The sequence below is a fragment of the Anolis sagrei genome, chromosome 8 (genome assembly GCF_037176765.1).
Source record: "Anolis sagrei isolate rAnoSag1 chromosome 8, rAnoSag1.mat, whole genome shotgun sequence".
Lineage (NCBI taxonomy): Eukaryota > Metazoa > Chordata > Lepidosauria > Squamata > Dactyloidae > Anolis > Anolis sagrei.
In genome coordinates, this window is record NC_090028.1 from 1,249,523 (window position 1) to 1,321,611 (window position 72,089).

Below are 72,089 nucleotides of genomic sequence, written 5' to 3' on the forward strand. Positions count from 1 at the left end.
AAGAAGAACTCAACAGGTTCCTGGACCATCTTAACAGCATCCACCCAAACATATGGTTCAGAGATGTGGATGACACCTTCACCATTTGGAGCCATGGAGAGGAAGAACTCAACAGGTTCCTGGACCATCTTAACAGCATCCACCCAAACATATGGTTCAGAGATGTGGATGACACCTTCACCATTTGGAGCCATGGAGAAGAAGAACTCAACAGGTTCCTGGACCATCTTAACAGCATCCACCCAAACATATGGTTCAGAGATGTGGATGACACCTTCACCATTTGGAGCCATGGAGAAAAAGAACTCAACAGGTTCCTGGACCATCTTAACAGCATCCACCCAAACATATGGTTCAGAGATGTGGATGACACCTTCACCATTTGGAGCCATGGAGAAGAAGAACTCAACAGGTTCCTGGACCATCTTAACAGCATCCACCCAAACATATGGTTCAGAGATGTGGATGACACCTTCACCATTTGGAGCCATGGAGAAAAAGAACTCAACAGGTTCCTGGACCATCTTAACAGCATCCACCCAAACATATGGTTCAGAGATGTGGATGACACCTTCACCATTTGGAGCCATGGAGAAGAAGAACTCAACAGGTTCCTGGACCATCTTAACAGCATCCACCCAAACATATGGTTCAGAGATGTGGATGACACCTTCACCATTTGGAGCCATGGAGAAAAAGAACTCAACAGGTTCCTGGACCATCTTAACAGCATCCACCCAAACATATGGTTCAGAGATGTGGATGACACCTTCACCATTTGGAGCCATGGAGAAAAAGAACTCAACAGGTTCCTGGACCATCTTAACAGCATCCACCCAAACATATGGTTCAGAGATGTGGATGACACCTTCACCATTTGGAGCCATGGAGAAGAAGAACTCAACAGGTTCCTGGACCATCTTAACAGCATCCACCCAAACATATGGTTCAGAGATGTGGATGACACCTTCACCATTTGGAGCCATGGAGAGGAAGAACTCAACAGGTTCCTGGACCATCTTAACAGCATCCACCCAAACATATGGTTCAGAGATGTGGATGACACCTTCACCATTTGGAGCCATGGAGAAGAAGAACTCAACAGGTTCCTGGACCATCTTAACAGCATCCACCCAAACATATGGTTCAGAGATGTGGATGACACCTTCACCATTTGGAGCCATGGAGAAGAAGAACTCAACAGGTTCCTGGACCATCTTAACAGCATCCACCCAAACATATGGTTCAGAGATGTGGATGACACCTTCACCATTTGGAGCCATGGAGAGGAAGAACTCAACAGGTTCCTGGACCATCTTAACAGCATCCACCCAAACATATGGTTCAGAGATGTGGATGACACTTTCACCATTTGGAGCCATGGAGAAGAAGAACTCAACAGGTTCCTGGACCATCTTAACAGCATCCACCCAAACATATGGTTCAGATATGTGGATGACACTTTCACCATTTGGAGCCATGGAGAAGAAGAACTCAACAGGTTCCTGGACCATCTTAACAGCATCCACCCAAACATCCAGTTCACTATGGAAAAAGAAAATGAAGGAAGATTGCCTTTTCTAGATGTCCTAGTCATCCGCAAACCAGATCAACAATTGGGTCACACCGTTTACAGAAAACCCACACACACAGATAGATATCTACATCAAAACTCCAACCATCACCCAAGTCAAAAAAGAAGCACCATTAAAGCCTTGGCAGACCGTGCAAAAAGAATCTGCGAAGCCCACCTCCTCCAAGATGGACTGAACACCCTCAACTGGGCTCTCCAGGCCAATGGAGACTCCACCTCAGACATCAGAAGAGCTGCAAGACAACCAAGAAGAAGCCACGAGAGTCAAGACGAAGATCCACCCAGAGGGAAAGCGTTCTTGCCAGACATCAAGGGAACCACTGACCGCAGAGGGAAGCTGAGGAGGAAACACAACCTACAAACCACCTACAGACCCACCAAGAAAATCCAACCAATGCTCCGTTCAGCAAAGGACAAGAGGGATCCTCTCACCTCTGCAGGAGTCTACCATTGTATCCCATGCAGCTGTGGACAAGTCTACAGAGGGACCACCAAACACAGCGTTGCCCAACCACGAATCAAGGAACATGAAAGGCACTGCAAACTACTCCAACCAGAGAATTCAGCCATAGCAGAGCACCTGAGGAACCAGCCTGGACACAGCATATTATTTGAGGACACAGACATGCTGGACCACACCAACAACCACCATGTCAGGCTACACAGAGAAGCCATTGAAATCCACAAGCATGTGGACAATTTCAACAGAAAGGAAGAGACCATGAAAATGAACAAAATCTGGCTACCAGTACTAAAAAAAACTCTAAAATTACAACAGCAAAACAGCAGAGAGGAAACAACCAGGCACATCTTAACACCTCTCAACAGGGGATTTTCCCAGGCTCAGCCAGGCCTTCAAATGCTAATGAAGGTGGTCAGTTGAAACATTCACACCTAGCTCCAGCAGAGAAGAGCTCTTTGCCCCACCCCAGCCATTTCACAGACATATAAACCCATTTTCCTACTTCCAACAGACCTCACTACCTCTGAGGATGCTTGCCATAGATGCAGGCGAAACGTCAGGAGAGAATGCCTCTAGAACATGCCCGAAAAAACCCACAAGAACCTAATAAGGGTTAAGGCTTGGTCAATTTGCCAAGACACTAACAACAACAAGGACCCTTCCCATGTTAGATAGTGTGTACATTTAATCAAGGTTTTATGCCCCAGGTTTCATAGATAGCAGAAGGGAGCACATTTATTATTATTTATTATTATTATGTACTCTCTTGAACTTCTATGGTGGGAGGGATAAGTGGGTATGTTTTCTACACAATGATTTCTATATTTCTCCCTGTATACCTGACCTTCACTTGATCCTTCTGCCCTATTCCCTTTTATTAAAAAAATGTATAAAAATATAAGAAGCCACTCTCTGTGACCCTGGAAAGAAGGAAATCCTTTGTTGAAAAGAACCTTATCAAAAGACTGATTTGCATAAACCATACAATGAGAAGCCACCCTGGGGCTCGGAGTTGATCCCCTCAGTGGGTGGTGCCCACTTGGCATTGATGATCATATCTCAACAGGACAAAAGGGCCTTTGGAAAGCCACACTTGGTCCTGATCTGTTATCTTCCATCCACCAAAACTACAGCCAGGATCACCCCATTGTCTCCATATCTCCTCCTCCTATTATTATTATTATTATTATTATTATTATTAAACTTTATTTGTACCCTGCTAGCATCTCCCGAAGGACTCAATGAACAATGGCTTCAAACTACAAGAGAGGAGATTCCACCTGAACATGAGGAAGCCGTTCAGCAGTGGAACTCTCTGCCCCGGAGTGTGGTGGAGGCTCCTTCTTTGGAAGCTTTGAAACAGAGGCTGGATGGCCATTTGTCAGGGGTGGTTTGAATGCAATATTCCTGCTTCTTTGCAGGGGGTTGGACTGGATGGCCCATGAGGTCTCTTCCAACTCTTTGATTCTATGATTCAATGCGGCTAACAAAGGCCAAGGCCTCAACACAACAACAACAGACAATAACAATACAAATCAAAGCAAATTAAAACATAAGCAATAACAAAACAGAACATTACACTATTACGCAATAAAACCAGGGCCGGGCCAATGAAGGGTACAGGTTAAAAAGTGCTGGGTGTAAGAGGTAATGTGTTGGGATTCTGGGCAAGTGCAGAGTGCAGAGAGTCTTAAACTCTGATAAAGTGTGTCTGGGACGTAGTGCTGGAGGTTATCCTATTCTGGAAAGGCACATCGGAATAGCCAGGTCTTCAAGTTCTTCCTAAAGACTGCCAACGTGGGTGCTAGTCTGATGTCTTTGGGGAGGGTGTTCCAAAGTCAAGGGGCAACCACAGAGAAGGCCTTGTCTCTCGTCCCCACCAAACGAGCCTGCGACGCAGGTGGGATCACGAGCAGGGCCTCTCTGGATGAACGGAGGGAGCGGGTGGGTTCATATACGGAGATCACGTAGGTAGGGTGGTCCCAAACCGTTTAGGGCTTTGTAGGTGAGCACCTGCACCTTGAATTGGGCTCGGTAGGTAAATGGCAGCCAGTGGAGCTCCTTGAACAGGAGAGTTGACCTCTCTCTGTAGGGAGCACCAGTTAACATCCTAGTCGCCGCTCGTTGAACCAGTTGGAATTTCTGAGCCGTTTTCAAGGGCAGCCCCACGTAGAGCGCATTGCAGTAGTCCAATCTAGAGGTGACTAAGGCATGAACCACCCCGGCCAGATCCACCTTAGCGAGGTACGGTCGCAGCTGGTGCATAAATCTCAATTGTGCAAAAGCCCTCCCGGACACCGCCGACGCCTGAGCCTCAAGCGTAAGTGATGAATCCAAGAGGACTCCCAAACGGCGGAACTGTGGCTTCAGGGGGAGTGTAACCCCATCCAGAACAGATTGCCACCCTATACCCCGATCCGGTTTGCGATCAACCAGGAGGACCTCTGTCTTGTCAGGATTTATCTTCAGCTTGTTCCTCCTCATCCAGACAGCCGCAGTGGCCAGGCACTCGTCCACCACCTGAGGAACTTCCTTGGAATTAGGTGGAAAAGAGTAGTAGAGTTGGGCATCATCTGCGTAGAGATGGCACCCAACTCCAAAACTCCGGATGACCTCTCCCAGCTGTTTCATGTAGATGTTAAAGAGCATGGGAGATAGAATAGAGCCTTGCGGGACCCCACAGGTCAAAGGCCAGGGGTCCGAGCAGGCATCTCCCAGCTTCACCATCTGGGATTGACCCTCCAGGAAGGATCAGAGCCACGACAGAACCGTGCCCCCAAGACCCATCCCAGAGAGTCGTCCCAGAAGGAGACCATGATCGATGGTATCGAAAGCCGCTGAGATGTCCAAGAGAACCAGGAGGGTCACACTCCCCTTGTCCAGCTCTCTACGGAGGTCATCCACCAAGACGACCAAGGCCGTCTCGGTGCCGTGGCCAGCCTGAAACCAGACTGTGACTCCTATGAAGCAACTAGGACACTAAGATCATCTGGGGAGGCCCTGCTCTCTATCACAGGCACGCTTGGTGGGGACGAGAGACAGGGCCTTCTCAGTGGTGGCCCCTCAACTGTGGAACGCCCTTCCTACAGATATCAGATCGGCCCCCCTCCCTGCTGGCGTTTCGGAGGAAAGTGAAGACCAGGCTGTTCAAACAAGCATTTGATTAAACAGTGTAATTGAACATAGGAATACGGAATAATGGATGACGAGACTGGATTCTGATTTTACTGTTGAGGCGCTCATGATTGTTATACTGATGTTAATGAATTATGTTATAATTGTTTTTAATTGGCCTATACTTGTTTTGTGATGTTTTGTATTGATTTTGTTCACCGCTTTGAGTCGCCTGAGGGCTGAGAAAAGCGGTATAGAAATAAAGTAAATAAATAATAAATAAATATCTCAATTCAAGAAAAAGCCGGATCCTGGCCACCTCGCCAGACATCAACATTTATTGCCACCCATCAAAGACAATAGGCTGGCTGGCTAGAAGCCTCCCTGAGGACTCGCCGACCACATAGATACCACATATTTCCATAATCCACTCAAGTTCTCATTGTTTCCCTCTCGTCCCGCCTCCTTCTCTCCTGACTGGCCAGGAGGCCAAAGTGGCGTGAGCTCACCCATTGGTTAAGGTGCTCAGGAGGTAGAGCTGTAGAGCGCCAACCAATCAGACAGCTCAAAATTCTTCCTCAATAACACTATTAGTGGGGAAATATCCGCTTTGGGTTTTAGTCTGAACATTAGAGGGCAAACTCCTTTAGAGTTCTAGATAAACATTGGAACAGATGCATTATTATTATTATTATTATTATTATTATGCTGCTTTCATCTCTTTATTGAGACGCCAAGCTGCTCAGGTGAAAGCCTTAGTTCGCCTTGCATTATATGTAAATAATGTAAATAATGATATGTAAATGATGGGCCCTTGGTGTGACTTTGCTCCACCAAGACAATGGCTGCTGTCTCTTAGCAACCTTGTCCTCACCTCCATCATCATCGCCATCCTCACTTTGGGCATTGGCTTCCCATCGCCACGGAGAAGGAGGAGGGGCTCAATGCCCAGGTGAGGCCAGGTCAGGGTTACCTGGCCAGGTGAGGCCAGGAGAGAGAAGCAAGCGAGGAAGGAGCCAGGTAAGCCGAGAGAATGGGACAGAGGGGAGGCCGGTTTCAATACGAGAAAGGAGGTCTGCTCAAAAGGCTGGGACACCATGGAGTTATGGATCCAAACGGCAGGAAAAGAGACTTCCTGATGGCCATCTGTCGGGAGGGATCGAATGGCGTGGGGTTGGCCCTTGAGGGTGGTCCCATCCAATTCTAGGGAAGTGCTTAAACATAGGCTGAATGGACATCTGTTGGGAGGGTTTCCTGGCTGACTCCCTTCCAACTCTAGGATTCTAGGGAAGTGCTTAAACACAGGCTGAATGGTCATCTGTCAGGAGGGTTTCCTGACTGACCAAAGGGGGCTGGACTGGATGGCCTTTGGGGTCCCTTTCAACGCTAGAATTATAGAAATGTTGTAAAAAAGTGAATAAATATAAATAGAATTCTACGGAAGTGTTGGAACACAGGCTGGATGGCCATCTGTCGGGAGGGATCGGATTGTGGTTTTCCTGACTGACCGAAGGGGTTTGGACTGGATGGCCTTTGGGGTCCCTTCCAATTCTAGAAATGTTGTAAATAAGTGAATAAATAAAAATAGAATTCTACAGAAGTGTTGGAACACAGGCTGGATGGCCATCTGTCAGGAGGGATCGGATAGTGTGGACCCTCATACAACTTGAGGTCTCTAGGATGGATATAGTGTGTGTAGCTATATCTGTCTACTCGATCTATCTATCTATCTATCTATCTATCTATCTATCTATCTATCTATCTAACACCCTTATGGCTGGATGGCCATCTGTTGGGAAGGATCGGTGCTTTTCCTACATGGCTGAAGGGGGTTAGAATGGATGGCCCTTGGGGACCCCTTCCGACTTGAGGATTCTTTGACAGAGCTATCATATAGTGTGCCTACCTATCACATCTATGGCTGGATGGCCATCTCTTGGGAGGAATCGGATGGTGTGGGGTCCCATACTTGAGGATTCTATGATGGATATTGTGTGTCTATCTATCTTTCTCCCTATCTATCACCTCTATGGCTGGATGGCCATCTGTCAGGAATGATTGGATAGTGGTTTTCCTGCATGGCTGAAGAAGGTTGGACTGGATGGCCCTTGGAGATCCCTTCCAACTTGATATATGATGGAATATATCATAGAATATAGTGTGTCTATTCATCACATCTATGGCTGGATGGCCATCTGTTGGGAGGGATTGGATAGTGCTTGTCCTACATGGCTGAAGGGGATTGGACTAGATGGCCCTTGGGAGTCCTGTCCAACACTATGCTTCATTATTATTATTATTATTATTATTATTATTAGCAGAGCTTCAATGCCCATCTATCGGGACGGATCGGATTGTGCTTTCCCTGAATGGCCGAAGGAGGTTGGACTGGATGGCCCTTGGGAGTCCCTTCCAACTTGAGGATTCTGTGATAGAGATACCATAGAATATAGTGTGTCTATCCATCACATCTATGGCTGGACGGCCATCTGTCGGGAGGGATTGGATTGCCCTTTTCCTGCATGGCCAAAGGGGATTGGACTGGTCGGCCCTTTGGGGTCCCTTCCAACTTGAGGATTCTATGATAGAGATGTCATAGAATATAGTGTGTCTATCCATCACATCTATGGCTGGATGGCCATCTGTTGAGAGGGATCGGATTGTGCTTTTCCTGAATGGCCAAAGCAGATTGGACTAGATGGCCTTTGGGGATCCCTTCCAACTTGATAGATATAATAGATATGTCATAGAATATAGTGTGTCTGCCCATCACATCTATGGCTGGATGGCCATCTGTTGGGAGGGATCGGATTGTGCTTTTCCTGCATGGCTGAAGGTGGTTGGGTTAGATAGGTAGGCTGTTAGGAATTGTGGGAGCTGAAGTCCAAAACACCTGGAGGGTGGCCCATGCACACCTGGTTTAAACACAGGCTGGATGGCTATCTATTGGGAGGGATCAGATTCTGTATTGGACTGGATGTCATTTCAGGGGTCTCTCCCAACTCTTTGCTTCTATAGCCCTATTTCTCCATGTGGATGGATGGCCATCTGTCGGGAGGGATCGGATGGTGTTTTTCCTGCATGGTTGAAGGGGGTTGGACTGGATGGCCCTTGAGAGTCCCTCCGACCCTAGGATGCCTATTATTATTATTATTATTATTATTATTATTATTATTATTATTGACATTATTATTATTGTTGTTATTGTTATTGTTATTGTTATTGTTCTGATGAGAGGCTAGTATCTGCTCCTTGGTGCAGGATGGCGCAGGTGCTGGACCTGACCCCGTGGCCGCCGGACGGTGCGCCAACCTTTGCCTCCCCGGGGGTCCTGATCCCTCTGGAGCCGCACAAGGCCCAGCTGGCCGGGGTCAAGAGCCAGATCTACCACCCGGCCTTGCCCAGCCTCCGCCGCATGGACATGGACACCATGGCCAACCGCCTGACCGACCAGCACGCACGCACCACCACCTACTGCTCCAAAGGTGAGACACGCCTGGCACACCTGGCTTGGCCTGGGATGGAGGGAGGGAGGGAGGGATGGAAGATAGACTTGGAGGATCCGAGTCCCTTGGTTGGGGATGGGGTGGGACCCTTGCCCATCCAGGGGGGACTGGTGGAGAAGGTTAAAGTGCTGGTGGAGAAGAGATGGATGGGTGGATGGATGGATAAATGGATGGATAAATGGGTAGATGGATGGATGGGTGGAGAGAGAGAGAGAGAGAGAGATGGATATATAAATTGATAGGTAGTTAGATAAATAGATGGATGGATGGATGGATGGATAGGTATCAAACTATTGTCCCTGATAGATAGATAGATAGATAGATAGATAGATAGATAGATAGATAGATAGATGGATAAATGGCTAGATAAATGGATGGATGGATGAATAGATAGATAGATAGATAGATAGATAGATAGATAGATAGATGATAGATAGATGGATGGATAAATAGATAGATGGGTGGATGGATAAATGGCTAGATAAATGGATGGATGGATAGATAGATAGATAGATAGATAGATAGATAGATGATAGATAGATGATAGATAGATGATAGATAGATGGATAAATAGATAGATGGGTGGATGGATGGATGGATGGATAAATGGCTAGATAAATGGATGGATGGATGGATGGATGGATGGATGGATGGATGGATGGATGGATAGATGGATGGATAGATGGATGGATGGATGGATGGATGGATGGATGGATGGATGGATGGATAGATAGATAGATAGATAGATAGATAGATAGATAGATGGATGAATACATAGAAAGAAAGAAAGAAAGAAAGAAAGAAAGAAAGAAAGAAAGATGGATAGATAGATAAATAGATGGATAGATGGATGGATGGATGGATGGATGGATAAATGGATAGATAAATAGATGGGTGGATGGATAGATGGATGGATGGATGGATGAATAGATAGATAGATAGATAGATAGATAGATAGATAGATAGATAGATAGATGATATCAAACCATTGTCCCTGTGTAGTGCAGACTAAATCCTGGAAGAGATCCTCATTCTACTTTTCCATCTTTCTTCCTGTGTGTTCCATGTATTTCGAAATAAGATGACTTTGAGAACGCAACGTTCACGTTGGCCGGAGTCCCCAACCTCCGCCTGCCCTCCCTGGTGAGTCCTTTCTTCATACAAGCAATAGAAAACAAACAAACAAACAAACAAACAATATACAAGGATAATGCGGCTGGGTTTTAGCACAGCTGGTTAATCACCAGCAGCAATAGATCACACCAATCTAAAGGTTGGCAGTTCGAAGCCCGGGTCAGGGTGAGCACCCAACCTTCAGCCCAGCTCACAGTCCACCTATGCATTTCGAAAACAGCTGTGAGCTGTGAGTAGAAATATTAGGCTCCGCTTAAGCAGGGAGGAGCCATAAAAGGTACCATAAAAAGGAAGTAGCAGACAATGCCGGCAATCCAAGAAAGGAGGAAGTGTGTGATCAAGGCTCTTTGTCATCGAGGATGAAGCAACAGCACCCCCCTGTGGCCAGAATCAAGCACAACCTCCAGGACGCCAAAGCTGGGAAAAATGTTGACATAATACCCTTTGGGGATCCCTCCCAACAATAGTATTCTATTACTACTACTACTACTACTACTACTACTACTACAATGACGTCACAGGGGCTGGATGGCCATCTGTCATGACAGATCAAACTGGGTATTCCTGCCTGGCAGAAGGTGATTGGGGGGCCTTTGGGGGTTCCCCCCAACTATGATTATATGATGATGGTGATTAACTAAACATCCCCTCCCACGCATTGCTGTGGCCCAGTCTGTGTATATGTGTTTTGTGTGTGTGTGTGTATATATGTGTGTTTGCACACATATATAGAGAGAGAGGGGGGTGTATATATGGGTGTGCATATGTGTGTGTGTAGACGTGTATATATTTGTGTGTTTATATGTGTATATGTATATTGTGTATATGTGTGTGCCTGTCTATATGCATATTTGTGTTTGTGTATATATATGTGCATGTGTTTATTTGTGTGTGCATGTGTATATGTATATATGTGTATGTATAATTGTGTGTGCTTGGGTATATATATATGTGTATGTGTGCATATGTATATGTGTGTGTGGGGTGTATTTTTGGGGTTTTTAAGTCTGTTCTGCTGGGTTATTTGTTATTGTTGTTTTTGTAATTTTAGGGTGTGTGTGTGTGTGTGTGTGTATATATATATATATGGTGTATTTTGGGGGTTTTAAGTCTGTTCTGCTGAGTTTTTTGTTGTTGTTTTTGTAATTTTAGGGTGTGTGTGTGTGGTGTATTTTGGGGGGGGGGGGGTTAAATCCATCCTGCTGGTTTTTTGTTGCTGTTGTTGTTGTTTGGGGTTTTTTTTGTGTATTTTTAGGGGTGATGAACACTCGTTGGACTGTTAGGTGTCTTGTGTCCAAATTTGGTGTCAATCCGTCCAGTGGTTTCTGAGTTAGGTTAATCCCACAAAAGAGCATTGCATTTTTATTTATATAGATAGATATTAAGCAGGGGCTGGGTGGCCATCTGTTGGGAGGGCTTGGATGGTGTCTTCCTCCCTGGCAGAAGGGGGTTGAACTTTGAGGTCCTTTCCAACTAGGAGTCTATTCCATTCTATGGATGGCCATCTATTAGGAGGGATTGGGCTGGGCATGCCTCCCTGGCAGAATGGGGTCGGGCTGGATGGCCTCTGGGGTCTCTTCCAACTCTAAGATTGTATGGTTCTATGATCACTACCACCACCATTGTTACTGAATGTTCTGTCCCGCACTGGGCCTGTCATAATTGCCTTTTGAAATAGGACGTGCACCTTGTGCCCAGCGGGAAGCCAGGGTGCCTCAAAGAGAGGCCCTCAAGGGTTTTCCTGAAGAAATTGTCTTTAGATGGCTCGAAAGGTTAAACAAAGCCCTTTATTATTGAACAAACTAAACAGATATTGGGTTGTTGTAGGTTTTTCCGGGCTATATGGCCATGTTCTGGAGGCAATTTTTCTCCTGACGTTTCGCCTGCATCTATGGCAAGCATCCTCAGAGGTAGTGAGGTCTGTTGGAAGTAGGAAAAATGGGTTTATATATCTGTGAAATGACCAGGGTGGGACAAAGGACTCTTGTCTGCTGGAGCTAGGTGTGAATGTTTCAACTGAACACCTTGATTAGCATATATTGGCCTGACAGTACCTGGGGGGAATCTTTAGTTGATATTTCTCAAACCTTCAATGAGTCAAACCAATGCTTCAAGGCTTTAAATCAACTGGTGGATTCCTTCATCTTGTCCACAAGGGACAGGCAGCTGTCTTCATTAACTGTTCTTATACTTTGAGAGGAAACCCCTGTCTGTTATCTAAGCTTTGTTGGTGTGGGATCTACTACCGATTCCAAACTGCGTCTTGGTACCGAGTAAACCTACCAGGCAAAGCTTGTAGATTCTCCAGCTGGAGTTCTTTGGGTCTGTGAAGCTGTTTTCCCTCTGGAATTTCTTTAAGACTTTAGGGCTGTTTCCCTCAGATGCTGTAAGGCTGAGAGGCTGCGAGCTCCCAACCAGAGCATTGGGAATTTTCCCCTGGAATATCCTGAGAAACGAAGCTTTTCTGCGGGTGAAGCTTGTCCACGTCCTCTAACTTAGCTTTCCTCGCTAAGACTAACTAAAATGGCCCCATCTCCCTGGGAGAAGGGGCGGATCCAAACTTAACAATGATAGACAGGTGGCTTGCCCTATGACTGCAAACCAAAGGAAGCCACCTTTTTGCAGAATCCCTGAATCTTTGGAATGCATGCAAACACTTAATAGAAAGAAAATAAAGTTGGAGCTCCTGGTACAGACGTACCAGCACACTGAGCAAATATTAGGTGACCACTTGTTGAGGGGGTTGGACTGGATGACCTTTGGGGTGTCCCAGGCTACGTATCACGCCTCATTGGTGCCTGCCTGTGCTTCCTCTGCCAGGGCATGACGGAGCTGGGCCGTTCGCTGAGGTCGAGCTACCGTCCGGGGAAGATGGCTCCTGAGATGCCGGGCGCGGACCGCGAGGAGTGGCCCAGCTTCACCAAGGCCATGGAGGACTGGTCCCGCTTTGTCTCCACGGCCGGGGAGTTCAAGCTGCCCAGCGCCAAGAACCGGAGTAAGTGGAGGGTGGGGCAACGGTCAAGCCGCCGGGGTCTGCACTGGGACCGGCCCTTGACTTCCTCCCTTCTTCCTTCCTTCTCTCCCAGTCCTTGGCTTCAGCTGCTATGCCTTGCGGTACCTCAAACCGGACGTCACACAAACCTGGAGGGTAAGATCAAAGAAGCGTCCAACCTGGCATCTTCACCAAGGTGCCCTTCGCCTGGGTGGCAAAGTCCAAACAGGAAAAGTAGCAAATGTACAAGGGTTGAATGAAAAGTAACTCAACAGATGACAGTACTGGTATGTGGCAGGTACTGGCTTGTTCAGCAGACACTCCTCTATAGTTCCATTCTGGAAATAAGCCTTAGCATTGAACGGTTGTGTTGTTAAAGTGCGAAGTATGGAACCCTGTGCAGACGGTCGGTCAATGCGACTTAAGCAACGTATGCAGCAGGTACTGGCTTGTTCAGTAGCCTCTCCTCTACAGTTCCATTTTGGCGAGAAGCCTTAGCATTTAATTGTTGTGTGGTTAAAGTGAAAAGTGTGGAACCCTGCGCAGATAGTCGGTCAATGCGACTTAAGCAACGTATGCGGCAGGTACTGGCTTGTTCAGTAGATTCTCCTCTACAGTTCCATTTTGGCAAGAAGCCTTAGCATTGAACGGTTGTGTTGTTAAAGTGTCAAGTATGAAACCTATGTAGACAGTCGGTCAATGCGACTTAAGCAACGTATGCAGCAGATACTGGCTTGTTCAGTAGACTCTCCTCTACATTTCCATTTTGGCAAGAAGCCTTAGCATTCAACGGTTGTGTTGTTAAAGTGCAAAGTATGGAACCCTGTGCAGACGGTCAGTCAATGCGACTTAAGCAACGTATGTGGCAGGTACTGGCTTGTTCAATAGACTCTCCTCTATAGTTCCATTTTGGCAGGAAGCCTTAGCATTGAATGGTTGTGTTGTTAATATGCCAAGTATGGAAACCTGTGTAGACAGTCGGTCAATGCAACTTAAGCAACGTATGTGGCAGGTACTGGCTTGTTCAGTAGACTCTCCTTTACAGTTCCATTTTGGCAGGAAGCCTTAGCATTGAATGGTTGTGTTGTTAAAGTGAGAAGTATGGAACCCTGCGCAGACGGTCAGTCAATGCAACTTAAGCAACGTATGTGGCAGGTACTGGCTTGTTCAGTAGCCTCTCCTCTACAGTTCCATTTTGGCAGGAAGCCTTAGCATTGAACGGTTGTGTTGTTAAAGTGCCAAATATGGAACCCTGCACAGACGGTCGGTCAATGCGACTTAAGCAACATATGCGGCAGGTACTGCCTTGTTCAGTAGACTCTGCTCTATAGTTCCATTTGTCTGTGCAGGGTTCCATATTTTGCGCTTTAATAACATAACCAATCAATGCTAAGGCTTCCTGCCAAAATGGAACTGTAGATGAGAGTCTACTGAACAAGCCAGTACCTGCCACATACATTGCTTAAGTTGCATTGACTGACCATCTGCACATACTTCCATACTTTGCAATTTAACAACGCAACCGTTCAATGCTAAGGTTTTCCACCAAAATGGAACTGTAGACGAGAGTCTACTGAACAAGCCAGTACCTGCCGCATACATTGCTTAAGTTGCATTGACCGACCATTTGCACATACTTCCATACTTTGCAATTTAACAACGCAACCGTTCAATGTTAAGTCTTCCAGCCAAAATGGAACTGTAGATGAAGAGTCTACTGAACAAGCCAGTACCTGCTGCATACAAGTACCGTCCTCTGTTGAGGAGTTACGAAGGTGGAGGCATTACTTTTCATTCAACCCTCATAGAATCTGTTTGCTACAATTCCTTGGCCTCAAAAACCTCAATGTGAAGCCTGAGACTTCTGCCAGAGCCATGAGTTTGTGGTTGATGGCACCTCCTTTCCTTTCATGTCCTGCTAGTGTTGCCTCAACCAGAACCCCAGCCTGGACAGATATGGACCAAAGCCCCTGCCTTACAACACGGTGTAAGTCTTTCTCACTTTTTGCATTGGGCTGGGCTGTCGATTCCTTGCAAACGCTGCCTGGTTCAACCTATCTTGTGTTTTTCTCCTTTCATTGCAGCAATACCTATAGGAGCTTTGGGTCGGCGCACAGGTGAGTAGTGGGCTTTGATGCCCCCCCCCCAAAAGTCCCAGAAACAGACCCTAAATTCATTCGTTCACACTCACTTTAAAGCAGTGTTTCTCAACTTTCCTAATGCCACGACCCCTGAACACAATTCCTCATGTTGTGGTTGTCAGAAGTGCGCGCCTTGCCAACAAACGTGAAATTTGAGGTCAACGTAATGCTTTCATGTTGGGGAAACATATTTAACGATCTGATTAAAGTCTATCCGTTGTCAGTGCAATGTTGCTTATACCCTGTTAACTTCTCTAAAATTACCTCGGCTTTTGGGAAAAGCTTCTAGCTCAGTGTTTCTCAACCTTCCTAATGTCACGACCCCTTAATACAGTTCCTCATGTTGTGGTGACCTCCAACCATAACATTTTTTTTGCTACTTCATAACTGCAATTTTGCTCATGTTATGAATCATAATTTGGGAGTTGTAGTTGTTGGGATTCATGGTTCACCTACAATCAAAGAGTATTCTGAACTCCACCAACGATGGAATTAAACCAAACTTGGCACACAGAATGCCCACGACCAACAGAAAACACTGGAAGAGTTTGGTGGGCATTGACCTTGAGTTTGGGAGTTGTAGTTCACCTACAGAGAGCACTATATCTGGACCAAACTTGGCACAAATACTCAGTATGCTAAATTTGAACACTGATGGAGTTTGGGGAAAATAGGCCTTGATATTTGGATTCAGAATGCTTTTTGATTGTAGGTGAACTACAACTCCCAAATATCAAGGCCTATTTTCCCCAAACTCCATCAGTGTTCAAATTTAGCATACTGAGTATTTGTGCCAAGTTTGGTCCAGATATAGTGCTCTCTGTAGGTGAACTACAACTCCCAAACTCAAGGTCAATGCCCACCAAACTCTTCCAGTGTTTTCTGATGGTCTTTGGTGACCCCTCTGGCACCCCCTGGCGACCCCTCTAGGGTTCCTGACCCCCAGGTTGAGAAACACTGTTCTAGCTCTAGACTTTGGTTTTGCTCTTGATTTTTTGGGGAACTTGTCATGCTGCCATGGATTCTTGTTGTTGTTGTTGTTGTTGATTCGTTCAGTCGTCTCCGACTCTTCGTGACCTCATGGACCAGCCCACGCCAGAGCTCCCTGTCGGCCGTCACCACCCCCAGCTTCTTGTTAACCAATGCTAAAGGAATGTACTTCATGTTATTTCCCTCTGGATCTTGGGAACTTTGCCTTTGCATTCAAGACTCTGTTTGGGCTATTGAACTTTTGCAACTTTACTTCTATGTTTTCCATTTTGCCTTTTTCTGCAGTAAACTACAAAACCTACAGCCTTGGTGTGTAGTGGTGTCTTGAGCAAGGTGAATCTATCCTGAGTTGCGACAAAAGTGTAGTTTCCCATGAGAATGTTCCTACAGGGTATAGGGAGGAGAGTTTACTCCCTGAATTGCTCCCAGGATTTGGGGCTTGAAAACAACTCGGCTCCTGCAGAAACTAATGAGCGTATAGACAGGCGGGTGGAAATTAGCCAAAACAGACAGGTCGACCAAGGCCTTAGGCGTTCGGACAGGCTTCGACAGATAAGGATGAGAGGCATTCAGGGGAAACGAAACCAATTTCTGAGTCTTAACAAAGGGATATAAACAAAGGGATTTATAGTTCACCTACAATCAAAAAGCATTCTGAACTCCACCAATGATGGGATTAAACCAAACTTGGCACACAGAATTCCCATGACCAACAGAAAATACTAGAAGGGATTGGTGGGCATTGACCTTGAGTTTGGGAGTTGTAGTTCACCTATGTCCAGAGAGCACTGTGGACTAAACAAGGATGGATCTGGACCAAACTTGGCATGAATACTCAATATGCCCAAATGTGAACACTGGTGGAGTTTGGGAGAAACAGACCTTGATATTTGGGAGTTGTAGTTGCTGGGATTTATAGTTCACCTACAATCAAAGAGTGTTCTGAACTCCACCAATGATGGAATGGAACCAAACTTGGCACATAGGACTCCCATGACGAACAGAAAATACTGGAAGGGATTGGTGGGCATTGACCTTGAGTTTGGGAGTTGTAGTTCACCAACGTCCAGAGAGCACTGTGGACTCAAACAACGATGGATCTGGACCAAACTTGGCACGAATACTCAATATGCCCAAATGTGAACACTGGTGGAGTTTGGGGAAAATAGACCTTGACATTTGGGAGTTGTAGTTGCTGGAATTTATAGTTCACCTACAATCAAAAAGCATTCTGAACTCCACCAATGATAGAATGGAACCAAACTTGGCACATAGGACTCCCATGACGAACAGAAAATACTGGAAGGGTTTGGTGGGCATTGACCTTGAGTTTGGGAGTTGTAGTTCACCAACGTCCAGAGAGCACTGTGGACTCATACCACTATGGATCTGGACCAAACTTGGCACGAATACTCAATATGCCCAAATGTGAACACTGGTGGAGTTTGGGAGAAACAGACCTTGATATTTGGGAGTTGTGGTTGCTGGGATTTATAGTTCACCTACAATCAAAGAGCGATGATAGAATTGGGCCAAACTTCCCACACAGAACCGCCATGACCAACGGAAAATACTGTTTTCTGATGGTCTTTGGCCACCCCTCTAACACCCACTCGTGAACCCCCCAGGGGTCCCGACACCCAGGTTGAGAAACACTGCTTTAAAGGGAAATGCTTCCATTCGACCAAAATGTTTTCAGAAAGAGCGAAATCCCAAATAGTGACACATTTTTCTACCTGCCCATGTCTTGTGTATGTGTCTTTAGCATTACACGAGACTGAGGTCCTTTAATCTTGGATGCTTCGGTCTGCACATGCCAAAGGGTCAGACTGGATGACCTCAAGTGTACGCAAACTGACCAATGCACCCCCTTTCTTGCTTTCCAGCCGCTCCCATTACCTCCAGCCTTGGCGCTAGGAAGGCACACCGATCCTCTTCGGCTCAGGAGAGCCAGAAAGATGTAAAAGCCGCCCTCTGACCCGGCAAAGGAAGGCCTGCCGAAGGAAGTGTTTCCCAGTTGAAATAAAATCAGAATTAAGTTCTAAGGGAAGCAGCAAAGGGGAAGGCATGGGTGGGCGGGTTTTCCCCATCTTGGAATTTCTTTTCTCCCACCTGGCTCCCACTTTTGCATTCAGCTTCAACATCACAGGTGAGGCTCCTGTTGGCTTCGAGGATGGGTGGCTTCGGGCCTCAGTCCTGCAGTCCTGCAAACCGGGCATTTGCAGGACCGCAAATATGTACATAATCATAGAATGCTAGAATCCAAGAGTTGGAAGAGACCTCCTGGGCCATCCAGTCCAACCCCATTCTGCCAAGAAGCAGGAATATTGCATTCAAATCACCCCTGACAGATGGCCATCCAGCCTCTGTTTCAAAGCTTCTAAAGAAGGAGCCTCCGCCACACTCCGGGGCAGAGAGTTCCACTGCTGAACGGCTCTCACAGTCAGGAAGTTCTTCCTCATGTTCAGGTGGAATCTCCTCTCTTGTAGTTTGAAGCCATTGTTCCATTGCGTCCTAGTCTCCAGGGAAGCAGAAAACAAGCTTGCTCCCTCCTCCTCCCTGTGGCTTCCTCTCACATATCTATACATGGCTCTCATCATGTCTCCTCTCAGCCTTCTCTTCTTCAGGCTAAACATGCCCAGCTCCTTAAGCCGCTCCTCATAGGGCTTGTTCTCCAGACCCTTGATCATTTTAGTCACCCTCCTCTGGACACATTCCAGTTTGTCAATATCTCTCTTGAATTGTGGTGCCCAGAATTGGACACAATATTCCAGGTGTGGTCTGACCAAAGCGAAATAGAGCATGGGGAGCATGATTTCCCTGAATCTAGACACTAGGTGAGGCTCCTGTCGGCTTCGAGGATGGGTGGCTTCGGGCCTCAGTCTTGCAGTCCTGCAAACTGGGCATTTGCAGGACCGCAAATATATACATAAGAGCATCATCAATCCTGTCCACTCACATTTTGACACGCTGCAAGAAGCACATTCTAAGAACTGCTGCAAACCGAGCATTTGCAGGACCTTGGGGTCAATAAAGGAAGGCAAGGAGAGGACATTCCTCAGAGTTGCAGGACCACAAAGACCTTTTCAGATGGAGACAAGACGGACATCACATCCTTGCTCACGTTCAGGTGGAATCTCCCTTCCTTTCTTCCTCAGGTTCAGGTGGAATCTCCCTTCCTTCCAATCAGCAGTGGAACTCTCTGCCCTGGAGTGTGGTGGAGGCTCCTTCCTTGTAAGCTTTGAAACAGAGACTGGATGGCCATCTGTCAGGGGCGATTTGAATGCAATATTCCTGCTTCTTGATAGGGGGGTTGGACTGGATGGCCCAGGAGGTCTCTTCCAACTCTATGATTCTATGGCAAGAAAGGAGATTCCATTGAACATTAGGAAGAACTTCCTGAACGTAAGAAGAGCTGTTCAACAGTGGAACTCTCTGCCTCCAAGTCCGATGGAGGATCCTTCTTTAGAACTGTAGAATAATAAGAGTTGGAAGAGCCATGAAGTCCAACCTCATGATGACAGGCAGGAAAAGCACCATCAAAGCATCCCTGACAGATTGCCATCCAGCTCCTACCAGACTCCAAGGCAGAGAGTTCCACTTCTGAACAGCTCTTCTTCCCAATGTTCAATGGAATCTCCTTCCCTGTCATTGGAATGCATGGCTCCATTGAGTCCCAATTTCCAGGGCAACAGGAAGGATGCCTCCTCCCTAGGACAGCCTTTCAGAGACGTAAACATGGCTCCTCTCATGTCTCCTTCTCTCAGCCTTCTCTTCTGTAGGATAAACAGACCCAGCTCTTTAAGCCGCTCTTCAGAGGGAATAACAATAAATAATAATAATAATAATAATAATAATAATAATAATAATATACATCACACAGTCCTAGACACTTGAGAAAGGTCCGACGTGTGATCCAATACAACAGCCAGCAGAGAGAGTACTATGGTCTCATCTTGTTGTGTTTTATAATAATAATAATAATAACAACAACAACAACAGTCCTAGATACTTGGGAAGTGTCCGACATGTGATCCAACACAACAGCCAGCAGTGTCTGCTGTGGACTCATCTTGTTGTGTTTCTAATAATAATAATAATAATAATAATAATAATAATAATAATAATAATAATGGCAAGCCAGTCAAGGGGGTCCCAGTGGTGATCGGCACACTGGGTGCAGTAACTAAAGTCCTTGGCCTGAACTTAAAAACAATCAGCACCGACAAAATCAACCTGTCAGCTGCAAAAGGTCACCCTACTCGGATCTGCCGATACATCACATAGTCCAACAAGCTGTTAGGAATTGTGGGAGTTGAAGTCCAAAACACAAGTTTGCCCATGCCTGTTCTAAGAGGAATCATTGACGAGAAGTTTCGCTTTTAAGCAGAGGCTAAGTGGCCATCTGCCAGGAGGGTTTTGATTGTGTTTTCCCTGCCTGGGAGAAAGAAAAGGGTTAGGTTGTAGGGTTTTTTTTGGGGTTATATGGCCATGTTCTAGAGGCATTCTCTCCTGACGTTTCGCCTGCATCTATGGCAAGCATCCTCAGAGGTAGTGAGGGTTGGACTAGATGGCCCTTGGGGGTCTCTTATGACTAACCTTCTTGCAAAACATTCCCAGCGAAACAATAGGGGGGAAAGGAAGTTCAGACACTAAAGAAGGGAAAACAAGGAAAGAGTCCTCCCCGTTCCCAAGAAAACTCTCGGATGTGCCGTTTCCATTTCCAAACATCCGGTGCCAGCAACCCGGGAGGAGGCCCGCCCTTCCCTCCGGCCATGCAGACACCCTCCGGCCTGCAAAACACAGGATTCCCCTTCCAAGACTGAATGCAAAAACAGGAATCCAGCACATGTACGGATGGCTTGGTAATGCATCCAAATGCACCGACCTGTCAAGAGTGAAGAGAGAGGGGGCCAGGAAGACAGTTCCACCTTGTCTCCTGCACTGTGCTAATAATATAATATAATATAATTGTATATACATATAATATTGATACTATTATAATGTAATATAATATAATACTACTAATGATATTATAATTACTGCTGCTCTGGACCAGAGTGAAGAGAGAGGGGACCAGGAAGACAGTCCAACCTTGTCTCCTGTGCTATTCTAATAATATAATATAATATATTGTATATACATATAATATTGATAGTATTATAATGTAATACTATATACTACTACTAATAATATAATTACTGCTGCTCTGGGCCAAAGTGAAGAGAGAGGGGACCAGGAAGACAGTTCCACCTTGTCTCCTGTGCTATTCTAATAATATAATATATTGTATATACATATAATATTGATAGTATTATAATGTAATACTATATACTACTACTAATAATATATTATAATTACTGCTGCTCTGGGCCAAAGTGAAGAGAGAGGGGACCAGGAAGACAGTTCCACCTTGTCTCCTGCACTGTGCTAATAATATAATTGTATATACATATAATATTGATACTATTACAATGTAATACAATATAATACTACTAATAATAATATTATATTATAATTACTGCTGCTCTGGGCCAGAGTGAAGAGAGAGGGGGCCAGGAAGACAGTTCCTCCTTGTCTCCTGTGCTATTCTAATAATATAATATAATATATTGTATATACATATAATATTGATACTATTATAATGTAATACAATATAATACTACTAATAATATTATTATATTATAATTACTGCTGCTCTGGGCCGGAGTGAAGAGAGAGGGGACCAGGAAAACAGTTCCATCTTGTCTCCTGCACTGTGCTAATAATATAATATAATTGTATATACATATAATATTGATACTATTATAATGTATTACAATATAATACTACTAATAATATTATATTATAATTACTGCTGCTCTGGACCAGAGTGAAGAGAGAGGGGGCCAGGAAGACAGTTCCACTTTGTCTCCTGCACTGCGCTAATAATATAATATAATATAATATATTGTATATACATATAATATTGATAATATTATAATGTAATACAATATCATACTACTACTAATATTATATCATAATTACTGCTGCTCTGGACCAGAGTGAAGAGAGAGGGGGCCAGGAAGACAGTTCCACCTTGTCTCCTGCACTGTGCTAATAATATAATATAATTGTATATACATATAATATTGATAATATTATAATGTAATACAATATAATACTACTAATAATATTATATTATAATTACTGCTGCTCTGGACCAGAGTGAAGAGAGAGGGGGCCAGGAAGACAGTTCCATCTTGTCTCCTGTGCTATTCTAATAATATAATATAATATATTGTATATACATATAATATTGATAATATTATAATGTAATGCAATATAATACTACTAATAATAATATTATATTATAATTATTGCTACTCTGGACCAGAGTGAAGAGAGAGGGGGCCAGGAAGACAGTTCCACCTTGTCTCCTGCACTGTGCTAATATAATATAATATAATATAATATAATATAATATAATATAATATAATATAATATAATGTAATGTAATATAATATAATGTAATATTATTGTATATACATATAATATTGATAATATTATAATGTAATATAATATAATACTGCTAATAATAATACAATATTATAATTATATTTTTATATTTTATTTATTTATTTATGACATTTATATGTCACCCTTCTCACCTCAAAGGGGACTCAGAGCAGCTTACAAGATATATATACATACAATATATTATGTTATTAGCATACTACAATATCAGTATTAAATATTACTATATGTACTATACCATTATATTGTAATATTAGTAATATTACATGTAATATAAATATATAATTATAATATCATATTATTAATATTATATTGCATTACATTATAATATTATAAATATTATATGTATATACGGTATATAATATGTTATGTTATTAGCTTAGCACAGGAGATGAAGTGGAACTGTCTTCCTGGCCCCCTCTCTCTTCACTCTGATCCAGAGCAGCAGTAATTATAATATCATATTATTATTAGTAGTAGTAGTAGTAGTATATTGCATTACATTATAATATTATAAATATTATCTGTAAATACAATATATTATATCACATTATATTATTAGAATAGCAGAGGAGACAAGGTGGAACTGTCTTCCTGCCCCCCCCCCCCCTTCACTCCGGCCCAGAGCAGCAGTAATTATAATACCGTATTATTATTAGTAGTATTATGTTGCATTACATTATAATATTATAAATATTATATATAGATGCAGTATATTATATTACATTATATTATTAGCATAGAACAGGACACAAGGTGGGACTGTCTTCCTGGCCCCCTCTCTCCTCACTCTGGTCCAAGGGCGGAATATAAATGTTTTAAATGAATAATAATAAATAAATATATGTAGATACAGTATATTATATTGCATTATATTATATTATTAGCATAGCAGAGGAGGCAAGGTGGAACTGTCTTCCTGGCCCCCTCTCTCCTCACTCTGGCCCAGAGCAGCAGCTGGTGCTGGGGTTTTATTATTATGACAGTATAATGGTATAGTACAATATAGTAATATATAATACTAATATCGTACTATGGTAATAATATATTGTATTTACATATTAATTGTAAGATGCTCTGAGTCCCCATTCGCGGTGAGAAGGGCGGCATAGAAATATCGAAAATAAATAAATAATACACACACATAATATATCTATACGCATAATAAAAGTGAAAATATGCATATGTGTGTGTATGTGTGGCTGGGGTATACACTTACAGACAGGCTCCCACTTCCACAAACAGCTCAGGAGACACCCATGGCCCTCCTTCCAATGACATTGCAGGTTACAGCAAGCGCCGTAAACACGTCCAAAAGCCCTGCCAATGTCCTCCACCAACACCATACTTCCCACCACCCAAGGGAAGGTTTTCAGACCGGGACAATTCCATCCTAGATTTTATGTGTTTCCTCCACCGCAGACCCTCCAGTGCTCCTTACTCTGTCCATTGGTGTGGGATTTGCATGACCCTGCCCACTGCCTTTCCCTTCACCCTTTCCTATGATGCAAGGAGAACGGAGCAGAATTGATCAGCAACCAATCATACTAGAGAGGTTTGGGGAGAATTCACTATGATGTATCGGAGTTGTACCTCCTGGGATTGATTATTTATTTGCTTCATTTATACCCCGCCTTTCTCACCCCCATAGGGGCACTCAAGGCGACTTACAAATGGGATGTATAGTTCACTTGCGATCTAATTTGAACTCCACCAACAATGGACTTGGAACGAACTTGGCACAGAGACCCATAGTGGGAGTTGTAGTTCACCCTGCAGCCGGAGCGCACACTGAACCCCACTGAGCAAACCTGCCCAAAATAGCAAAGTAGCAAGCGCTGATGGAGTTTCTCAGGCTCAACCTGGCATGATGGGAGTTGTAGTTCACCCTCAACTTTATGCATTTTGTACAATTCCAAAATGGACTTTCTGAGTTATGTTCATCCCACAAACGAACATTACATTTTTATTTATATAGATTAGCCGTCCACTGCCACGCATTGCTGTGGCCCACATGGGGGTTCTGTGTGGGAAGTTTGGCCCAATTCTATCATTGGTGAACTATAAAGCCCAGTGAATACAACTCCCACGTGACAAAATCAATTTTTTTGAGTGAAGGACATACATTGGGTTATTAGGCGTCTTGTGTCCAAATTTGGTGTCAATTCGTCCAGCGGTTTTTGAGTTCTGTTCATCCCACAAACAAACATGACATTTTTATTTATATTGATAGTGTATGTATCTGTGTGTGTGTGTGTATGTGTGTAAATCAAAGGGGGGACGTCCTTCTGGGCTACACAGGCTTTTAATGAATATTAAACTGCTTTTTGTAAAAAAAGCAATATGAAAAATAATGAAGACAAACTCCATAAAAGTCAGTTCTGTACATCTCGAGGTGCCGTGAAGGGAACCAAGGCCGAGCGAGTCCGAAACAAAAGGCGAGGCAAGGCGCAGCTGCCCACCGGTCAGCCTTCCCGCTCCCTTTGGTGCAGGGCATCACTTGCAGGATGGATCACGGCAGGAAAGTTTCCACAAACTTTCCAAGGTCACTGTTTCCCCGTCCGATATAGTGTCCGCGGGGCTGTGGCGCTTAAGGGCAGAGACAGGCACACTCCTGCGTGCGCAGAGACACCGACCCCAAAGAAAGGCATCTGCAGGCGCTTACGGACACATAAGAATCCCAGACGCACGGGCGCACTTGTCACGCTCTCCATTTGCACGTAAACAAGACCCTTCTTCTAACTGTGTCGCCCAGAAATTACACAGGGAAGCCACTCTATGTTATACTCATGCCGTAAATAGAGTAGGGCTGTCCTCCCCCCCTCTCCACGCGTCTCCCGCCTTGTCTCTTTACTTGAGGACCCTCCAAGCCAGGGGAGCACAACTGATGCTGGTTTCAAATGACCGAAACCAACGAGACAACCACCACGTCCCAGAGATGCCAGGCAGAACGGAAAGAGCATGCACCAGCGCCTCAGTGTGTATGTGCAAGGGAACTTTCCTGGGAACCTAGTCCGTCGTTTGCCGCGACTGTCTCGTTCTGCAGTTTGCAAACCCTGCCCTGTTCCCTCCTCTGGCTCCAAAACCACAGGGAGATCCTTTGAGGGATCACATTTCTGTCCCACAGACACACTTGTGGGTTGGAAAGGATTCAAATGAGACTGGGAAATGGATGCGGCGCTTGGGATGTCAAGGCAGGCTGACGAGGAGGGAGGCAAGGAGGGCGCAGTCTGAGCGGCCGGCATGCATGCTCTTTCCTCCCCCAATCTGCTCGTCTTGCACCCACTCGAAGGGCTTTGGAGCATGATCTTTCCCCTGCCGTTGATCTAAAGGACGCCTTGCGGTGGGTGTCGGCGCTCCCGTGGGCTCAGGGCAGGCACGGGGCCACAGGGTAGGTGGCAGCCTTGGTGGCGGTGTGCGAGCGGCCGGCATGCATGCTCTTTCCTCCCTCAATCCACTCGTCTTGCACGCACTCGAAGGACTTTGGAGCGCAATCTTTCCCCGGCCGTCGATCTAAAGGACGCCTTGCGGTGGGTGACGGTGCTCCCGTGGGCTCAGGGCAGGCACGGGGCGACGGGGTAGGCGGCAGCCTCTGTGGTGGTGTGCGAGCAGCCGGCATGCATGCTCTTTCCTCCCCCAATCCGCTCGTCCTGCAACCACTTGAAGGGCTTTGGAGCGTGATCTTCCCCCACCGTCGATCTAAAGGACGCCTTGAGGTGGGTGACGGCGCTCCCGCGGGCTCAGGACAGGTATGGGCCCACGGGGTAGGCGGCAGCCTCTGTGGTGGTGTGTGAGCGGCCGGCATGCATGCTCTTTCCTCCACCAATCCACTCTTCTTGCACCCACTCAAAGGGCTTTGGAGCGCAATCTTTCCCCCGCCATCGATCTAAAGGACGCCTTGAGGTGGGTCTCGGCACTCCTGTGGGCCCAGGGCAGGCACGGGGCCACGGGGTAGGCGGCAGCCTTGGTGGCGGTGTGCGAGCGGCCGGCATGCATGCTCTTTCCTCCCTCAATCCACTCGTCTTGCACGCACTCGAAGGACTTTGGAGCGCAATCTTTCCCCGGCCGTCGATCTAAAGGACGCCTTGCGGTGGGTGACGGTGCTCCCGTGGGCTCAGGGCAGGCACGGGGCGACGGGGTAGGCGGCAGCCTCTGTGGTGGTGTGCGAGCAGCCGGCATGCATGCTCTTTCCTCCCCCAATCCGCTCGTCCTGCAACCACTTGAAGGGCTTTGGAGCACGATCTTTCCCCTGCCGTCCATCTAAAGGACGCCTTGCGGTGGGTGTCGGCGCTCCCGTGGGCTCAGGGCAGGCACAGGGCCACAGGGTAGGTGGCAGCCTCGGTGGCGGTGTGCGAGCGGCCGGCATGCATGCTCTTTCCTCCCCCAATCCGCTCGTCTTGCACCCACTCGAAGGGCTCTGGAGCGCGATCTTTCCCCCGCCATCGATCTAAAGGACGCCTTGTGGTGGGTGACGGCCCTCCCGTGGGCTCAGGGCAGGCACGGGGCCACGGGGTAGGCGGCAGCCTCGGTGGCGGTGTGTGAGCGGCCAGCATGCATGCTCTTTCCTCCCCAAATTCACTCGTTTTGCACCCACTCGAAGAGCTTTGGAGCATGATCTTTCCCCTGCCGTCGATCTAAAGGACGCCTTGAGGTGGGTGGGTGACGGCGCTCCCATGGGCTCAGGGCAGGCACGGGGCGACGGGGTAAGCGGCAGCCTCAGTAGTGGTGTGCGAGCGGTCGACATGCATGCTCTTTCCTCCCCCAATCCACTCGTCTTGCACCCACTCGAAGGGCTTTGGAGCGCGATCTTCCCCCCGCCGTCGATCTAAAGGACGCCTTGAGGTGGGTGTCAGCACTCCCGTGGGCTCAGGGCAGGCAGGGGGCCACGGGATAGGCGGTGTGCAAGCGGCCGGCATGCATGCTCTTTCCTCCCTCAATCCACTCGTCTTGCACCCACTCAAAGGGCTTTGGAGCATGATTTTTCCCCCGTCGTCGATCTAAAGGACGCCTTGTGGGTGACGGTGCTCCCGTGGGCTCAGGGCAGGCACGGGGCCACGGGGTAGGCAGCAGCCTCTGTGGTGGTGTGTGAGCAGCCGGCATGCATGCTCTTTACTCCCCCAATCAGCTCGTCTTGCACCCACTCAAAGGGCTCTGGAGCGCGATTTTTCCCCCGTCATCGATCTAAAGGACGCCTTGTGGGTGACGGCGCTCCCGTGGGCTCAGGGCAGGCACGGGGCCATGGGGTAGGCGGCAGCCTCGGTGGCGGTGTGTGAGCGGCCGGCATGCATGCTCTTTCCTCCCCCAATCCACTCTTCTTGCACCCACTCAAAGGGCCTTGGAGCGCGATTTTTTCCCCTGCAGTCAATCTAAAGGACGCCTTGAGGTGGGTGATGGCGCTCCCGTGGGCTCAGGGCAGGCACGGGGCCACGGGGTAGGCGGCGGCCTCGGTGGCGGTATGCTGGGCGCTGTGCTCCTGCAGCAGTCCCAAGTCAAGGAAGCGCTCCCCGCACCACATGCACTTGTAGTGCTGCTCGCGGGTGTGGACGCCGTGGTGCTTGTTGAGGTGCTCGCGCTGCTTGAAGGCCTTCTCGCAGGAGGGGCACTTGTAGGGCTTCTCCCCGGTGTGGACCCGCCGGTGGCGCTGCAGGTCCGAGGCGTACTTGAAGCGCTTCTGGCAGTCGGGGCACTTGAGGGGCCGCTCGCGGGCCGGGTCGCAGCGGTGCTGGACGAACTCGGAGGAGGAGAAGAAGCGCCGCTCGCAGAGGGTGCAGCGGAGGGGCTTCTCGGCGCAGTGGGAGGTCAGCTGGTGCTTCTGCAGGGCCGAGGCCCGCTTGTAGGCCTTGCTGCAGGCGGCGCACTTGAAGGGCCGCTCGGCGCTCTGGACGCAGCGGTGGCGCAGCAGCTCTGAGGACTGGCTGAAGCCCTTCTGGCAGGCGTTGCACTTGAAGAGGTTCTCGATGCCGTGGACGTGCTGGTGGTAGAGCAGGTGGGCCGGCTGCACGAAGCCCTTCTCGCACAGGGAGCACTTGAAGGGCCCCGTCTGCAGCTCCGACTCCCCGGAGGGAGTGGCGGCGGCGGCAGCGGCGGCAGCGATGCCGGCCCCGGCGACACTGGCCACGCCTCCCATGGCCACCAGGGCTTTGTGGGTGCGGCGGTGGCGCATGAGGGCGTATTGCTGCTTGAAGCTCATCTGGCAGAGGTCGCACTGGAAGGGCCGCTCGGTGCTGTGGGTGCGCTCGTGCTGGCGCAGGTCGGAGGGCCGTCGGAAGGCCTTGGGGCAGGCCCCGCAGCGGAAGGGCCGCTCCCCGCTGGGCGTGCAGGGGTGCTGGAGCAGCTCCGAGGACTCCTTGAAGTGGAGCTCGCAGACGTTGCAGCGGAAGAGGTGGGCCTCGCCCGAGTGGGCATACATGTGCCGCACCAGGTGGGAGCGGTGCTTGAAGGCCTTCTCGCAGACGGAGCACTTGTAGGGCCGCTCGGCGCTGTGGGTGCGCTTGTGGTGCACCAGGTGGGAGGACTGGCTGAAGCTCTTGTCGCACAGGCTGCACTTGTAGGGCTTCTCCCCGGTGTGCACACGCTCGTGCCGCGACAGCTCCGAGAGGTGCTTGAAGGGCTTCTGGCAGATGGAGCAGCTGTAGGGCTTCTCGGCCGCGGCAATGGGGCCCCGGTTGAGCGAGGCCGGCTGCTGCGGCGGGGCAGGCTCCTCGGGGGCCGAGGCGGCGGTGGCGGCGGCCGCCTTGTAGGTCTTCTCACAGATGGAGCACTTGACGGCGGTGGCGCCGTTGTGGACGTTGTGGTGCTGGGCCAGGGAGGTGAGCAGGGAGAAGCCCATCTTGCAGACGCCGCAGACAAAGGGCTTCTGCTCCACCTGCAGGCACTGGTGCTCCAGGAGGTCGGTGGCCTGGTGGAAGATCTTCAGGCACTGGGTGCACTGGAAGGAGCGGTCGTGGCCCCCCGCCAGGCACTGGTGCTCCTGCGGGTTGGAGAGGTGCCCCAAATCATGCCCGCAGACTCCACACTTGGGGGAGGGCTCTCCACCTGCCGGGAGCGGAGGATGGTGCTGCAGACCGCTGGGCTCCGGCTGGAGCAGGATGCCGTAGACGGCACAGCCCAGGGCGTTCTCCGCCACGGCGTTCGAGGGGATGGGGTGCTCCGGCAGGGTGGCCGCCCCGGCATGGTGAGGGGGCGGCTGTGGGGGAGGCTGCTGCTGCTGCTGCGGGGGAGGTTGCTGCGGCGGCGGCTGCGGCCAGCTCTCCGACATGCCGGGGAAGAGGAACCGGGGTTTCCACAATAAGGGCTTCAGCTTCCCAGCGGAGGCACAGCAATGAGGAGGGAGATCAGGCCGCCCGGCGATCAATCGACGACCCCAAGCTCACGGCACCAAGGAGCGCGACTCTTCCCAACTCATCAGACAGGGAACGCCCTCGTCAGTGTGCAGGACATCCCACACAAACCCAGTCAAGGCCCTTCTTCGCCTCTGTCCACAGCACACATCAAGGAAGAGGAACTGCAAGGAAAGGGAGAGAAGTTGGGTGACACCCTTTTGGTGTTAATCAAGAATATAATAATAATAATAATCTGATAATACTATAATAGTAATTTCATCTTCAGTCTATTATTATTGTTATTATTATTCTGTCTCAAAATTTCATTATAAATGGCAGTTCCTAATTGGTTCCGTCATAAAAATCGCCAATAATGAAATAATAATTAAATTTTGAAAGTTTTGTTAGAGTTCTGAAATTTTCACCACCAGAACTTTAGTTTTGTAAGTATTTTAGAACCATTTAGAACTATGGATTGCCCAGGCCTAATGGGCAAATTTCACAGGTGTTTTGGACTACTACCGGCTGTTAGGAAGTTGGGGAGTTGAAGTCCAAAACATCTGGAGGGCAGAAGTTTGCTAGATTGGCAGAAGCTGGGGCTAACGGCGGGTGCTCACCCCACTCTCCGAATTCGAACCACCGACCTATCAGTCAGCAAGTTCAGAAGCTCAGCATTTAAGACACTGCACCACCGGGGTCCTATTATTATTATTATTATTTTGCTGACACAAAACCACAGTATGTCACAGCAAACGAGATCTAGATCAGCGGTTCTCAACCTGGGGGTTGCGACCCCCAAGGGGGTCGTTTAGCCATTTCAGAGGGGTCGCAAGGCCACTTCCTTTGCCCCCCCCCCCAAGGCTTTGCACAAGGCAAGGTCTCGTGCAAAGCCACAGTTGCCTGCCTTGTGCTCTCACCTGCCAGCAAGGGCGAGAGCCAGGCGAGGGCTCCTTTGCGTGAGGCCTGGTCTCGCGCAAAGCCACTCTCGCCTGCTATGTATTCTCGCCGGCCGGCAAGGGCAAGAGCCAGGCGAGCACTCCTTCACGTGAGGACCGGCCTCGCGCAAAGCCTCCCTTGCCTGCCTCGCTCTCAAAAATAATTTTATAGTTGGGGGTCACCACAACATGAGGAACCATATTTAGGGGTCACGGTGTTAGAAAGGTTGAGAACCACTGATCTAGATGCTGGATTTCATATCACAAAATCACAAGTCGAAGACTTCCCAAGTGTCTAGGACTGCGTGATGTAGTTTCGAATGATGCGCACAGATCCAAGGAAGGTGGCCTTTTGCAGCTGACAGATCGTGATGATTATTATCAGTATTAGTAAAAGAAAGCATAGATTACACTACAATTTTTGTTCCTGGGTTGTAAATGTAATTTCCTAATGGGTTCTATCATAAAAACACGGGAAAAGTTTATTAAATAGCAAAAACTTTCTCTTTGTAAGAGCGACAACCTGCAGCACGTTTTGCTATATCTTTTCCATAAATATCTGATTAAATCTCAAACAATACAACACATTGCAAAGACAAAGTTTTATGATAATAATGATGATAAAAAACTTTTATGATAATGTTGATGATGATAATAATAATAATAATAATAATAATCAACTTTATTTCTATCCTGCCCTAATTCCCAATGGTGGAATTAGGGCAGGATAGAAATAAAGTTGATTATTATTATTATTATTATCATCAACATTATCATAAAGGGTTTTTATCATCATTATTATCATAAAACATGGGGAAAATTAATTAAATTGCACAAACTTAGAATCTTAGAATCATTTGATTCTATGATTCTAAGTTTGTGCAATTTAATTAATTTTCCCCATGTTTTATGATAATAATAATGATAATGATAATGATAATAATAATAATAATCTTTATTTCTATCCTGCCCTAATTCCTCCATTGGGACTCAGGGCAGCTCACAACATGCATTGGCAAACATTCAAGGTTGTAAACAAACCATAAATGAAGTCATAACACATTAGACATCAACATCAAATAATAATGAAACATTACAACAATTTTGGACATCACACAACTAAAAATTCATGCTTAGACGAATAAGCAGTGAAGAACAAGACTTAAAATTATTAATAGGAATTTATATATTTTTATATTTATCTTGTAATCAGCAGGATTAATTAATAGGAATTAAACATTATAATAATTATGTATCACCATAATGTGATCCTCCTCCTTGGGCTTGGGATGGCGTGTGACAATACTATAATAATAATAAGAAGAATGTAATAATAATAATAATAATAATGTAGAATAATATGAAATAATAATAATGTATCATACTAATATGATCCTCCTCTGCCTTGGGCTTGGGATGGTGTATAATAATATAATAGTACTATAATAATATAATATTATATAGTATAATATAGTATAATATATAATATAGTATAATAATATAATAGTATTAATAATATAATAGTATCATAATAATATAATTTATAATAATAATAATAATAATAATAATAATAATAATAATAATAATGGATCATAATAATATGATCCTCCTCCTCTGCCTTGGGATGGTGTATAATAATATAATAGTACTATAATAATATAATATTATATAGAATAATATAGTATAATAATATAATAGTACTAATCATATAATCGTATCATAATAATATAATTTATAATAATAATAATAATAATAATAATAATGGATCATAATAATATGATCCTCCTCTGCCTTGGGCTTGGGATGGTGTATAATAATATAATAGTACTATAATAATATAATATTATATAGTATAATATAGTATATATAATATAGTATAATAATATAATAGTATTAATAATATAATAGTATCATAATAATATAATTTATAATAATAATAATAATAATAATAATAATAATGGATCATAATAATATGATCCTCCTCCTCTGCCTTGGGATGGTGTATAATAATATAATAGTACTATAATAATATAATGTTATATAGAATAATATAGTATAATAATATAATAGTACTAATCATATAATCGTATCATAATAATATAATTTATAATAATAATAATAATAATAATAATAATAATAATAATAATAATGGATCATAATAATATGATCCTCCTCTGCCTTGGGATGGTGTATAATAATATAATAGTAATGTATCATAATAATATAATAATTTATAATAATAATAATAATAATAATAATAATGTATCGTAAAATATGATCCTCCTCCTCTACCTTGGGTTTGGGATAGTGTATAATAATATAATAATAGTAATGTATCATAATAAGAGGATTGCAATAATAAAAAAATAATAATAATTGTATAATAATAATAATATAATAATATGATCCTTCTCCTCTGCTTTAGGCTTGGGATAGTGTATAATAATAGTAATGTATAGTAATGTAAAATAATAGTAATGAGTGCCCAATGGCGTAGTGGGTTAAACCGCTGAGCTGCTGACTGAAAGGTTGCAGGTTTGAATCCGGGGAGCGGCATGAGCTTCTGCTGTCAGCCCCAGCTTCTGCCAATCTGGCAGTTTGAAAACATGCAAATGTGAGTAGATCAATAGGTACTGCTCTGGTGGGAAGGTAACGGCAGTCCATGCAGTCATGCCAGTGGCCACATGACCTTGGAGCTGTCTAAGGACAACGCCGGCTCTTCGGCTTAGAAATGGAGATGAGCACTAGAATTCCAGAGTTGGACATGACTGGACTTAATATCAGGGGACAACTCTTACCTTTACCTAGTAATGTATTATAATAAGAAGAATGTAATAATAATAACAATAATAATAAAATATATAATAAAATGTATAACATATGAAATAACATAATATGCAGTAGCATACATATTGCATATCATGTATAACAATAATATGTAATAATAATGTAATAATAATATAATAATGTATCACAATGATATGATCCTCCTCCTCGGGCTTGGGATGTATAATAATAATAATAATAATAATAATGTATCATAATAATATGATCCTCCTCCTCTGCCTTGGGTTTGCGATGGTGTATAATAATATAATAATAATGTATCATAATAAGAGGATTGCAATAATAATAATAATTGTATAATAATAAAATGCAATAAAATGTAATTATAATAAAATATAATAAAATGTATAATAATGTGACAATAATGATGTATCATATTAATGTATCACAATGATATCATCCTCCTCCTTGGGCTTGGGATGGTGTATAATAATAATAATAATAATAATAATGTATCATAATAAGAAGAATGCAATGATAATAATAATAAATTTATAATAATAAAATGTATAATAATAAATATGCAATAATAATGTAATAATAATAAAATATGCAATAATGTATCATAATAATATGATCCTCTTTCGTCTCCTTGGGCTTGGGATGGTGCAATATAATAATAATAATAATAAATTATTGTATCTAATTTTAAAGGAATAATATAATAATAATATAATATAATAATATAATGTATCATAATAATATGATCCTCCTCCTTCTCCTTGGGCTTGGGGTGGTGTACAGTAATAATAATAATAATAATAATAATAAATTATTATTATATCTAATTATATTGAATAATAATATTATAATAACGGATCATAATAATATGATCCTCTTTCTTCTCCTTGGGCTTGGGATGGTGTACAATAAATTATTATTATTATTATTATTATTATTATTATTATATCTAACTATAATGGAATGCTTTGAATGCAATTTTCCTGCTTCTTGGCAGGGGTTTGGACTGGATGGCCTATGAGGTCTCTTCCAACTCTATGATTCTATGAATAATAATAATAATAATAATAATAAAATAATGTATCATAATAATATGATCCTCTTTCTTCTCCTTGGGCTTGGGATGGTGTACTATAATAATATATTATTATTATTATTATTATTATATCTAATTGTAATGGAATAATAATAAGGTATCATAATAATATCTTCTTCTCCTTGGGCTTGGGATGGTGTACTATAATAATAATAATAATAATAATAGTAATATATCAAATTATAATGGAATAATAATATGATAATAATATTATTATAATGTATCATAATAATTTAATCCCTCTCCTTCTCCATGGGCTTGGGATGTACAATAATAATAATAATAATAATAATATGTCTATTTATAATGGAATAACATAATATAATATTATAATAATGTCTCATAATAATAAGTCTGTTTATAATGGAATAATAATATAATATTATAATAATAATAATAATATGTCTCATAATAATTTAATCCTCCTCCTCCTCGGCCTTGGAATGGTGTATAATAATAATAATAATAATAATAATAATAATGTCTGATAGAACCAATTAGGAAATACTAAATCTGATCACCCAGGGACAGAAATCACAAGATGTGTTACTGTTATGGTCCCCTCGCCTCTCTTTGAGGCCTAGAACCCCGCATGAAGGGGGCAGCAGGCCCCAAACCCACCCAGGAGTCCCTAACCCGCGTAACGTCGGGATCCAACCCGTGTATTCCCTCCCAGGCCTGGCTTGGAAAGGAATTGAGGCCTCCTTTGGCTGACTAGGCCCCGAAGGAGCGGAGGAGAGAAGGGAAGAAAGAGGGAATCCTTTCCCGGAGGAAAGCCCACCTTGACCGGTTGCGGCCTAGTCGCCTCCGCCGATCCCCGGCCTTGCGTAGCTGCCTCGCCGGGCCCGGAGCAGGGAAAGCGGGGAAGAGGGAGAGAGAGGGGGGCCTTTCTTCAGCTACGGCGCCCGAGAAGCGAAGCTCTGGCCGAGGGCGGAGGAGGAGGGAGGGGGAGGGAGGGGGGAAAGGGGCGGAGCGCGCCACGCCCCCTCTCGGGCCGCCGGGGGAACTGCACCGCACGGTGGCCGTTTCCGCCTCCCTTTCGCCCTGACTACAACTCCCGGCATGCCCCACCGCAGCCCTCCAGGATAAGGAATGCCGGGAAATGTAGTCTGAAAGTGGAAAAAGGGAATTATCCACCATTCCCATGTTTATAGCATTGTGTTTCCTGGGGCCTTGCAAAACTACAATTCCCATGTTTATAGCATTGAACTTCCTGAGGCCTTGCAAAACTACAACTCCCATGTTTCTCTATAGCATTGAATAGGGGAGGCCTTTGCAAAACTACAACTTCCATATTTCTATAGCATTGAGTTTCCTGAGGACTTGCATAACTACAACTCCCATGTTTTATAACATTGAGTTTCCTGAGGCCTTGTAAAACTATAATTCCCATATTTATAGCATTGAGTTTCCTGAGGACTTGCAAAACTACAACTCCCATGTTTATGGCATTGAGTTTCCTGAGGACTTGCAAAATTACAATTCCCATGTTTCTATAGCCATGGGTTTGGAGTGGCCTTGCAAAACTAGGACTTCCATGATTTCATAGCATTGAGTTTACTGAGGCCTTCCAAAACTACAATTTCCATGTTTCTCTATAGCATTGAGTTGGGAAGCCTTTGCAAAACTACAACTTTTGTATTTCTATAGCATTGAGTTTCCCAAGTCCTTGCAAAACTACAACTCCCATGTTTATAGCATTGAGTTTCCTGAGGACTTGCAAAACTACAACTCACATGTTTCTATAGCCATGAGTTTGGAGTGGCCTTGGAAAACTAGGACTTCCATGATTCCATAGCATTGAGTTTACTGAGGCCTTCCAAAACTACAATTTCCATGTTTCTCTATAGCATTGAGTTCCTGAGGCCTTGCAAAACTATAATTCCCATGTTTATAGCATTGAGTTTCCTGGGGCCTTGCAAGGCAAGTGCAAAGCTACAATTAACATGTTTCTATAGCATTGAGTTTCCTGGGGCCTTGCAAAACTACAATTTCCATGTTTATAGCATTGAGTTTCCTGGGGCCTTGCAAAACTATAATTCCCATGTTTATAGCATTGAGTTTCCTGGGGCCTTGCAAAACTACAATTAACATGTTTATAGCATTGAGTTTCCTGGGGCCTTGCAAAACTATAATTCCCATGTTTATAGCATTTAGTTTCCTGGGGCCTTGCAAAACTACAATTTCCATGGTTCTCTATAGCATTGAGTTTCCTGAGGCCTTACAAAACTATAATTCTCATGTTTTATAGCATTGAGTTTCCTGAGGCCTTGAAAAACTACAACTCCCATGTTTCTCTATAGGATTGAGTTCCTGAGGCCTTGCAAAACTATAATTCCCATGTTTTATAGCATTGAGTTTCCTGAGGCCTTGCAAAACTATAATTCCCATGTTTTATAGCATTGAGTTTCCTGAGGCCTTACAAAACTACAACTCCCATGTTTCTATAGCCATGAGTTTGGGGAGGCCTTGCAAAACTACGACTCCCGTATTTCTATATAGCATTGACTTTCCAGGGGCCTTGCAAAACTACAACTCGCACGTTTCTACAGCCTTGAGTTTGGGGAGGCCTTGCAAAACTACAACTCCTATGATTCTATAGCACTTCCTTTCCTCATTTGGGAGGAAATATAACATAGAGGTGCAGTTTCCCACTCTGTCCACAGGATGGCAGCAGAGAGGCGGCTCCACGGCTCAAGGGCGCACTTTTCCATTTGGCCACTTGATGGCAGCAAAGGGCTGCGATTCAAAATCTCAAGGCAAGTGCAATCTTCTTTTGTCCACAAGAGGGCAGCAAAGGGAATGGCCATTAGAGCTTAACCTGTAATATCATTGATCTATTCTTATTAATAGTAATATTAGTAATATTAATATTATTAATAATATAATATAATATAATATAATATAATATAATGTAATGTAATATAATATAATATAATATAATATAATATAGCAACAGTTGTAGTTTTGCCTTTCTCCCCCGCTGCCCAAGGTTGCACAGCAAACAAGATCTATATGCTGGATTTCGTATTATTATTATTATTTGAAACACAACAAGATTATTATTATATTTTAAACACAACTATTACTATATTTTCATATTATTATTATTATTATTATTATTAGAAACACAACAAGATGAGTCCACAACAGACAAGATCACTCGGCTTGCTGTTGTATTATTATTAATATTATTAATATTATTATTTGAAACACAACAAGATGAGTCCACAACAGACAAGATCACTCAGTTCGCTGTATTATTATTATTGTTGTTATTGTTATTATTATTATTATTTGAAACACAAGATTATTATTATATTTTAAACATAAGTATTATATATTCGTATTATTATTATTATTATTATTACTATTTGAAACACAACAAGATGAGACCACAACACACAAGATCACTCGGCTCACTGTTGTATTATTATTATTATTATTATTATTATTATTATTACAAACACAAGATTATTATTATATTTTAAACACAAGTATTATATTATCATATTATTATTATTATTATTATTATTATTTGAAACACAAGATGAGTCCACAACACACAAAATCACTCAGCTCGCTGTTGTATTATTATTATTATTATTATTATTAGAAACACAACAAGATTATTATTATATTTTAAACACAACAAGTATTATATTTTCATATTAGTAGTAGTAGTAGTAGTAGTATTTCAAACACAAGATGAGTCCACAAAAGACAAGGTCACTCTGCTCCCTGTTGTATTATTATTATTATTATTATTATTATTATTATTATTTGGAACACAACAAGATTATTATTATATTTTAAACACTATTATTTTTATTATTATTATTATTATTTGAAACACAACAAATATTATTATATTTTATTATTATTATTATTATTTGAAACACAAGATTATTATTATATTTTAAACACAACTATTATTATTATTATTATTATTATTATTTATTTGAAACACAACGAGTTCACAGCAGACAAGATCACTCTGGTGGCTGTTGTATTGGATCACACATTGGACATTTCCCAAGTGTCTAGGACTCTGTGATGTATTATTATTATTATTATTATTAGACAGGCAAAGCTTTAGTTCAGGTAGTATTTCTTAGCTGCCTGGGATCCAAGTTTTAGTGCCACAGAATCCTGGGAGTTATAGTTCAGCAGAGGAGGTGAAAGGCCTCGCAAAACTACAACTCCCAGGATATTATTATTATTACTATTATTGCTATTAATGGCCTTGGCTCAATGAGAGATCAATGCTATTGCAGATGAAGCCCTAATGGGCATTCCCTTTGCTGCCCTCTTGCGGACACAGGAATATCGCCCTTGCCTTCAGATTCTGATCTGCTGCGCTCTGCTGCCATCAAGTGGCCAAACGGGAAGGTGCAGCGTTTAAGAAGGCGGGCTCTGATTGGAGCAAGGCAGTTGGAATGGTCCAATGAGGTGGCGCCGCTACCGGTGACGTCACGAATTCGTCTCGGCGGTTGTGCGCAGGCGCAGGTTTGCGGCCTAGTTGGCGGAAGTCGACCACGGCCTTTCCTGAGCGGCGGGTCCGGCCATGAGCGGCGCGGCGCTGGTCGGGTACAGCAGCTCCGGCTCGGAGGGCGAAGAGGAGGAGGAGGAGGAGGGAGTGGAAAGCTCTTCCAGGTGGGGAGGGAGATCCTATTGCCTATAATATAGTGTGTATTGTACTGTATTATATATATAATTCATATATATACATATTTACACAAATATAATAAACATTATATATATATATATATATATATATATATATATAAGATCCTATTGTAATATATATTATTTTATTAATATTATTTATTATTATTTTAATAATATACACATTTATATAATTCAAATATATATATATGCATACATAATAAATATAATATGTATATATATACTTAATATATGTATAATAAGATCCTATTGCCTATAATATATTGTGTATTATATTATAATATATATTTTATTATTATTTATTATTATTTTTATATAAAATATGTATAATAAGGTCCTATTGCCTATAATGTATTGTGTATTATATTGATATATATATATATATATATATTATTTTATTATTTATTTATTATTATTTTAATAATACATATGTATAATTCATATATATATACATACATAATAAATATAATATGTATATATACATAATATATGTATAAGATCCTATTGCCTGTAATATATTGTGATATATATATTGTCTATAATATATTGTATATTATATTGTAATATATATGTAATTCATATATAGACATATATACGCACATATATATAATAAATAGAATATATATAATATACATATATAATTCATATATATATGTACACATATTTACACACATATAAATATAATATATTTTAAATATATATGTATATTCATAATATATGTATAATATAGCAATATGTATACATATATGTAGGAGCCCCCGGTGGCGCAGTGGGTTAAAGCACTGAGCTGCTGAGCTTGTTGATCGAAAGGTCGCAGGTTCGATTCCGGGGAGCGGCATGAGCTTCCGCTGTCAGCCCTAGCTTCTGCCAACCTAGCAGTTCGAAAACATGCAAATGTGAGTAGATAAATAGGTACCGCTCTGGCGGGAAGGTAACGGCGCTCCATGCAGTCATGCCGGCCACATGACCTTGGAGGTGTCTACGGACAGCGCTGGCTCTTCGGCTTAGAAATGGAGATGAGCACCACACCCCAGAGTCAGACATGACTGGACTTAATGTCAGGGGACTACCTACCTACCTATACATATATGTATTATTATATCTACCCTAAATATATAACAAAATATTAATTATATATAATATATTATATTGTAGATAATATATACATATATACACACATAATAATATATATTACATTATATATGTATCTACATAGTTTATGTATAATATAGATATATGTATACTATGTTATACATATATATATTATATCTACTATGTATAACATAAAATAGTAATTACCATATATATGATACATATGTATATTATAGATATATGTATTATTATATCTATTATAAAGTATGTAATGTATAACACATATGCTGTTGAGATTCAGCATTCTGGCACCATACCTACTACTAGTAGGAGAAGAAGAAGTAGTGATGCAGAAGACTATTAAAAGACTATTATTTTGCATCTCAATTGCTGTTTAAGACAATCTGTGTTCCTTGGGTCGCGACATATGCGTTATAATATATATATAATTGATATAATATATATTACGTTTTAATATATATATTATGTGTTATGTGTGTGTATGTATATGCATATATATATACATAATTATGTGTGTGCATTTAGTATATATACATTGTTTATAGTGATATATTATAAAGCAATGGTGTTTCCCTGGTGGTTGCCAAAGAGGACTATGTGAGCAGGCCGTGGTAGTTGACCTCTCGGATGTCTCGTTCTGACTTGCAGTGCCCCAGCACCTCGACTCCAAGTGCCAGAGAGTGTCCTGCGCATGTTCAAGGAGCAGGAGGAGCAGGAGGCACCGCCGGACGAGAGCGAGAAACACGGAGGGCGCCTGCGCACCTTCCCCCACGAACGGGGCAACTGGGCAACGCACGTCTATGTGCCCTGTGAGTATGTCCAGCCCTTTAGCCTCCTCTCCCCAGTTGTTCAAGTTGGGGCTCCACCCTAGAGTTTCACTTGCGAGTGGCGTCCAACTCCAGGAGGATGAGTTAGTCCTGGGGGTTCTTTGTGCCAAGTTTGGTCCAGGTCCATCATCGCTGGAGGTCACAGTTTATCTGGTTGTGGGTGAACTACAACTCTCAGAAAGGTTATGGCTGAACTACAACTCCCACTTTGGTGAGTCACTCCCCTCAAACCCCTCCAGTAGGTTGAGTTAGTCCTGGGGGTTCTGTGTGCCAAGTTTGGTCCAGGTACATCATCGCTGGAGGTCACAGTTTCTCTGATTGGGTGAACTACAACTCCCAGAAAGGAAGGTCAGTTTCCCCCAAACCCCTCCAGTCATCAAACTTCGGCATATTCAGGTCTGTGTGCCAAGTGTAGTCCATCGGTGTGTGGGTTCACAGTGCTATCTGGGTGTAGGTGAAATACAACTCCCCCAAATCAAGGTGAATTTCCACCAAAGACCTCCAGTGGAGAGAGTCAGAAACACTGGGACGTCTGTGGTGGAGGAAACACATGCAATCTAAGATGAAATGGTCCCTGTTGTTGTGATTCACCAGCTTGACTCTGAGTCTGAAGCTGAGCCCTGTGGGTCTTGTGAGCCAGGGTTCCCTGATGAGAAGGATGATGGGTTACAGATTTCTGTTCATGTCTCAGACAGGGTTGGAGGTGAGGCTGCAGAAGGGGAAACAGCAAGTGAGTTCTCAGGGGAAAAGAATGTCAGTGAGACTGATAACGAGAGTGAATTCCCACACGGCAAGGTGGAGATGTCTTTGCCTCCTTTGCCTTCCCATGGTGATTCAGCTGGTAAACCAAGATAAGGGGTTAGAGAGCCTTGAAGATAATGAATTAATGAGCAGGCAAGATCTCCTGCCATTAAGGGTCTGGAAAAGTTCTCGCTTAGCTAGTAAGCGAGAGGCCAAGTCAGCCAAGGGTCATCGCAATGCGTTCATGTCTGCAAAGGGTATTTATATTTAGCCTTCTCACTGACACACAGGTGTTGTCAGTTCAACGTGGCTCTTTCTATGCAAACTTCTATGGATTAACCTTGGCTTTAAGCAGCACTCTTGTGGCTTCCTGATTCTGGGATTTTGGGTCTTGTGTTTAACCGTTTTACCATGGACTCTTGTTTGACCAGTGCTTAAAGGATTATTTATTGCGGGTCATCTGTGGGCTGATGTGTGAGTCTCCCTTCCACTTTCCCCTCCAGATGCAGCCGAAGAAGACTTCCAGGGCCTTTTGCAGGCGCTCCTCTCTTGTGCCCGGACCCACGTGCCCTCGCTGAGCCCGCTCCCCGAATTCCACATCAGCCTCTCGCAGGTGGTGGTCCTGCGCTACCACTGGATCGCCCCTTTCGTCCAGTCTCTCAAGGAGCGCCTGCGGTCAGCCTCCAGGTCAGGCCATGCATTTGGAGTATCTGACATAACGGTTTTAGTGATTTGAAACTGTTTGGTTGTCATGTGCAATCCTGTTTTCATGTTTGTACATTCACATTATTATTATTATTATTATTATTATTATTATATTCATTTATTGATACCCTGATTTATCTCTCCTTCAGGAGACTCAAAGCAGCTCAACGTAAAAATATCAACATACAATATTATTATTGTATTTATTTATACTCCACTTTATGTCTCCAGAAGGAGACATAAGCAGCTATGCATCTATTATTATTATTATTATATTTATTTATACTCCACTTTATGTCTCCAGAAGGAGACTCAAAGCAGCTATGCATCTATTATTGTTGTTGTTGTTGTTGTTGTTGTTGTTATATTTATTTATATGCCACTTTATCTGTCCCAAAGGAGACGCAAAACAGCTATGCATCTATTATTATTACTAATTATTTTACTAATTATTATTACTTTATTAATACCCTGCTTTATCTCTCCTGCAGGAGACTCAAAGCAGCTTAACATAAAATTATCAACATACAATATTATTATTATTGTTATTTTTATTATTGTATTTATTTATGCTCCACTTTATTTCTCCCAAAGGAGACTCAAAGCGGCTATGCATCTATTATTATTATTACTAATTACTTTACTAATTATTATTATTATATTTATTTAGCTATGCATCTATTATTGTTGTTGTTGTTATATTTATTTATACTCCACTTTATCTCTCCCGAAGGAGACTCAAAGCAGCTATGCATCTATTATTATCATTATTATTATTATTATTATTATTATTATTATATTTAGCTATGCTCCTATTATTGTTGTTGTTGTTGTTATATTTATTTATACTCCACTTTATCTCTCCCGAAGGAGACTCAAAGCAGCTATGTAATTATTATTATTATTATTATTATTATTATTATTATTATTATATTTATTTATACTCCACTTTATCTCTCCCGAAGGAGACTCAAAGCAGCCATGTATCTATTATTATTATTATTATTATATTTATATTTATTTATACTCCACTTTATCTCTCCCGAAGGAGACTCAAAGCAGCTATGTAGCTATTATTATTATTATTATTATTATTATTATTATTATTATATTTATTTATACTCCCCTTTATCTCTCCCGAAGGGGACTCAAAGCAGCTATGTATTTATTATTATTATTATTATTATTATTATTATTATTATTATATTTATTTATACTCCACTTTATCTCTCCCAAAGGAGACTCAAAGCAGCTATGTATTTATTATTATTATTATTATTATTATTATATTTATTTATACTCCACTTTATCTCTCCCGAAGGGAACTCAAAGCAGCTATGTATTTATTATTATTATTATTATTATTATTATTATATTTATTTATACTCCACTTTATCTCTCCCAAAGGAGACTCAAAGCAGCTATGTATTTATTATTATTATTATTATTATTATTATTATTATTATTATATTTATTTATACTCCACTTTATCTCTCCCAAAGGAGACTCAAAGCAGCTATGTATTTATTATTATTATTATTATTATTATTATTATTATTATATTTATTTATACTCCCCTTTATCTCTCCCGAAGGGGACTCAAAGCAGCTATGTATTTATTATTATTATTATTATTATTATATTTATTTATACTCCACTTTATCTCTCCCGAAGGAGACTCAAAGCAGCTATGTATTTATTATAATTATTATTATTATTATTATATTTATTTATACTCCACTTTATCTCTCCCAAAGGAGACTCAAAGCAGCTATGCATCTATTATTATTATTATTATTATTATTATTATGTTTATTTATACTCCACTTTATTTCTCCCGAAGGTATGCATCTAGCTATGCATCTATTATTATTATTACTAATTATTTTACTAATTATTATTACTTTATTAATACCTTACTTTATCTCTCCTGCAGGAAACTCAAAGCGGCTTAACATAAAAATATCAACATACATTTATTATTGTTATTATTGTATTTATTTATACTCCACTTTATTTCTTCTGAAGGAGACTCAAAGCAGCTATGCATCTATTATTATTATTATTATTATTATTATTATTATTATTATTATATTTATTTATACTCCACTTTATCTCTCCCGAAGGAGACTCAAAGCAGCCATGTATCTATTATTATTATTATTATTATTATTATTATTATTTAGCTATGCATCTATTATTATTACTAATTATTTTACTAATTATTAAACTTTATTAATACCCTGCTTTATCTCTCCTGCAGGAGAATCAAAGTGGCTTAACATAAAAGCATCAACATACAATTTAAATTATTATTATTGTTGTTATTATTATTAGCTAATTGAGACTGGTAATACCATCACAAACTACTATGGAATAACTAGAGATTTGCCTCCTTCCAGACACAAAATAATTCTTCATCCCAATGGGAAGGGGAAGCTTCTCTGGCCAACGTCTTGCAGGGAGATTTTTGTTATTGATGTTGTTGTGGTTGTTTCCTTCTTCCATTGCAGGTTCATTTGCAGAGCGGACCAAGTAAAGGTTTACACCAACCAGACCAAAACCAGGTACGGGAGGGACTAATGCAAGTATTGTAGTTGTACACAACATGGCTGCATTGGCGTAAGCAGGATGCCTGTGGAAGAGGGTGGGAAAAAGAACACCACAAGGCCAAGGGTTGGGATGAGGCCACAACGGCCATCTATGATATGTTGTTTTGTCGTTGTAGTTTATTGTAAAATGTGTTTTTATATGTTGTACACCGCCGCGAGTCGCCCTAGGGCTGAGAGCGGTGGTTAACAAATGCAGCAAATAAATAAATAAATAAAATCTACTCCAACTCCCATTATGCTGTGCAGAGAGGCACAAGTCGAGCACTCCTGGAAGAGGCCTCTCCAAGCTGTGCTTGTCGACCTTCAAAGAGGGAGAGCTCACCCCTTTCCAAGGCAGACCATTATTATTATTATTATTATTATTATTATTATTAAAAGCGCCTATGTATCTGTTGTTATTATTATTATTATTACTACTAGTAGTAGTATATTTATATTTATTTATACCCTGCTTTATCTCTCCCAAGGGAAACTCTAAGCATCTGTGTGTCTATTGTTATTATTATTATTATTATTATTATTATACCCTGCTTTATCTCTCCCAAGGGAGACTCAAACACCTATGTATCTATTATTATTATTATTATTATTATTATTATTATTATATTTATTTATACCCTGCTTTATCTCTCCCAAGGGAGATCCAAAGTGTCTGTGTATCTATTATTATTATATTTATATTTATACCCTGCTTTATCTCTCCCAAAGGAGACTCAAAGCGCCTATGTATCTATTATTATTATTATATTTATATTTATACCCTGCTTTATCTCTCCCAAGGGAGACTCAAAGCGCCTATGTATCTATTATTTTTATTATATTTATACCCCGCTTTATCTCTCCCAAAGGAGACTAAAAGCGCCTATGTATCTATTATTATTATTATTAGTAGTAGTAGTAGTAGTATATATATATTTATACCCTGCTTTATCTCTCCGAAAGGAGACTCAAAGTGCCTATGTCTCTATTTGTTGTGAACCGCTGTGAGTCGCCTTCGGGCTGAGAACAGCGGTATATAAGTAAGGTAAATAAATAAATAATATTATATTATTATTATATGTATGCCCCACTATCTCTCCCAAAGGAGACTCAAAGTGCCTATGTATCTGTTATTATTAATGTTATTATTATATTTATACTCTGCTTTATTCCTCCTGAAGGAGACTCAAAGTGCCTATGTATCTATCTATTATTATTATATTTATATTCATATTTATACCCCACTTTATCTCTCCCAAGGGAGATGCTAAGCCCCTAAGTATCTATTATTATTATATTTATATTTATACCCCACTTTATCTCTCCCAAAGGAGACTCAAAGCACCTGTGTATCTATTATTATTATTATTATTATTATATTTATACCTCACTTTATCTCTCCCAAAGGAAACTCAAAGCGCCTATGTATCTATTCTTATTATATTTATTTACACCCCACTTTATCTCTCCTGAAGGAGACTCAAAGTGCCTATGTATCTATTATTATTATTATTTTTATGATTATTATTATTATTTATATTTATACCTCGCTTTATCTCCCTTTGCCCAGGACCTTCCTTGGCCTGGAAGTCTCTTCGGGACATTCCAAGCTGTTGGAGTTGGTTTCCGAAGTGGATAAAGTCATGGAGGAGTTCAGCCTGGCCCCCTTCTACAAGGTGGGAGCTTCTGCTTTGGCAAAACGAGAGGACATTACTTCCCAATAGTGCAGGCTATTGCGCCAGGCCTTTTGCACGTGTGTGTGTCAGGATGAGCATGAGCAGATCCTCTTGCTTCCCATCTAAGATGCACTTTTCCCCTTATGTATCAGGCATGGGTCAACTGTGGCCCTCCCTTCAGGTGTTTTGGACTCCAACTCCCACAATTCCTAATGGATGGTAGGGAGCCCCGAAGTTGGCCCATGCCTGATCTGTATTATGTAAACATCTCTCCAAAAGGGTTGCATCTTAGCATCACAGGTGTATCTTATGTGTTGCTATTGGAGGAGGTGGTCCTGAAACGAGGATCTGCCTTACGCTCAGAGGCATCTTACAGTTGGAGAAATATGGTAGACAGAGAAGTGATAGAAGGGAAGGAAGGAAGACATGCCTTCCAACTAAGATTCTATGATAGATGATGGCTGGATGGAAAGACAGACAGACACACACACATATATATAGATCGATCGATAGATAGATAGATAATCTTTGAGGTCCCTTCCACTTCTAAGATTCTATGATTGGTAGGTAGGTAGAAAAATAGGATGATGGACAGATGGATGACTTGATAGATGGATGGATGGATGGATGGATGGATGGATGGATGGATGGATGAGAGGATGGGTGGATGGATGAGAGGATGGGTGGATGGATGAGAGGATGGGTGGATGGATGAGAGGATGGGTGGATGGATGAGAGGATGGGTGGATGGATGAGAGGATGGATGGCTAGAGAGACTGGATGGATGGATGGATGAGAGGATGGATGGATGAGAGGATGGATGGATGGATGGATGGATGAGAGGATGGATGGCTAGAGAGACTGGATGGATGGATGGATGGATGGATGGATGGATGGATGGATGGATGAGAGGATGGATGGATAAGAGGATGAGAGGATGGATGGATGAGAGGATGGATGGATGAATGAGAGGATGGATGGCTAGAGAGACTGGATAGATGGATGAGAGGATGTGAGGATGGATGGATGAGAGGATGGATGGCTAGAGAGACTGGATGGATGGATGAGAGGATGGATGAGAGGATGGATGGATGGATGGATGGATGGATGAGAGGATGGATGGCTAGAGAGACTGGGTGGATGGATGGATGAGAGGATGGATGGATGGATGGATGAGAGCATGGATGGATGAGAGGATGGATGGTTGGATGAGAGGATGGATGGCTAGAGAGACTGGGTGGATGGATGGATGAGAGGATGGATGGATGAGAGCATGGATGGATGAGAGGATGGATGGTTGGATGAGAGGATGGATGGCTAGAGAGACTGGATGGATGGGAGGATGGGTGGATAGATAAACAGAAGAAAGATTGAATAGACTGAATTGATCTAAATTATAGAACAATAGATAAGAGGATAGATAATTAGATGGGTAGATAGATAGATGATGGATGGATAGATAGATAGATAAATAGAGACAGACAGGATGAATGGATAGCTAGATGAGAGAATAGTTGGATTGATTGACTGATTGATTGATGGGTAGATAGATAGATGATGGATGGATGGGTGGATAGATAGATAGATGAGAGGAAAGGTAGTTGGATGGATAGATGGATGGATAAATAAATAAATAATTAGATAGATGGATAGATAGATAGATAGATAGATAGATAGATAGATAGGAGGAAAGGTGGATGGATAGAGACAGTCAGACAGAGAGGATGGATGGATAGCTAGAGGAGAGAATAGATCGTTGGATGGATAGATGGATGGATAGATGGATAGAGTCTGTATTTTCTTCTATTTTAAGATGCATTCCCTCCCCCCCCCCCCCCCCCCAATATAAACATCTCTCAAAATGGGCTGCCTATTAGAGTCGTAGGCGTATGGTCTTGTGAATTTTGGTTGTTGTCAGTGGTGGTGAAAGGAGGGTGCACCTGACCATGGATGGTGCCTTGCCGTGGAAGAAATGCCGTGGATCTCCGTCAGTCCAGAGAGTGCAGTGAAACCACAGGGGCAGGAAAGTTGAAGGGTTGGTCATCTCTCCGCGCTCAAAGGAATGCAAGGCCATCTCCAAAGGTAGCAGATTATTGAAGTGATGTCTGACAAAGGCAAAGGGATTCCGGGTTGTGTGCGCATCGTAAATACTTCTTCCCTTCCGAAAACACCGTCTCTTTCCTGGATGAAGAGCGAAACCACCCAGGGGAGGAATAGTTTCCCTTGCATCCCAGAACCCTTATCTCAGAGCGAGGTGACCTTTGCTCGCCTCAGGCAGTTGGCAGCCGCAGGAGGAGCGGCCTTGTTGATATTTGGTTTTATGAGCGAGAGAAAGGCTCCCTTAATGGGTTGTGCATACCTTTGGGATGGGAGAGAGCTCACACAAGTGCTTTCCCGGCCCAGAGTCATGCTTATGCCCCACTACCTCTCCCTGCCTTACTATTGCTATTATTATTATTATTATTATTATTATTATTATTATTATTATTTTAGGGGTGTGAGAGACCTCACACAGGCAGTTATGGGAATGGGCCTGGAAGGGGAGTCATGTGGCCCTCCAAAAGCTATGGGGCTACCTCTCCCTGCCTTGTAGTAGTAGTAGTAGTAGTAGTTGTTGTAGTTGTTGTTGTTGTATTTTAGGGCTCACTCAGGCCACTTTGGAAATGGGCCTGGATAGGAGTCCCTGTCTTGTTGTTGTTTGTTGTTGTTGTTGTTGTTGTTGTTGTTATATTTAGGGTGTATTATTATTATTATTATTATTATTATTATTATTATTATTATTGTATTTTAGGGCTCACACAGGCCACTTTGGAAATGGATAGGAATCCCTGCCTTGTTGTTTTTTGTTGCTAGTATTATCATATTTAGGGGTGTATTATTATTATTATTATATTTTGGGGCTCATTCAGGCCGCTCTGGAAATGGGCCTGGATGGGAGGCATGTGGCCCCCAAAAGCTATGGGACTCCCTCTCCCTGTATTATTATTGTTGTTATTGTTATTATTGTCATTTTATTATATTTTAGGGGCGAGAGATAGCTCACGCAGACCACAGTGGGAATGAGCCTGGAAGGGAGTCATGCAGCCCTCCAGAAGCTATTGGGCTACCTCCTCTTGCCTTAATAGTATTATTATTATTATTATTATTATTATTATTATTATTTTACATTTTAGGAACATGGGAGATCTCTCGCAGGCCACAGTGGGAATGGTCCTGGAGAGGAGTCATGTGGCTCTCCAGAAGCTACTGGACTACCTCCTCTATTATTATTATTATTATTATTATTATTATTATTGGGATGTGAGAGAGCTCTCACAGGCCACAGTGGCCTGGAAGGGAGTTGCATTGCACCTCCCTGCTTTCCTCCCATGACCCAGGCTGGCTCGAGAGTGTCAGAATATGTTAAAGTATGTAATTTCAGGTAGTTGTAATATGGATGCCACAAGATGGTATTGCTGTGATGTATGTTTATGTTTGAGGCTGTGAGAGAGTAGCCCTGAGATATTCTCTGAGCTGAGTTGTGAGAGAAATTGGGGAGTCTCTGATCCCTGCCAAGCAGCTGCAGGATTGTTTAGGCTTCTACTTCCTTTGTCCTGCCTATTGTGTACTTCATGCTTTCTCGCTTACTGGAATGGATGTATTTTGAACTACTCTAAGTAAATTGAACCTGCTTGGTAACCAGAAGTCTCCAGAGGCCATGACTTCTACCAAGCCTGTGCAAATACTTCCGCTAACCGCCAACAGAGAGGACGGTGAGTTTTCAGGGCTGCGTTGAGTGACTTTTCTCCTCCTTGAGCCTGTGTCCCTCCTTCTTGCTTTCCCCCAGGACCCTTCCTTCCACCTGAGCCTGGCCTGGGGACTGGGCGACCTGGCCGAAGCCTTGGGAGGACCGTGCCTGCAAGAGCTCCAGGTAAGCAACCTGCCCTCAGAAGCGGTTGGAGGCCGCCAACAGCAACAACCACCACCACCTATAGTCTTGCCCCAAAACAGACTTGGGGTAAACCCTGGAACTGAGTGTGTGCCTTGGAAACAGAGGTGTGCCTCCTCCTCCTCCTCTTCTTCCTCAGCAAGTGACTCTCCTCTTTTCCCCCAGGAGACGGTGGATGGCTTTGAGGACTCCTCGTCCTTCCTCCGCATCCCCGGGACGGAGGTCCGGTGCAAGTCGGGCAATAAGTTCTTCTCCTTCCCTTTGCGGTAGCGACAACGGCGGCGGCACCAATGCCTTTTTGTTCCCATGTCATCAATCCTGGATTGACAGGAGGCTTCTGATGACGTTCCCGGCTCCGGCTTGGCTCCGGCTTCCTTTGCAAAGGCTGGCCGGGATCTCGAGGGTGATGCCACATTCGCAGCCCTTTTTGGAGACCCTTGGGATGAGGAAGGGACGGAGAGCAGAGGAAGGAGGGAAGGAAAAAGGAAGGAAGAGAGAAAAAAGGAAAGAGGGAGGGAGAAAAGGGAAGGAATGAAAATGAGAGAGGGAGGAGAAGTGAAGAAAGGAAAAAGGAAGGAAGGAAGGAGGGTAGGAAGGGGAGGAGGGAGTAGGAAGGGAAGGAGAAGGGAGGGAGGGAGAAAAGGGAAGGAAGGAGGGTAGGAAGGAAGGAAAAAGGAGAGGGAGTAGAAGCAAAGGAAGGAAAAAGGAAGGAAGAGAGAGAAAAGGTAAGAGGGTGGGAAGGGGGAGGGACGGAGAAAAGGGAAAGAAGGAAGGAAAAAGAGGGAGGAGAAGCAAAGGAAGGAACAAGGAAGGGAGAGAGAGGAAAGGAAAGAGGGAAGGTGGAAGGGGGAGGGAGGAAGAAAAGTGAAGGAAGGAAGGAAGGAAAAAGGAGAGAGGGAATAGAAGCAAAGGAAGGAAGAGAGAGGAAAGGAAAGAGGGAGGGAGAAAAGGGAAGGAAGGAAAATGAGAGGGGGAGGAGAAGCGAAGGAAGGAGGGAGGGTAGGAAGGGAAGGGGGGAGGGAGAAAAGGGAAGGAAGGAAGGAGGGAAGGAAGGAAAAAGGAGAGGGGGAGGAGAAGTGAAGGAAAGAAAAAGGAAGGAAGAGAGAGAAAAGGTAAGAGGGTAGGAAGGGAAGGGGGAGGGAGGGAGAAAAGGGAAAGAAGGAAGGAAAATGAGAGAGGGAGGAGAAGCAAAGGAAGGAAAAAGGAAGGGAGAGAGAGAAAAGGAAAGAGGGAGGGAAGGAAGGAAGGAAAAAGGAGAGAGGAGAAGAGAAAGGGAGGGAGGGTAGGAAGGGGAAGGAGGGAATGGAAGGAAGGGAAGGAAGGAAAGAAAACAGGGAAGGATGGAGGGAAGGGGAGGGAAGGAAAAAAAGAAGGAAAGAAGGAGGGAAGGTAGAAAGGAAAGGGAAGGAAGGAGAAGGGAAAGAAAGAAGGAGGGAAGGAAAGAAGAAAGAAAAGGGGCAGGAAAGAAGAAGAAGAGAAGGACGCTCTCTGAATGGGGGGGGGGTGCCCACTTAGACCCTATGGATGCTCTCTGGAGTCCCCTGAGAGCGAAGCCACGGACAGCTTGTTTCTCCCTGATTGCAGGGAATTGCTGTTTTTATTTTTCCAAAATGGAAAGTGCACAATAAAGCGTTGTTTTTTGATACACATTGGAGCCAATGCCTCTTGAATGTCGAACTACGCTTCCAACCTCCAGTGGAAACCCTGTTGCAAACCCTGAGCAGACCCCACTGTCTCGGCCTCAGGAAGAGCCAATCGTTCCAATGACAGGGAAGGAGAGTATTAAGACCTTCCTGATAGTATAAATAGAGCTGTTCAGCAGTGGAACTCTCTGCCTCAGAGTCCGGTGGAGGCTTTTAAGCAGAGGCTGGATGGTCATCTGTTGGGAGGGCTTTGATTGTGTTTATCCTACTTGGTAGGAAGAAGCGGGTTGGACTGGATGGCCTTTGGGGGTCCCTTCCAACTCCAAAGAGATGCTGGATGGCCATCCATTGGGTGGGATCGAATGGTGTCCTTCCTGGAAGAAAAGGGTTGGACTGGATGGCCCTTGTTATGATTGGACCAATGAGGAGATGGCATGGATTGCCCTGGAACAAAGACTATGTTATGGTATGTAGTGAGTCACAGCAAAGCCAATCCAAGTGGGAGCGTGAGTGCACACTCGGCCAGAAGCCGGATCTGTTTACTCGCCTGCGGAAGGACAAAGTCCGGAGAGGATTGGATATCGAAACCAGGCAAAGGCCGGGCTCTGGCCTTGATGCCATTGAACCGAACTCTTCGGGAAGGCGTTTTCGTCCCTCAGGGTTGCCGAATGAGGCACAATCTCATTGTTTATTATTATTATTATTATTATTATTATTATTATTATTATTATTTGTGAGTTGTAGCTTTGAAAGGCCAAAAGGAACCCTTGGAAGGGCTTGTGTGCCACGTTCTTGGGAGCCTGGCAGAGTCTGTAAGCTTTCATGCAGAAGCTGGATGGACATCTGTTGGGAAGGATCAGGTTGTGCCTCCCTGCCTCGCAGAAGCGGGCTCCTCTGGATGGCCTTTAGGGGTCCTTGCCAAGTCTAGGATTCTATTATTATTATTATTATTATTATTATTATTATTAAGCATTATTATTAAGCAGAGGTTGGATGGCCATCTGTCAGGAGTGCTTTAATTGTGCCCACCTTTATGGCAGAAATGGGGTGGACTGGGTGGCCTTTGGGGGTCTCTTCCAACTCTAGGATTCTAATAATAATAATAATTATAATAATAGGCAGGATGGCCATCTGTTGGGAGTGGTTTACTTGTGTCTGGCTTTATGGCAGAAGGCGGGCTGGACTGGATGCTCTCCAGGGGTCCCTTCCAACTCTAGGAGTCTAACAACAACAATAAGCAGCATGGCCATCTGTCAGGAGTGGTTTTATTGTTCCTGCCTTGATGGCAGAAGTGGGCTGGACTGGATGGCCTCTGGGGTTCCCTTCCAACTCTAAGAGTCTAATAATAATAATAATAATAATAATAATAATAATAGGCAGGATGGCCATCTGTCAGGAGTGCTTTAGTTGTGCCTGCCTTTATCTTTATGTCAGAAGGGGGCTGGACTGGATGCCCTCTAGGACTCCCAACTCTAGGACTCTCCTAATAATAGTAAAAGTAATGATGATGATGACGATGATGATAATACTACTACTACTACTACTACTAATAGGCAGGATGGCCATCTGTCGGGGGTGGTTTAGTTGTGCCTTCCATGATGACAGCAAGGGGCTGGTCTAGGTGCCCTCTGGGGGTCCCTTCCAACTCTAGCATTCCAATAATAGTAATAGTAGTAGTAGTAATAACAACAACAATAATAATAATAATATGCAGGGTGGCCATCTGTTGGGAATGATTTAGTTGTGCCTGTCTTTATGGCAGAAGGGGGGCTGGTCTAGATGCCCTCTGGGGTTCCCTTCTAACCCAATAATAATAATAATAATAATAATAATAATAATAATAATAATAACAACAACAACTAGGCAGGGTGGCTGTCTGTCGGGGGTGGTTTAGTTGTGCCTTCCATGATGACAGTGAGGGGCTGGTCTAGATGCCCTCTGGGGGTCCCTTCCAACTCTAGCATTCCAATAATAGTAATAGTAGTAGTAACAACAACAACAACAACAACAACAATAATAATAATATGCAGGATGGCCATCTGCTGGGAATGATTTAGTTGTGCCTGTCTTTATGGCAGAAGGGGGGCTGGTCTAGATGCCCTCTGGGGGTCCCTTCCAACTCTAAAATAATAATAATAATAATAATAATAATAATAATAACTAGACAGGGCGGCCGTCTGTTGGGGGTGGTTTAGTTGTGCCTTCCATGATGACAGCAAGGGGCTGGTCTAGGTGCCCTCTGGGGGTCCCTACCAACTCTAGCATTCTAATAATAGTAATAGTAGTAGTAGTAATAACAACAACAATAATAATATGCAGGATGGCCATCTGTTGGGAATGCTTTAGTTGTGCCTGTCTTTATGGCAGAAGGGGGGCTGGTCTAGATGCCCTCTGGGGGTCCCTTCCAACTCTAGCATTCCAATAATAGTAATAGTAGTAGTAGTAATAACAACAACAACAATAATAATAATATGCAGGATGGCCATCTGCTGGGAATGATTTAGTTGTGCCTGTCTTTATGGCAGAAGGGGGGCTGGTCTAGATGCCCTCTGGGGGTCCCTTCCAACTGTAAAATAATAATAATAATAATAATAATAATAATAATAATAATAATAACAACAACAACAACAACTAGGCAGGGTGGCCATCTGTCGGGGGTGCTTTGGTTGTGCCTGGCCTGGTGGCCGAAGGGGGCTGGACTGGATGCCCTCTGGGGTTCCCTCCTTCCCTCTTTCCCAGCCTAGCTTCCCTTCCTTTGGAGGCGGAGAGAGGGAGGGAGAGAGGGAGGGAGGCGCCGCCCAGCCAGCCCGCCTGCCTGCTCGTCCCCTTGGCAGGAGGAGGGAAGGAAGGAGGGCCGGAGGGGGGTCCAAGGAAGGAAGGAAGGGAAGAAGGGAGGAAGAGAGGAAGGAAGGGCTTGGGGCCGGGACAAAGGAGGGCTCCGGCATGGGCTCCCGGGGGGTCCCACTGCATGGGGGGGGCCCTCTCCAAATCCTCCTCCTCCTCCTCCTCTTCCTCTGGCCCGGATCCCTTGTCCTGGGAAGCAGCAGCAAAGGAGTGGACGCAGAGGTGAGGCCCCCACCCCCCACATCCATAATCAATTAATAATCATCATCATAATCATAATCATAATAATAATATTAATGCAACAAATGCAAAAAGGGGAGGGGAGGGGAACCATCCAGGGAGGGAGGGCACTGGCTCCCTCCCAAGCAGGAATGTTCAACTCCTGCCTTGAGTTGAACCACTCTTCTATGGGAATTAGTATTGTTGTTTACTGTTGTTGTTGTTGTTGTTCTATATATTGTGTACAATGCATATCACAACACAGCAGCACACAGGCAAGCCAGGGCCAAGGGTCTGGGATCCGTCTCTCAATAGCAGGCTCTTCCCAAGATCATAGTATTATTATTATTAGTATTATTATTATTATTATTAGAATAGAAGACTCTTCGCAAGGATCCCAAGATATTATTATTGTTGTTGTTATTATTATTATTATTATTATTATTATTATTATTATGTTGTAATAGTGTATCATTATTATGTATTATATTTATATTATATATTATTTATATTATATTCCCAAGCAGGAATGTTCAACTCCTGCCTTGAGTTGAACCACTCTTCTATGGGAATTAGTATTGTTGTTTGTTGTTGTTGTTCTATATTGTATACAATGCACATCACAACACAGCAGCACACAGGCAGGCCAGGGCCAAGGGTCTGGGGTCCGTCTCTCAATAGCAGGTTCTTCCCAATATCATAGTATTATTAGTATTATTATTATTAGAATAGTAGGCTCTTCCCAAGGATCCCAAGATATTATTATTATTATTATTATTATTATTATTATTATGTTATAATAGTGTATTATTATGATTATGATTATTTATATTATATTATGGGATCCATCTCTGAATAGCAGGCTCTTCCCAAGATAATAGTATAATTATTATTAATATTAATATTAATATTAGAATAGTAGGCTCTTCGCAAGGATCCCAAGATATTATTATTGTTATTATTATCATTATCATTATTATTATGTTATACTAGTGTATCATTATTATGTATTATATTTATATTATGTATTATTTATATTATATTCCTAAGCAGGAATGTTCAACTCCTGCCTTGAGTTGAACCACTCTTCTATGGGAATTAGTATTGTTGTTTGTTGTTGTTGTTGTTCTATATTGTTTACATGCACAACACAACACAGCAGCACACAAGTGTCTGGGATCAGTGAATAGCAGGCTCTTCCCAAGATCATAGTATTATTATTATTCATATTATTATTATTAGAATAGCAAGCTCTTCACAAGGATCCCAAGATATTATTATTGTTATTATTATTATTATTATTATTATTATTATTATTATTATTATTATGTTGTAATAGTGTATCATTATTATGTATTATATTTATATTATATATTATTTATATTATATTCCCAAGCAGGAATGTTCAACTCCTGCCTTGAGTTGAACCACTCTTCTATGGGAATTAGTATTGTTGTTTGTTGTTGTTCTATATATTGTGTACAATGCACATCACAACACAGCAGCACACAGGCAAGCCAGGGCCAAGGGTCTGGGATCCGTCTCTCAATAGCAGGCTCTTCCCAAGATCATAGTATTATTAATATTAGTATTAGTATTATTATTAGAATAGCAGGCTCTTCCCAAGATATTATTATTATTATTATTATTATTATGTTGTTGTTGTTGTTGTAATAGTGTATTATTATGATTATGTATTATATTTATTATATTATATTATCAAGATATTATTGTTATAATAGTGTATTATTATGATTTTGTATTTTATATATTATTTATATTATATTATCAAGATATTATTATTGTTAAAATAGTGTATTATTATGATTATTATATTTATATTTATTATATTACATTATATTATCAAGATATTATTATTATTATGTTATAATAGTGTATTATTATGATTATGTATTATATTTATATTTATTATATTATATTATATTATCAAGATATTATTATTATTATGTTATAATAGTGTATTATTATGATTATGTATTATATTTATATTTATTATATTATATTATCAAGATATTATTGTTATAATAGTGTATTATTATGATTTTATATTATATTTATATTAGATATTATTTATATTATATATTATATTATGTATTATATTTATATTATATATTATTATTATTATTTGCACCAGGGACTGATTCGAGGGCACTCTCCTATTAGAGTAGATGTATTGGATACAATGGATTTACTCATATGTCAGGAGAGTCTTAGTCTATCATGTGGCCAAAGCTTGAATAGAGTCGACCCACTTGATCCAAAGAATTTGACCAAGTGTCAGGGGAGCCAAGTCTATCACATGGCCATTGGACTGAATGGATTTGCTTGTGTGTTAGGAAAGTCTATTATGGCCAAGTATTGAGTAGAGTAGACCCACTGGACTCAATGGATTTACTCATGTGTTAGCAGAATCTTAGTCTATCATATGGCCAAGGGTTGAGTAGAGTAGACCCACTGGACTCAATGGATTTGCTTGTGTGTTAGGAAAGTCTTAAGTCTATAATGGCCATGGGTTGAGTAGAGTAGACCCATTGGACTCAATGGATTTACTCATGTGTTGGGAAAGTCTTAGTCTATCATGTGGACAAGGGTTGAATAGACTACACCCACTGGACTCAATGGATTTGCTCATGTGTTAGTAGAATCTTAGTCTATAATATGGCCAAGGGTTGAGTAGACTACACCCATTGGACTCAATTGATTTACTTGTGTGTTAGGAAAGTCTTAAGTCTATTATGGCCAAGGGTAGAGTAGAGTAGACCCACTAGACTCAAATGGATTAACTGTGGACAAGGGTTGAGTAGACTACACCCATTGGACTCAATGGATTTGCTCATATGTTAGTAGAATCTTAGTCTATTATATGGCCAAGGGTTGAGTAGAGTAGACCCATTGGACTCAATGGATTTACTCATGTTTTAGCAGAATCTTAGTCTATCACGTGGCCAAGAGTTGAGTAGACTACACCTATTGGACTCAATGGATTTGCTCGTGTGTTAGTAGAATCTTAGTCTATCATATGGCCAAGGGTTGAGTAGACTACACCCACTGGACTCAATGGATTTGCTCATGTGTTGGGAAAGTCTTGGTCTATCATATGGACAAGGGTTGAGTAGACTGCACCCATTGGACTTAAAGGATTTACTCCTATATTAGTAGAATCTTAGTCTATCTGATAGACTAAGATTCTACTAATATAGGAGTAAATCCTTTGAGTCCAATGGGTGTAATCTACTCAACCCTTGTCCATATGATAGACTCTATCATATGGCCAAGGGTTGAGTAGATTACACCCATTGGACTCAAAGGATTTACTCCTATATTAGTAAAATCTTAAGTCTATCATCTAGACAAGTGTTGAATAGACTAGACCCACTGGACTCAATGGATTTACTCATGTGTTAGTAGAATCTTAGTCTATCACATGACCAAGGGTTGAGTAGACTACACCCATTGGACTCAATGGATTTACTCATGTGTTAGTAGAATGTTAGTCTATCATATAGACAAGTGTTGAATAGAGTAGACCCACTGGACTCAATGAATTTACTCATGTTTTAGTAGAATCTTAGTCTATCACATGACCAAGGGTTGAGTAGACCACACCCATTGGACTCAATGGATTTGCTTGTGTGTTAGGAAAGTCTTATGTCTATTATGGCCAAGGGTTGAATAGAGTAGGCCCACTGGACTCAATGGGTTTATTCATGTGTCAGGGGAGTCTAATGTATTATTATTATTATTATTATTATTATTATTATTATTATTATTAGCCGGTCAAGGGGGTCCCAGTGGTGATCGGCGCACTGGGTGCTGTGCCAAAAGATCTCAGCCGGCATTTGGAAACAATGCACATGGACAAACTCACAACCTGTCACTGTGTTTTTGTGTCAGTAAAATAATAATAATAACAACAACAACAACAACAATAATTTTCCCATTCCACTACTACGCTGACCCCAAAGGAGCCAGTTGCTCCCCTTTCTCTCAAAGCACAGATTGCAAAAACAGAGATTTAGGATTCCCATCAGACGAGAGCACGAAAGTAACTTCTGGCATGGACTGCGCACTTGTCCCTGAATGCGCGCTTGCTCTGAAAGGACTCCTCTGTTTGCTTTTATCTCCGTTTCCCTGGGAAATGACGCCCAAGAGGAGTCCAGCTGCTGTCTCTCCGCAGACAAGTGTCCATTCAAGGCCCAGGCGGGACGGCAGTGACCTTCCTTTGGGGTCAGCCTTTGTAGGTTGGGCTAAATGACCCGCTGCCATGAGAGCCACCCTTGTGTTCGTCTGCGCACTTCACAACATCAGAACAAATAGTATCAATCCTGCAGTGTAGACACTCCTTTAGTGTGTGTTTCCTCTTTCTTTCTCTCCCTGCAGGCCTGGCTACGCTTCTACGGCTACCTCCCCCCCTCCAGCCCGCAGATGTCCACTCTGCGCTCGGCCCAGACCCTCTCGGCCGCCATCTCCGAAATGCAGAGTTTTTACGGCATCCCCGTGACTGGCGTCTTGGATGATGAGACTGCCACGTAAGTGCTTTCACAAGAAGAAGGTTTTGAGGATGAGTTAAAAGCCAGCGGACCTGATGGGATCCCCATTGAAATTTTTAAAGACAGCACTGTGTGGCTGCGGCAGGGACTCTGTAGTAAGGCAGAACATAGCCTTGACAAGACAAATTCATCTAAAGCAGGCCTGAGCCAACTTCGGTCTACCCTCCGGGTGTTTTGGACCACAACTCCCACAATTCCTAACAACTGGTAGGCTGTCAGGAATTGTGGAAGTCCAAAACACATCCCCGTGACTGGCGTCTTGGACGATGAGACTGCCACGTAAGTGCTTTCACAAGAAGAAGGTTTTGAGGATGAGTTAAAAGCCAGCGGACCTGACGGGATCCCCATTGAAATTTTTAAAGACAGCAGTGTTTGGCTGCAGCAGAGACTCTATAACGAGGCTGCCCATTGCCTTGACAAGACAAATTCATCTAAAGCAGGCCTGAGCCAACTTCGGCCCACCCTCCAGGTGTTTTGGACCACAACTCCCACAATTCCTAACAACTGGTAGGCTGTCAGGAATTGTGGGAGTTGAAGTCCAAAACACCCGGAGTGCCGAAGTTGGCCCAGGCCTGAATCTCTATCTATAGACTGTTATGAATTGTGGGAGTTAGAGTCCAAAACACCTGGAGGGCGGAAGTTCGCTCATGCCTGATCTGGAATAAGCAGATAATCTTATTCTATTCTGGGATATAGAATAGAATAATTGGATTATTGTCATTGTATATCGTTCAACGAAATCAAACGCCATCCTCAATATGTCTCATATATGTAAAATTACAGAAACAAGGCACCCATCCTTCCACATACTAATCACGATTGCACAGCCCCTCATGTCAATGTATTGGTGAATGGATGGAGAAATGATCAGATAGATAGGTAGATTGATTGATCGATCAATCGATCGAAAGAGACACAGGTGAATAGATAGAGATGGACAAAAAGAGAAATGTATTGGTGAATGGGTGGATAAATGATTGGATGGATGGATGGATGGTTAGGTAGATAGATAGATGGATGGATGGATGGATGGATAGATAGATAGAGAGGGGGAGAGAGAGAGAGACAGGTGAATAGATAGATGGAGAAAGAGAGAAATGTATTGGTGAATGGGTGGATAAATGATTGGATGGATGGAGAGATGGATAGAGACACGGATGAATAGATAGAGAGATTGACAAATAGAGAAATGTATTGGTCAATGGGTGGATAAATGATTGATTGGATGGATGGATGGATGGATGGGTAGATAGATGGGTGGATGGATAGATGGGTGGATGGATAGAGAGAGAGAGAGAGGTGAACAGATAGATGGAGAAAGAGAGAAATGTCTTGGTGAATGGGTGGATAAATGATTGGATGGATGGATGGATGGATGGATGGATGGATGGATGGATGGATGGATGGAGACACGGATGAATAAATAGAGAGATTGACAAATAGAGAAATGTATTGGTGAATGGATGGATAAATGATTGGATGGATGGATGGATGGATGGATGGATGGATGGATGGACGGGTGAATAGATAGAGAGACTGACAAATAGAGAAATGGTATTGGTGAATGGATGGATAAATGATTGGATGGATGGATAGATAGAAAGACAGGTGAATAGATAGAGAGATGGACAAAGAGAGAAATGTATTGGTGAATGGGTGGATAAATTATTACATGGATGGAGGGAGGGCGGGATGGATGGATAGATAGAGACACAGGTGAATAGATAGATGGAGAAAGAGAGAAATGTGTTGGTGAATGGATGGATGAATGGGGAGATAGAAGGATGGATAGATAGATAGAGAGAGACACAGGTGAATAGTAAGAAAGATGGAGAAATAAAGAAATGTATTGGTGAATTGATGGATTAATTATCAGATAGGTTAGTGGATAAATAGGTAGATGATAGAGAAAGACACAGGTGAAGAGATAGAAATGGAGAGAGAAATGTATTGGTGAATGGATGGATGGGTTGATAGATGGGTAGACAGATGGAGAAAGACACAGGTGAATAGACAGAGAAGAAGAGAAATGTATTGGATGGGGGGATGGATGGAGAGGTGGATCAATAAGTAGATGTCAGAGGAAGACAGAGAAAGAAATAGATTGGTACCCTTCTCTTGCGTTCCCTTCTCAGGTGGATGAAACGGCCTCGTTGTGGCGTCCCGGACAAGATCGGCAGCGGGGTCAAGGCCAACATGCGGCGGAAGCGGTACGCACTGACCGGGCGGAGGTGGACACAGAGCCAGCTGACCTTCAGGTACGGAGGATTTAGACCAGGCATGGACCAACTTTGACCCTCCCTCTAGGTGTTTTGGACGATCCTAAGTCTAAAGTTCTGAGCAACGGATGTGTAACGGGCCTCCTCATGTCAACGAAGAAGTGGATCATGGGATTTCTGGGCCTGCTGAGCCTGCAAGCCAGCATGAGATTTTAAGTCCTGAAACGGAGCGTTCTGTGCCTCCTGCAGTTAGTGAAGGCGAAGGTCACATTCCAGAGAGGAGCCCAGAGAAGTCTTCCTCTAGGGAAGCGAGTTCAGAGGATGAACTGCCAGGTAGAGAGGTCAATGAGCTGATAGATAGGAGATTTAGTTTTCGCAAACTCCGAGCTGATTCATAGACTCAGCGAAGGTCACAGTGCTTGTTAGAGAAAAGGCCATTATCAGTTTGTCAGGGAAAGCAGAATGATTTCATGGCTTTATTAGAGAGACCAAAAGGATTTTTCCATAGTCTGGTCAGTGTTGGAGTTGAAGCAACATCTCTTGTCAACTCCTAGTCAAGCCTGCTAAAGGAATTCTAGTGTTGCATCCCAGATCAAGAAACGAGACCATAAGATTAAATCCACCACACTGGACTGTAGGAAAAGCAATCCTTGTTTATTGATGAAAAATTGGTTACAAAAGAAAGGTAAATGCAAAGTCAAAAAGCCACAGAAGAAACACAGCAGTCAGTAGAATCTCTGAACTTGAGCAAAATTCCAAAAGCCACAATACAAGAACCAGGAACCTGTTAGCCTTTCGCTAACCATGAACTTGATAACTAAGCCTCTGGGATTACCGGCCATGAAACACAGGAATTCTGCCGAGGCACAGCCACAGTCCCAAACGTTGCTTGATCTAAAGAGGCACCCGGCAGGAGGCCCCTTAAACCAAAGAAGCTATTCTTTGAAACGCCCCTTGACTTTGGAGCCTGGGCCTGTCTCTCCTGTAAACTATGTGACCTTCGTAGAAACTGGGAAACATTTCTGTCTCTAACTATCTGTTCTCTTCGGTCCTCATTAAAAACCCCAGGTGGAGAGATATCACGGCTAGTGATATCACGGCTAACTTCCAAAACATTTTCCTCCAGCTGTTGAGTTTCGTTTTCGTTGCCGCTGACCTTTGCATCAACAACAGATTCCACACTGTCAGGGTCAGGGAGAGCTTGCTCAGTTGGAAAAACTATCAGAGAATCCGGTTCACACAGATCAGGATCAGGCTGAACCCCAACATTTAGTTTCATGTTTTCAGTTATTCATGTTCCATGCTTCCAAGTTTAAAGGATTGTTCCTGAATTTTGTGCATTGGATTTTATGCTGCTTTGTGTATCCTGATTCTTTTACATTCCTGGTTTTTTATGTACCTTGAATCTTACGGACTTTTTCATACATTTGGACTTGGATGTTTTTACTATTTTGCTAAAGTGCTTTTTTATATAATCTTCAATAAACTGCTTTGCTGATTTACATGAGACTGGAGTGTGGTGGTAAAGAACAGAGGTGCTTCCTGCCTTGGAATACAACACGAGCCCTGTTGTGTGTCTCCAAGTCATTTCAGACTCAGAACGACCCTAAGTCTAAAGTTTAGGGCAGGGGCCATTTCCGACTATATTTCAAGGGGCTACATGAAGGACCTTGACGGGCCGCATCTGGACCGCGAGCCGTAGTTGGTTGAAACTCTCCTTCTATTGAGGTTTCCTAGGATCGCATTCTCCCAAGATGCCGTTCCATAATCCCGGTTCTTCCTCTTGTTGTCTAGCATCCAGAACCACACGGAGAAGCTGGGCCGCTCCGCGTCGCAGGAGGCCGTCCGGCGGGCCTTCCGGGTGTGGGAGGAAGCCACACCGCTGTCCTTCCGGGAAGTGCCCTTTATGGGGACGGGGCTCCCGCGCCGGGCAATGCCGGAGGCCGACCTGGTGGTGCTCTTTGCCTCCGGCTTCCACGGCGACAGCTCCCCCTTCGACGGGGCGGGGGGCTTCCTGGCCCACGCCTTCTTCCCAGGGCCCGGCATGGGGGGCGACGCCCACTTTGACCTGGACGAGCCCTGGACCCTCGAGAACATCGATGGCGCAGGTAAGGGTCAATTCTAGGGCTCCCTCAAAGCCCGCTTTTGGGGGGGACCAGCGCTTGTTGGGCAGATGACCGGCGGGGCCACTTCTTCAACTACACTATGTAACATGATTTTTGCTCCTGGGTTATACATGTCATTGCAAGTGCCATTTTGCGGGAGGGACATTCTCCTATAGCATATTATTATTATTATTATTATTATTATTATTATTATTATTATTATTACTATATTGTTTTTGTTGTTGTTATATTATATTATAATATTATAGTTGTTATATTTTATTATAATACAATTGTATTATGTTATTAAATTATTATTGTATTATATTGTTATAATTATATTATATTACTATTATTATATTATTATGATATATTCCACTTTATATCACAATTTTTTATCCTGGGTTATCAATGTCATTTTCTAATTGGCTCTATCATAAATTCATGGGAAAAGTGTATTATCGTTATTATTATTAGTATTATTATTATTATCATCATTACTATCATTATTATTATTATATTGTTTTTGTTGTTGTTATATTATAATATAGTTGTGTTATAATATTATAGTTGTTGTGATACATTAATATATTTTAATTGTATTATGTTATTAAATTATGATTGTATTATATTGTTATAATTATATTACTATTATATTATTATAATATATTCCACTTTGTATCACAATTTTTATCCTGGGTTACCAATATCATTTCCTAATTGGCTCTATCGTAAAACATGGGGAAAGTGTATTATCGTTATTATTAGTAGTAGTATTATTATCATCATCATTACTATCACTATATTATTATTATCATTATTATAATTATTATCATTATTATATTATTATTCTTATTGCTATTACTATCCTTATAATTTCATTATTATAATTATTATCATTATTATCACTCTTATTATTATCATCATCATTATCACTTATCATTCATATTGTTATTATTATCATTATTTTTATTATCATTATTATTCTTATTGCTATTACTATCTTTATAATTATTGTTATCATTATTATCACTCTTATTATTATTACTTATTCATATTGTTATTATTATCATTATCATTATTTTATTATCATTATTATATTATTCTTATTGCTATTACTATCTTTATAATTATTGTTGTTATTGACACTCTTATTATTATCATCATTATCACTTGTTCTTATTGTTATTATTATTATATTCTTATTATTGCTATTACTATCCTTATAATTATTGTTATCATTATTATCACTCTTATTATTATCATCATCATTATTACTTATCATTCATATTGTTATTATTATCATTATTTTTATTATCATTATTATTCTTATTGCTATTACTATCTTTATAATTATTGTTATCATTATTATCACTCTTATTATTATTACTTATTCATATTGTTATTATTATCATTATCATTATTTTATTATCATTATTATATTATTCTTATTGCTATTACTATCTTTATAATTATTGTTGTTATTGACACTCTTATTATTATCATCATTATCACTTATTCTTATTGTTATTATTATTATATTCTTATTATTGCTATTACTATCCTTATAATTATTGTTGTTATCATTATGATCACTCTTATTATTATCATCATTATTATCACTTATCATTCATATTGTTATTATTCATATTGTTATTATTATCATTATTTTATTATCATTATTATATTATTCTTATTGCTATTACTATCTTTATAATTATTGTTGTTATTGACACTCTTATTATTATCATCATTATCACTTGTTCTTATTGTTATTATTATTATATTATTCTTATTGCTATTACTATCCTTATAATTATTGTTGTTATCATTATGATCACTCTTATTATTATCATCATTATTATCACTTATCATTCATATTGTTATTAATATTATCATTATCATTATTATTATTATTATTATTATCATCATCATATTATTAGGTTTATTATCATGGTGTATATAGTGCCATCAATGGACCTGGTGCCATACGTGTAACACAACACTATGTATCACGGTTTTTGTTCCTGGGTTCCAAATGTCATTTCCTAATTGGGGAAAGTTGATTAAACTACACAAACGTTGCCTTTGCAGCAGCGTATTTTGCTCTAGTTTAGAGTTGGAGGAGGCCATCTAGTCCAACCCCGTTCTGCATCCATGCAGGGGAAGCACCATCCAAGCCCTCCCAGTAGATGGCCAGAGTGATCCTCTTCCCTCTTTTGCCCCCACAGGGAACAACCTCTTCCTGGTGGCGGTGCATGAACTGGGCCATTCCCTGGGCCTGGAGCACTCCAGCGACCCCAGCGCCATCATGGCCCCCTTCTACCAGTGGATGGACACCCAGGCGTTCCGGCTGCCGGACGACGACCTCCGCGGCATCCAGCAACTCTACGGTCAGTGGCGAAGGCCATCTAGTCTGACCATCTCCCCCGATATCTACCCTCCTCTGTGAAGGAGTTCTGTCACCAAAGCAAACTACAAATCCCAGAAGAAGTGGGAGGCTTAAGAGACAAGTGGAGGGCTTTAATATTCCTACTAATATCCAGGTGCATGAGGCATGATGTCATGGGTGTACTGGAGGGCTTAAATTGCCATAGCATTGCACTTAATTCCCAGGACCTCTTGAATTTTTGGGCTTGCACAAATCTTGGCCCGGACTTTAAAATTTGGGAGATGGAGCGGTATATAAATAATAGGGCTGGGCGGTTTGGTTTCGTTAATTCGTAATTCGTTAAAAAATTCGTTAATTTTTCAATTACAAAACGATAACGAACCAGTCTGGAGCAATTTTTTTAAATGTTTTGTATTTCGTTATTGTATTCGTTTCGTTATCGTTTTGAGGTCGTTTTGTTATTATTTCCGCATGTCTGGGGCAAGTTTTATAGTTGTTTTTGGTTTTCTAAGGGTTTTTATAGTTGTTTTTGGTTTAATTAAGCTTCAGAAGTTCCCCCTGTCCCATTTGGAGGTTTTTTAGCGTATTTCGCGGTCGCGTCCGCCATTAACGAATCGATTCGTTATTGTTTCGGAAATCGATTCGTTACTGTTTTGTAATTTTTTTCACATTTACGAAATTTCGTAAATATCGAACTTTTTTAAAGGAAAATTTTGTAATTATTTTAAATAACGAAACGCAAAACCCCCCAAAAAAACGAATCGATTTTAGAAACAAATTTTTCTGTTGTTACCCAGGCCTAATAAATAAAGTTTTATTTATTATTTATTATTAATACTACTGTTGTACCTGCATTTTATTCATATATACCACTATGAACTTTGGGCCACAACAGCATTATTGTTACTACTATTACTACTACTACTACTGCTGCTGTTGTTTCTCCCTCCCGTAGGGGTCCCAGGGGGGCAGCCCCACCCCACGAAGGCCCTACCCACGGCGGGGGTCCCAGGCCAGCCTGCCCCCCGGCCCCCACCTCGCCCTCCCCCCGGCCGGCCCGACCGACCCCCAAAGCCGGGCAATCCTGACCAATCCGAGCCCAACATCTGCGACGGAGACTTCGACACGGTGACCGTCCTGCGAGGAGAGATGTTCGTCTTCAAGGTACTATTCCCTACCATCCCTCGTCTCTTGTTGTTGTAGTCTGGCAAGCATTAGAAGATTTTTCTGACTGTTTAGGGGATGAGTCGTCCGGGGATGATGGGTTTCAAAGTGAAAAGTCTGTGAGTGATTGATGGGAATTGCAGGCAGATGAGGCTGATGTTTTGGATTCTTCAGCTCATTCCCAGGCCGCCCTGAGTCCCTCTGCGGAGGTTGAGATAGGATGAGATACAAATGTCCGAAATAAATAAAAGTTCTAGTTCCCTGGAGAAATGGCCTTGGGTCAACAGGGAGGTTTCAAGGGAACTTAGATTAGACCTGAGAATGCAGGGTGTTAAAAGTCAGAAAACGAGATTTTCTCAAAGGCTCAGAGATAAGGCTAAGATATCCAGGTGCATGAGGCATGATGTCATGGGTGTATTGGAGGGCTTAAATCAGTGGCTTGTTTTCAGGCTTTTCAGAGGAGACAATGTTGCTAAAGGAGATCGTTCTCTCTCTCTTTCCTTTCCTTTCCTTCCTCATTCCTCTTTCCTCCTTCCTATTTCCTCCTTCTCCTTGCAGGGCCGGTGGTTCTGGCGTGTCCGCCACAACCGGGTTCTGGACAACTACCCGATGCCGGTGGGCTACTTCTGGAGGGGCCTCCCGGGGAACATTGACGCCGCCTACGAGAGGCAGGACGGCCGCTTCGCCTTCTTCAAAGGTGGGCAGAGCTGTGAATCTGCATTGGGAGACGGTGGAACTCCCTGCCACAAGGCGCAAGTATTGCCACAGCTGGAAGGGATGGCTTTCCAAAGAGATGACGGAAACAAATCCATCGAGGACTGTCCCAGCTATTTATTTTTAAGGCCCAGTATAATATAATATATGTGCGCACACACACATAGTGTGTGTGTGTGTATGGTTTCAGATAGCAGGAGAAGGGCATATATGTGTGTGTGTATATATTGTCACTGCAGCCATATATATATATATATATAGGTTTCAGATAGCAGAGGGAAGGGCATGTATGTGTGTGTATGTATATGTGTGTGTGTGTATGTATGTGTGTGTGTGTATATATATATGGCTGGAGCGACAATTAAGAATGTCCCAACTTACATACAAATCTGACTGAAGAACAAACCTACAGAACCAGTCTTGTTCACAACTTGGGAACTGTCTGTATATAAAACTTATACACACACACACACACACACACATATACATACATACACAAACACACACACACAGAGTTTTTTTTAATATATATATATGTATGTATGTATGTATATATATATATATATATATATATGTATATATGTATATATGTATATATATATATATAAGATCAGGATAGCATACGGAAGGTTGTGTGTATGTATGTATGTATATGTGTGTGTATATATGTGTGTGTGTGTGTGTGTATATATATAACTTAAGAAATGTCTGTGTTCCGTCTTACATACAAATCCAACTGAAGAACAACCCTACAGAACCAGTCTTGTTCACAACTTGGGAACTGTCTGTATATAAAACTTATACACACACACACACACACATATATATATATATATATACATACACAAACACACACACACAGAGTTTTTGTTAATATATATATATGTATGTATATATATATATAAGGTCAGGATAGCATACGGAAGATTGTGTGTATGTATGTATGTATATGTGTGTGTGTATATATGTGTGTGTGTGTGTGTGTGTGTATATAACTTAAGAATTGTCTGTGATCCGTCTTACATACGAATCCAGCTGAAGAACAACCCTACAGAACCTCTCTTGTTTGCAACTTGGGGACTGCCTGTATATAAAACTTACATACATAAGTGTGTGTGTGTGTGTGTATACACACACACATACATACACACACACACACACACATATATAGTGTGCCTGTGTGTGTATATATATGTGTGTGTGTGTGTGTGTATGTGTGTGTATACACACACATACACACACACACATATATATTTATATATATATATCTCAGTTTTGGCTAGCATGGGGCAGGGTATATCTGTGGGTGCCCCCTGCCTGACCCCCGTGCTTGACCTCTCTCCTGGGCAGGGGACCAGTTCTGGCTCTTCCGCGAGGCCAACCTGGAGCCGGGCTACCCGCAGCCCTTGTCCAGCTACGGATCGGGCCTCCCCTACGACAGAGTGGACGCTGCCGTCTGGTGGGAGCCGACCGGGCACACCTTCTTCTTCCGCGGAGACAGGTGCGAGGATGGAAGGAAGGAAGGAAGGAAGGAAGAAGGGAAGACGTAATTGTGGGAAGGAAAGAAGGAAGGGAAGGGATTGTGGCGCAGTTGGCTGAGTGTCAGCTGCATTAAGATCACTCTGACCAAAAGGTCATGAGTTCGAAGCCAGCCCGGGCTGGAGTGGGTGTCCAGCCATTGTGTAGCCCGTTGTCGACCTTTGCAACCCGAAAGACAGTCGCATCTGTCAAGTAGGAAAAATAAGGTACCACCTTGTGTGGGAGGCTAAATTTAACTAATTTATGAGGCCATAAAGAAAAAAGACTCCGGGGAATGTGGAATGCGGAAGAACTTCATCGGTGTCGTTGATGGACGATGAAAGCAGCAGCTCCCCTGGCGGCCAGAAAAAAAAAGTTAAATAGCCTCGGTGTATTTGTCTGTTAAACATTGTTTGTCAAACTGGCATTGAATGTTTGCCATATATGTGTTTACTGTAATCTGCCCTGAGTCCCCTGCGGGGTGAGAAGGGCGGAATATAAGAACTGTAAATAAATAAATAAATAAGGGAAGGAGTGGCGCCCGATCCATGGGTGTGTGCTGTTCCCTTCCCGCAGGTACTGGCGCTTCAACGAGGAGACCTACGTGGCCGACGCGGGCTACCCGAGGAAGATTGGCGTGTGGGCAGGGGTCCCCCCCGCCCCAAAGGGGGTCTTCCTCAGCCCAGACGCAAGTAAGTCGCTTGAAAAGCGTTCTGCTCCCAGTTTGAAAGTGTTTTTCCTGTTTTATCGTGCGGTCCTTATTTTTAAAGGAGTTGTTCTACTCCAGAAACTTTGTTTTTGTGGCCCAAACTTGGTTGGATTCATTGAGACTCGAGGATGAGAGATTCATTGGGAAACTCAAGCCACATCTGCTCTAGCGGGAAACCCCTCAGGCAGAAACAAAGTTTTGGCAGTTTAATAGACTTTTCCCATGTCAAATCCCAGAAGAAGTGGGAGGCTTTTGAGACAGGTGGGGGGCTTTAATATTCCCATTAATATCCAGGTGCATGAGACATGATGTCATGGGTGTATTGGAGGCAGGGGCGGCTCAACCCATTACGCAAAGTAAGTATTTGCAGTAAAGTTGATGTCTTTATGACAAAACCAATTAAAACATGACATTGGTGGTGTTCTGGATGCTCTTTGATGGTAGGTGAACTATAAATCCCAGCAACTACAACTCCCAACTGTCAAGGACTCTTTTCCCAAAACTCCACATTTCGGTATATTGAGTATTCACCAAAGCAAACTACAAATCCCAGAAGAAGTGGGAGGCTTAAGAGACAGGTGGGGGGCTTTAATATTCCTCTTAATATCCAGGTGCATGAGGCATGATGTCATGGGTGTATTGGAGGCAGGGGCGGCTCAACCCATTACGCAAAGTAAGCCTTTGCAGTAGAGTTGATGTTGCCCAGGGGAGCTCTCAAGGTGCTCTTGGGGGAAAACAGATCTTGACATATGTGAGTTGTAGTTACTGGGATGTATAGTTCGCCTACAATCAAAGGGCATTCCGAACTCCACCAAGGATGGAATTGAACCAAATATGGCACACAGAACTCCCACAGGAAATAAGGAAAGAGAGAAAGAAGGGTGGAAGCAAAAAGCGAAGGAAGGAAGGAGAGAAAGAAAGAAAAAAAGGGAAGGAAAAAAAGAGGGAATGAAGGAAGGAGAGAAAGAGGGAGAGAAGGAAATAAGGAAAGAGAGAAAGAAGGATGGAAGCAAAAAGCGAAGGAAGGAAGGAAGGAAGGAGAGAAGGAAAAAAAGAAAAGGGATGGAAGGAAAAGAGGAAACGAAGGAAGGAGAGAAAGATGGAGAGAAG

At 42.5% G+C, this 72,089-nt stretch overlaps 4 protein-coding genes across 5 annotated transcripts in view; 3 read left to right on the top strand and 1 right to left on the bottom strand.

Moving 5' to 3' along the window:
• The first annotated feature begins 8,433 nt into the window (after positions 1–8,433).
• On the top strand, positions 8,434–17,979 carry SPMIP8 (sperm microtubule inner protein 8). Its single transcript, XM_060788216.2, has 7 exons — positions 8,434–8,656; positions 9,759–9,820; positions 12,632–12,806; positions 12,898–12,959; positions 14,726–14,790; positions 14,888–14,920; positions 17,821–17,979. Exons 1-7 carry the CDS (start codon positions 8,434–8,436, stop codon positions 17,849–17,851), a joined length of 651 nt encoding a protein of 216 aa, XP_060644199.2. The 3' UTR covers positions 17,852–17,979.
• Positions 17,980–27,805: 9,826 nt separating this feature from the next.
• ZNF319 (zinc finger protein 319) lies at positions 27,806–35,555 on the bottom strand. Its single transcript, XM_060788403.2, has 2 exons — positions 35,393–35,555; positions 27,806–29,954 (listed from the first exon to the last, which is right to left on the bottom strand). The coding sequence occupies exon 2, from the start codon at positions 29,706–29,708 to the stop codon at positions 27,858–27,860; it is 1,851 nt and encodes a 616-aa protein (XP_060644386.2). The 5' UTR covers positions 29,709–29,954; positions 35,393–35,555; the 3' UTR covers positions 27,806–27,857.
• A 3,540-nt stretch (positions 35,556–39,095) lies between these two features.
• On the top strand, positions 39,096–51,370 carry USB1 (U6 snRNA biogenesis phosphodiesterase 1). The gene is made up of 7 exons (XM_060788352.2): positions 39,096–39,267; positions 41,062–41,222; positions 42,485–42,668; positions 45,200–45,253; positions 46,848–46,953; positions 50,780–50,863; positions 51,047–51,370. The coding sequence occupies exons 1-7, from the start codon at positions 39,179–39,181 to the stop codon at positions 51,149–51,151; spliced, it is 783 nt and encodes a 260-aa protein (XP_060644335.2). The 5' UTR covers positions 39,096–39,178; the 3' UTR covers positions 51,152–51,370.
• A 3,973-nt stretch (positions 51,371–55,343) lies between these two features.
• MMP15 (matrix metallopeptidase 15) overlaps positions 55,344–72,089 on the top strand; it is a 20,635-nt gene continuing 3,889 nt past the window's right edge. The window contains exons 1-9 of one of the 2 annotated variants that reach the window (XM_067470925.1): positions 55,344–55,590; positions 59,989–60,137; positions 62,294–62,416; positions 64,172–64,485; positions 66,714–66,875; positions 67,830–68,038; positions 68,597–68,735; positions 70,103–70,253; positions 70,847–70,962. In XM_067470925.1, coding sequence (XP_067327026.1) covers positions 55,468–55,590; positions 59,989–60,137; positions 62,294–62,416; positions 64,172–64,485; positions 66,714–66,875; positions 67,830–68,038; positions 68,597–68,735; positions 70,103–70,253; positions 70,847–70,962 — 1,486 coding nt within the window. In that variant the 5' untranslated portion in view covers positions 55,344–55,467. Of the gene's footprint in view, positions 55,591–59,988; positions 60,138–60,404; positions 60,438–62,293; positions 62,417–64,171; positions 64,486–66,713; positions 66,876–67,829; positions 68,039–68,596; positions 68,736–70,102; positions 70,254–70,846; positions 70,963–72,089 lie in introns of those variants that run through there. The other variant, XM_067470926.1, reaches the window with a different exon arrangement.

Excerpts from the sequence above, each read along its gene's own strand:
- SPMIP8 (XM_060788216.2), top strand. The coding sequence starts at position 8,434 with ATGGCGCAGGTGCTGGACCTGACCCCGTGGCCGCCGGACGGTGCGCCA. Across the intron at positions 8,657-9,758 it reads CACCACCTACTGCTCCAAAG|ATGACTTTGAGAACGCAACG; the intron begins GTGAGACACGCC and ends TTTCGAAATAAG. Across the intron at positions 14,791-14,887 it reads CCCCTGCCTTACAACACGGT|CAATACCTATAGGAGCTTTG; the intron begins GTAAGTCTTTCT and ends CTTTCATTGCAG.
- ZNF319 (XM_060788403.2), bottom strand. The coding sequence starts at position 29,708 with ATGTCGGAGAGCTGGCCGCAGCCGCCGCCGCAGCAACCTCCCCCGCAG.
- USB1 (XM_060788352.2), top strand. The coding sequence starts at position 39,179 with ATGAGCGGCGCGGCGCTGGTCGGGTACAGCAGCTCCGGCTCGGAGGGC. Across the intron at positions 41,223-42,484 it reads AACGCACGTCTATGTGCCCT|ATGCAGCCGAAGAAGACTTC; the intron begins GTGAGTATGTCC and ends TTTCCCCTCCAG. Across the intron at positions 42,669-45,199 it reads CGCCTGCGGTCAGCCTCCAG|GTTCATTTGCAGAGCGGACC; the intron begins GTCAGGCCATGC and ends CTTCCATTGCAG.